At 43.6% G+C, this 72,089-nt stretch overlaps 1 protein-coding gene and 1 long non-coding RNA gene across 2 annotated transcripts; both read left to right on the forward strand.

Moving 5' to 3' along the window:
- Window positions 1-401: 401 nt before the first annotated feature.
- Window positions 402-2,697, forward strand: LOC127321834 (large ribosomal subunit protein uL1). The gene is made up of 4 exons (XM_071820517.1): window positions 402-545; window positions 731-896; window positions 2,013-2,218; window positions 2,313-2,697. Exons 1-4 carry the CDS (start codon window positions 504-506, stop codon window positions 2,364-2,366), a joined length of 468 nt encoding a protein of 155 aa, XP_071676618.1. The 5' UTR covers window positions 402-503; the 3' UTR covers window positions 2,367-2,697.
- Window positions 2,698-27,523: 24,826 nt separating this feature from the next.
- Window positions 27,524-29,390, forward strand: LOC127303064 (uncharacterized). The gene is made up of 2 exons (XR_007853229.2): window positions 27,524-28,322; window positions 28,886-29,390. It is a non-coding gene; the product is annotated as an uncharacterized lncRNA (long non-coding RNA).
- Window positions 29,391-72,089: the final 42,699 nt, after the last annotated feature.

Here is a 72,089-nt window from a genome sequence, read left to right on the forward strand (position 1 = left end):
TGCTACTATCTGTTGTTACCTGTCGATGGCTAAAACATATCCATTCAAGCTCGTTTGCTAGAGAGTAGTGCTCCAGTTGGCTATTTCCAGTTCAAACGCTATTGTTTTTGACTTTTTACGCTCTGCTTTGCAGTAAGCTGTCGACCGAGGTCCTCAATGAGGCCGTCACCCAGGTCGTGACCGACGCCAAGGAGAAGAACATGAAGTTCACAGAGACCGCGGTTGTGTAGCTTTTGTGGGTAGCCAGGGTGGCTGGGTGTGCCCTTGGGGGTAGTCGTGTTTTGGGTGTGGCCCTGTTGTTTGTAGGTTTTTGCCCGGTTTTCTCCTAAAAACCGTGCACCTTCTGCTTAATTAATGGATGAGGCAAAGCTTTTGCCTCCGTTTCAAAAAAAAAAAAGTTCACAGAGACCATCGAGCTCCAGATCGGCCTCAAGAACTACGACCCGCAAAAGGACAAGCGTTTCAGCGGCTCCGTCAAGCTGCCACACGCCCCGCGCCCCAAGATGAGGGTCTGCATGCTCGGTGACGCGCAGCATGTGGGAGAGGTATGTGGCCGTTTTCTTTTCGTGGAATACGCATGGTGATGCTAGTGCTGTTGTGCCAGATGAATGTTATTAGCATCTAGCTAATGTTACAAACAACTTTGTTACACACGCCATATGAATGTTATTTGCATCTGTGACGTTTCAGAATGATAGTTGGCTCACTTGTTTTTCCATTCTGATTGCAGGCTGAGAAGATTGGTCTTGATTCCATGGATGTTGAAGCTCTTAAGAAGATGAACAAGAACAAGAAGCTTGTAAAGAGGCTCGCCAAGAAATACCATGCTTTCTTGGCCTCAGAGGCTATTATCAAGCAGATTCCCCGTCTCCTTGGTCCTGGTCTCAACAAGGCAGGCAAGTTATCTCATCTGTCATCTATTAGTTGCTTGTTTCTCAGCTGGTTGAGTTAATTCTCGTGGCTACAACTTAGAACGACCTTTCTTTGGTTTTGACTGTGCGACATATATTTTCTGTCTTGGACCTATTAATTGTCGCAGTGATGGGTTTATTGTTATCACCAAGTTGTCTGCTAGCATAACCACATGTTGTGTTACTTGCATTTTAGTTCCTCTTGTCCTTATATGGGTGGACACTCTATTGTGTCAGGTGGATTTATATGTGACGAGATAGTGCACAAAGCCCCATTTCATATGCACCTCAATCCATAGGTTTTGCAAAGAAATTATCGTATTGATATTTCGTACCGCTTAGCTGCATTACATCACAATCTATGCCTGCATGATGAGAGTTCGCATCTTCTCCTTGTTGCACATACATTTACCTTACTCTCCTTGTTCTGAATTTGTAGAGTTTAGCTGCATTACATCACAATCTATGCATTCCTGATGAGAGTTCTTTGCATCTCTTTGTTGTGCATACTACATGCCTTCGTTATCATTGTTCTGAATTTGTAGAGCTTAGCTGCATTACATCACAATCTATGCCTGTATGACAAGAGTTCGTGGCATCACCTTGTTGTCAATAGCATATCCCTGGACTATACTTGTTCTGAACTCGGATCCTGTATATTGTTCATTGTGTGTTTGATGGCATATTAGAATTTGGAACAGCCTTCCTCTGTTCACGACTTGATGTAGATTAGATGTGTGCCATATGTCTCTATTGGCGATTAATTACTTAATATAGCAGCGCGTCTATTGTTTCTGTTAACAATCACCTGCTGGCTGAACCTTGTAAGCATGCTGTTTGTTTATATTAATTTTCATTCCCAATATCCATGAAAAGTGTTGTCTGTCAGGTTTGTATTTGACGAGACCATGCACACAGCCCCATTTCAGCTTCACTGGAATCCATATTTTCTTTTAGTACTCTATGCACACAGCCATGTATCTCTGAAAATTTATTAATTATATTGCACTCTGCACTGCATGGCGAGAGCTTGTGCATACTGCATGATTTATCCTTGTTGTAAACTTTGATCCTGCATACTGATTGTTGATGGCATTACAGGCAAGTTCCCAACCCTGGTTTCTCACTCAGAGTCTCTGGAAGCCAAGGTGAACGAGACGAAGGCCACCATCAAGTTCCAACTGAAGAAGGTGCTGTGCATGGGTGTGGCGGTGGGCAACCTGTCGATGGAGGAGAAGCAGATCCAGCAGAACATCCAGATGAGTGTCAACTTCTTGGTGTCCCTGCTCAAGAAGAACTGGCAGAATGTGAGTCCCGGTTCAACTTGTGTTCACAAAATGCTTAGGGCTGAAACTAATTAAACGGGACTTGACATTGGCTATTGCAATTTTTGTTTTGCAGGTGAGGTGCCTGTACATCAAGAGCACCATGGGGAAGCCTGCACGGGTGTTCTAAGCCTGTTCCCTTGCCGTCTATATCGATACTATCTTAGCGGACTTCCTTGTTTTTGCATTTCGTGGTTTATCATCATCATAATTTTGAGTGTGTACTGGTCCTGCTGAATGTGATGAGAGAATTTAGTAGCCTTTTTCATTGTACAAGGTGTCGTGAACTTTGTGCTCGTCAAGATCGCTAATGATAGAATCTGCTATATATGTTGTGTATGCAGTTGTACCCGGAGCCATTTGTGCACGATGCTGCTCGTTTCTCTGGTTTTGTGTTACCCTACTATATTTTTGGCTGTTGCATTTAAGAATGCAGCTGATATTTACATGTACTGTTCTGATGCATTTTTTTCATAGCGCCGAGGATGCAACCACTAGGCTTGCGTACAGATCAACTGTTTTTAAAATCGATGTGCGAGAACAAGATTTAGGCATCAGTTTGCCACACTTTTCTTCATTTCTCTTATTTGCCACATGACCTTTAGAGAATAGTGTGGTAAATTATAAAATCCTAGGTTCGATGTTATTATTTTCTCTATGCAAGCCACTGAATTCCCGTGCAGGATAATTCTTTTGCGTGAGCGCTTTAGGTTTGGGAAGAGATCGATTTTGTTTACGATTGAGATGTTTAGGTTCGGTAAGAGTTTGGTTTTGTTTGGTTCGGTAAGAGTTCGGATTGAGATGTTTTAGGTTCGGTAAGAGTTCAACTTTGTTAACGATTGAGATGTTTTAGGTTCGGTAAGAGTTCGATTTTGTTTAGGATTGGGATGTTTAGGTTCGGGAAGAGGTCGATTTTGTTTCGGATTGAGCTATATTTAAGGAGGGCCGGTGGACCTATTACTAGGTCGATCAGATCTGCAACTTGCGTTGTTTCCCCTTCCAGGAAGAAGAGATCTACGCCATGAAATCCTTTCGACTTGGTCTGACCAGCATCTTCTTGCTCCTCCTCCTCCTCCTCCTCCTCGCCGTATCGTCCCGAGCAAAAGAAGATCCTGCTTACCGCAGCTACATCGTTTTCATCTCACGACCGGCGGATGCCGACACCATGAGCCGAAGCGCGCATCGGCGGTATCAAGAGAGCTTTCTGCCATCTCCGCGACCTTTCTGCTCCTACACAACGGTCTTTTACGGCTTCGCCGCCCGGCTCACCGAAGCCGAGCTCGCGGAGATGGGGAAGCTGCCGGGCTTCCACCGTGCGCTCCCCGACGGCAAGAGCCAGCTCTTCCTGTTAGACTAGGCGTTGCCATCTACTCCCTCCCTCCGTTTGGGGTTGGATATGTAAGACATTTAGTAATTTTCTTTTTTGGTTCACCCAGTCTAGTTTGTATCTAGTATATTTTCAATTTGTAGATTGATCTACTTTAATTTGTATCTAGATTTTAAAAGTAGCTAAAATATCTTACATTGGTGTATAGAGAAGTCGTTTCATAAAAAAATCGATTTATCATGTGAAGTGCAAAAAAGACAAAATTTAGGGAAGTTTTAGCTGTACATGGCACAAATCCATACTAACAAAGGACAGAAGCAAGTCTGGCATGTCAAGTTTGAGGTGCCTATTTCAGTCCATAAAATGCCTTGACCAAATGATATAAATGATGAGGATGACCAGGATCTTCAAACCTAGGAGGCTGACACATAAATACCTCCTCTTCCAGAACACCATTAAGAAAAGGATTTTTTTTTTTGAGAACCCACGGAAGCTCCGAGCGTCATTCCATTAAGCATCAGAAAGCACAAGAAATACAAGAGGCTACCATTACCCCACCACGGCTTCACAGGTGACAGCCAGCCGAGGACACGATCGCGAAGACCCCCCTTCCCGGACTAGCAAGCCTACTCTCATCACTCCTACAACCCAGCCAGGCGGCTCATTCCTCCCGGATACCAATGGCAACGGCTAAGGCCACCGAGGAAGCACCGTTAAAGACTCTAGCATTTCTTTCTCACCATTTACGAGGAGCACCAAGGAGTTGAAGTCCTTGCACTTGTCCCGTGGGGCAGTGGCGACGACTCTGGCCACCAAACACTCAACGTTGACGTTGGCGTAGGCCTCGGAGCGTGCGATGCAAGGCCAGACGGCGTCGGCGAACGTGTACTGAAGCACTAGGTGGTCATAGGTCTCAGCCACGGAGCTGCAAAGCGTGCAAACACTATGGTTTGGTAACCCCCACTGCTGCAGCCGATCCGCAGTCTAGCAGCGCTGCCGAAGGGCGAGCCACCCATGGAAGCGGAACTTGGCCAGTGCGAAGGAGTGCCAAAGCTGCACCACCCTAGGTAGTGCTATCTGCCCACTAAAACATGTGAGGTAGGCATATCTCGAGCTATATTGCCCGTCCGGAGACCACTTCCACCTGAACAAGTCCTCCCCCTGTTGGAGCTGGATGTTGGCGTCGTGGATGGTCCTCCATAGGCTAAGGTACTGCACAACCGCGTCTACTGTCAAACAGCCGACGATGTCGCGTACCCGACATTATTAGTTAGGCCATCCTGGAGGAGACGCCTGCGCTGAAGCCCTGGTCTCACCAAGTTGAGAACCGCCGGTGCAAAGGCACGAACCGGGATACCATCGATCTACGGGTCCTCCCAAAACAACACCTTGGATCCCTTGCTGACTGTGATGGTGACCGAGGCCATGAAGAGTGTCTGTGCCTCAGACCTAACAGAGAAGCAAAGGCCCGACCACGGCTTATCTAGCGCCATTTTTTGGAACCAGATCCAGCGGGTCCGCAGGGCCGCGTTCATCCACCGTAAGTTGTGGAGTCCAAGCCCATCGAGGGCCTTAGGTTTAGACACATTGTGCCAAGCGACGAGATAGTGTCCACCATGGGCATCATCCTTGCCGACCCACAAGAAGCCCCGTCGAAATTTATCGATGGCGCGAAGCACCCACGGGTCCAGGTCAAGGGCCATGAGCTGATAAATGACCGAGGCTGTCGAGGGTGCTCCTCGGCAACACCCACCTTTTGGGGCTTAGGGTTGACGGAATCCTGCAGGCTGACACGAAACATCGGATACCAAACAAACGGGAAAAGAGATTTACCCAGGTTCGGGGCCCTCGATGAGGTAAAACCCTTACTTCCTACTTGTCTGATCTTGATTATCAAAATTATCGGGTTACAATGGGGTAGCCGAAGGCTAAGACTAAGATCTCGTTGAGAGGCTAAGATTTCTTATGACCTAGCTCTAGACTTGCGGTAATTCTGGCTATGTTTATTGTGTCCCTCGGTAGACCCTCTCCTGGCCCTTATATTATGAGCCAGGTCTCAAGAGTTCTGTCCGGGTTCGACTAGGTTACAAAGAGTTCTACGTCTAGACTTTCCTTGTTCTTCGTCTTCTTGCCTTGTTCATCAAGTATATTTCTTCGGAACCGACGTAGCGGCCCACCCTGGTTGGTGGATGATCTTCATGGGCCCCTGGTTGGGCCGTAAGAGGTAACATAATATGGGTTACGCGAAGGATAATGCCCACATCAGTAGCCCCCGAGTGACTGGCCGAAGTAAAGCTTCGGGCAGGGACTAAAGTTGTCTTTTGTCGAACATCCATAATTGTCGGAAAATCTTGTTCTTTTTTGAAAACAGAAAGCTCATTTTTATCGGGTGCGCGTCCAGCACTCCCGATGGGAGTAGCCCCCGAGGCTAGGCACGGATGCTTGCAACCATGTGTAGACTCAAGTTGTACCACTCGAATGTTTTCAATTGCCGATATGTTTTTTGCAAGCTATAGCAATCATCCGATATATTTTGTATATCGGGTCTTCAATAACTTCGGGTAAAGTCATGCCAATTGATAGTACATAAGGGATTTGAGTAATATGCCCAGCTTTACTCGATACATCGATACTGGTTAATTGCCGATGGCAAAACAACGTTACTCTACTTCAGAATCAAGTCACCGGGCATGATTTTGGGTCTTCTGAAACCTTCGAGTCCATAATTTTTATCGGGTGCGCGTCCAGCGCTCCCGATGGGAGTAGCCCCCGAGTCTAGGCACAGATGCTTGCAACCGCGTGTAGACTCAAGTCTTTACTACTCGAATGAGATAAACTTCTTCGGATGCTTCACGAGGAGCCGATACTTTTGATGACATCATCAATGACGTGGTCACTGCGGTGGTTTGATTGACAGGACGTGACCTGACGGGCCCACCCTACTTATGCGGCGTCAGTTAGGAAAAGAGTAGTCCTTGCGCATTGACCGAGGCGCCTCCTCGATTTTCGCACGTAGTGGGAGTAATGAGCCGCTGGTTACCTCTCTTGTTGACACGTGTACAATTGGATTCTCGCCCATCTTCCCACGATGCCAAAGTAACGGCCATGATCCCCAGTCATTCCTTGTTATAAATGGGGGACCTTTTCATATTTTCACTTTTTACGCCTCCATACTACTCATCTTCTTGCTTCCTCCTTGCCATTGCCTCTACTTCCACAAACTCTCAGCAACCATGGGCAAGAAGAAGGGATCTGCCGGCTCCAGTGCCAAAGCCAGTCTCGACTAGTCCGCGTCCACCATCTCCAAGCGCGAGGAGAACAAGATGAGGTCGCTAGGCCTCATCTCATCTGCGGAATCTGATTTTGCTCATCCAGGTTCTGCCTCTTGCCCAAGGCCTCCAAAAGGTTTTACAGTTATGTTCGTTGCCTTTCTGTTTCGTGGGCTTTCTCTTCCTGCCCACGAATTTCTTCGTTCTCTCGTCTTTTTCTACGGGATTCAGCTTTGGCAGCTGGCTCCCTTTTTCATTCTTCATCTCTCGATCTTTATTACCTTGTGCGAGGCTTTCCTTGGCATCGACCCCCACTGGGGTTTGTGGAGGAAAATTTTCGATGTCAAACGCCACAATGGCAATGACGGCCCTCCTATGGTTGGCGGTGTCGGCTTCGTCGCCAGGAAGGAGGTTAACTACTTCAACTTCCCGATGAGGGAGTCGATCCAAGGCTGGTGACAGAAGTGGTTTTATCTTCGGGACATCCCAATATCAGGACGGCGCTCAAATCTGCCACCATTTGAGGATGTTCTTGCTGTCGTGCCGAAGAAATCTTGGCAAAACACTCTGACTGCCGAAGAAAGCGCAATAGCTGACCAATTGTATGAAAAGGTCTTGGATCTAAAGAATGCAGGGGGTCATATGATGTGCGGCACTAAAGTGGTCTCAGTGTTCCTGAAGCGTCGGGTGCAGCCAGTGATGTCAAGGGTTCATCAACTCTGGTTGTACACTGGTGTAACGGACAAATCGAGGGTCAGCCCAACCGATTTGTCTGAGGAGGATCTTCGATATGAGGTGCGGCGTCTAACTTGCCTCAGCCAGAAGGATATCATAGCTATGACTTCGGCTCGCCCTACTCTCGATCTTAAACACCTTCCTTCTGAGGTAATTTTTTATTTGTCTTTGCATCCGATGTTATTTTTGTTTGTGAATCTAAGACTCGTTGCTTTTCTTTCGACAGGCTTCTACTGTTGCTCAATGCTATCCACCTACACCCGAAAGTGGAGTAGCTCCAGAAGATGATGATGCTTCCGAAGAGACTGTTCTTGAAGATAGCGATGCTTCGGGTGATGAAGCCCCCGAGGACGATGCACATTTCAAGTCCATGCGTCGCAGGAAAATTAATGAAGACCTGATGGCGACGACGGAGTCGAGTCCTAGCGGACGAGATGACGATGATGCTGACGCAGCTGCTTTTCCTGCACCTTCTCAAGATACTTCGACTCCTCAGGCCTCAAAAAGACCATCAAGACTCTTTGCAGACGAGGACGAGATCGAGTCAATATCGTAAGTTTCTTCTTATTTCTTTTATGCTTGCATTTAGCTTCTTTTGGTTTTACTGAGATTCATTTTTACTTTATCCAGTTCTGAAGATGACGACGAAGTTCCTCTTTTAAAGAGGACAAAAATATTGTCTGATAAGGCAGAATCTGCAAAGGAGTCAATGCCTCTGACTCGTGGGATTAATCGGGTGGCCACTCCTTCGTCAAGAACAGTCGTGGCCAAAGTTCCCTTTCAACGGTTAATCCTTCAGCAAGCGCTTCCGCTCCTTCATCTTCGCGTGATCATGTCTATGTTGTGTACCGTAAGGCTGCTGCTTCTTCATCTGGTTTGTGTTTGCGGTACGTTGCTTCGGAATGAGAAGGAAAATTCGGGTTCGTGGCCGTGTGTGCAAGAACAAGATTCAGACAAGAACCTAATCTTACGTTCAAAACAAGAGTATAAACAAGAACCTAATCTTCCGATCAAACAGACCTAATACAAGGCCATAGTGTAGATCAGTCGCTGCCAATTAATAGAACACAATCGATCAAGCCTACTTGGGAGATCGATCGTTCCTAGTCACAGTAACCGGCAGCGGAGCCAGATCGGACAGACCGTAGTCGTTGGAGAGATCGAACAGAGCCTCCCATTCGTCCCCGTGTCATATTAAATTTCCATAATCAACCTTGCTCGGAAATTGTCTAGTAACCTAACACACAATTGATGCACCAAGTAAAATTGTCTAATAACCTAACACATAACTGTCGCCCTCGACAGCGGACCATACGCCGAAGGGCCGTATGATGATCTTCATCTTGACATCCCAGAGACTGTAATCCCTCTCTGTCAGCATTGGGTACTGAACGGGGACGTTGGTTGCCCTCATCGGGGCACGAACCGTGACCGTCCCATACTCTACGCCCGCCCTCCTGGCTGACGTCTGGTACGTGCACCTCCACCGCCACTTGCGCTCGCCGGCGTCCTCTCAGCCATGGCTGATCACCACCGCTGAACACACGCCTCAGAAATCTAGAACCCTAAGGCTTCTTTTTTTTTTTTTTTTTTTGAGAAACACAGTACAAACGTAGACGCTCACATACACGCATATACACTCACCCCTATGAACGCACACACGCACACCCTACCCCTATGAGCACCTTCGGAAGACTGAGCCGGCGGATTGGATCTTGAAATTGACGAAGTCACCACAGGCGCCTCGCTGTCGACGGGAACGTCGCCTCCCACTGAATGAATATTCCGCCTTTATGAGACACACAGACGTCAAACCTGAGGTTTGAACTCTGGTGGGGTGGGGGTACAACCACTTCTGTTGTCCGGGGAAAAAGGCACAGCCAACGTCCCCAAAAACCCGCCATGATCCACATCGAGCTTGCCATCCCAGGTTCAGATCACGGCGTGTTCCTCCTTAACTTACGCCTAGCTAAAAGCTGACTCGATCGCAGTGCACACTTCTGATCGTAAGAGTGACACCTCCGTCAGTTAAACATACATTACGGGAAACGCTACAGTAACTGGCGAGAACACAAGCATTAAACAGAGCAGCATAGCTGCTTTATTCTACTGCAAACAAAAGCCACACTAACACATTTATTGCATCTTTTGCGTCTTGTAGAGGCCGGTTTATCGAGGAGTGCCAGCATGGCTTCTTTCATCTTCAGTAGAGCACACATTGTACACGTCCCTGGGAGCGATCACCGTGGCCGTGTGCCGGAGCCTAGGCCGCCAGACAGCGACGCACCTTAGATGAAGTTCCTAGTGGCCAGGGCATGTTCGTCGGGATCATAATCTCCAGCAAAAGACTTGGATCTAACAAGATTGCGATTGCACTGGGTTACTTCAAAGCCTGTGCAGGTCCCATTCCACCTGGCTGGTGGTTCCAGGACCCAATTGTCTGCCTTCGTGCCCTCTATGCCACTGCCATCATCCGCATCGCCGTGGCTTGCCTCTTTTGGGCAAAGAAGACCTTCAACCACTATCCCATGGAGCTCCTTGGAACATGTTCTAAGTTATTTACGAGACAACTGTTGGTAAACAAGAAACGGCATGAACATGTGACATGGGATCAAGGAAGCCAAACTCACTCCTCGTACGGGCAAACACCTGTCATATTTGTTTCACTTCAACATCTCATAAAATTGTAGTGTTAATTAGTAGAATAGCTACTAGTCTAGAACTACATGCATCCATCCAACTTAATACTTTCCAGGAGGAAGGAAGACTCTTTGCGATGGAGCATATATAGATACGAACCAAAATGTTTATCATTCTATAATCATGCATGTAGTCTTTTTTTCTTGAAAGCTCAACGGTGGAGGGAGCATGACTCATGAGTGTATTACGGCGAGCATGCATGCATTTCGTTCGCGCTATCAGGCACCATGAATCTCCACATGACGGACGCATGCATGCAAAATATGCGTGACTCTGCAAATTTGACAGGTCATCCGAGCCAACTTTGCTTGCAACAAGATTTTTGTGCCAACAAGTGGCAGTTTTTGTTTTGCCAACGTTGTCATGAGAAAAGGAGAAATGAGCCGATCTCTCTAGTCAGAAGCATCAGGATATTCACTGATTTTCACCCCTCAAGTATTGATAGTGAGTGGGTCCTCAAAGATGTCCAGATGGATGCAGAGTCCTACCGAAGCATATCTGCATATTATTGCCGCATCCATTGCCGAGTCCGATTGAACACACGAGATGTGCTGGCATCTTGTCTTTGTGAGAGACGTGTGTATGCTTGAATTCGGGTTGACATTGGATCCTGGTGCTGGGAATATTTGGTAAAAAGGATTACCTCCACGATTGAATTGTTAGAAACGACCACCTCCAAGTGAAATTAACAAAAAAGACCACCTGTACCATCGCAGCAAGCTCCCCAAGCGACATGTGACACCTGTCGCCACAGCCTGTGGCGGCAAGTTCCCCCAAACGACACGTGGCACCTACCGCCACTGGCTGTGGTGGCACGTACTGTTCACCCACAGGCTCTGGTGGCAGGTGCCACGTGTCGCTTGGGGGAGCTTGCTACCACGGCATAGGTGGTCCTTTTTGTCAATTTCACTTAGAGGTGGTCCTTTTTAACAATTTACTCGTGAAGGTAGTCATTTTTACCGAAAATTCTGCTCCTCGAGCTGCAACTCTCTCCCTCAAGTCTGTTATGAGCAAACTTCTCAAGCTCTTGGTGCTGTGTTTTTCTCAGTCAACTGTTTGAGTAGGAAACAAACATTCGCGTGCTTTTCAACTTCGATCCACCCAATTTCAGGTTTCTAAAATCAGGCCCGGCCCAGGGGGAGGGGGGGGGGGGGGGGGGGGCGGGGGGGGCGGCCGCCCTGGGCCCAGGGAAATCTGGGGCCCTCTAGATGTAAGTTTATACTACTAGGCTCATTCAGTATTCCAGTGTTGGTTTTTAGTCTCCCAGGCCCAGGCCGGAGCGTAAGAAAGCTTAGCTGGGCTTTTTTCTTCACGAAGGGGAAAGAATTCCATCGATCGAGGCATCGAGCGTCCTGCCCTCGCACATCTATATCTATACCTACTAATAAAGGAAGGAAGGTTTCTCCCCATTTTTTTCGTCCGTTTTAGAACAACCCCTACTTTTCGATCACAATTACAACAACTGCCACCGCCTTAGTCAAATATGTGGTGACCCGGCATACCACTGCATGGTGTAGTATGCAAGTCTGATATAACACCAATGAAACACCGTTTCACTCGTATTATATCGCTCAGAGTGGTACAACAGAAACATATGCGGGTCCAAGGCATGTCTATAGAATTACAACACAGACTCTTTACAAAAGATCCACACAGCCTCCTACTTTACAATGAGGTAAAACTGCAAATAAACTCCAGAAGAACGACTCGTGATCTAATCTTATCACGGACTCTAATTATAGAGTATTTGACTAGCTAAAGAGGCTATGACTGGATTCTAGCTAAATATGAGCTAGGTTTAGGAAGCTAGATCCCTTCTACTACTTAATCTAGGTTTTCTCCATGGTAGTTGTGGTGTTCGACTCTTTCGGCAGGTTCCTGTCCCCTTGAAGTATCTGTAGACTCCTCGGTCTTCGAGTTGCACGGTAGATCCTCCTTCGATGCCTCCATATCTAAGCAGGGGATTTAAGAGTGGGATGAGTACGAGCGTACTCAACAAGTTCATTATAGGAAAGAGGTGTTTAATGCACTAGCTACAGCATTAGACCAGAAAGTCTAATACCAATGCAGGTTTTCATAACCATTTCTTCAAAAGGTTGCTTTTATTCAGAAGAACTATGTCCGTCAGCCTTCACCGGTTTACTAGAACTTCATGGAGCTCCTTTCCGGCCGCGTTCGCAGTTCCATATCCCGGAACAGGGAGTGACAGGTCACGGTTCATTACACTCTGCAGAGGTGTGTTGCTTTACCCATAAGAGATCTTAACCTTGGTGCCAACCGAGTCTATAGTTCTCGTCCACACTTCCTTTGGTGTGAGGCCCGGTATAAGGTCATAGCCAATCATATTCCTCCGCTACCTCATACACCCACCCTTTGCTGCAAACTCCGACCCTGGGTCCTCGCCGGTCCCATTATTCCCACTTACGGGTGGTGACAAGGTATCAACTTGTCAATGCCTATGGATTGTAGGCTAGGGTTTAGTTGGAAGTAGAGGGTAAGTAGATCTCGAAGGTTTCAGCCGAAAAGTACTCGACGATTATAAAAACTAGGGTTTGTGGACAATGATTCGGTCCCCTCTTCGTCCCTCGGCTCCCCCTTTATATAGGAGGTGGAGCCGAGGGATTCGTGCTATACAAGTTACATAGTCCGGAACGGTTCCTAACTCATCCCGCCAGATTACAAATAACACTTCCTATTACAACTCTTGACTTTCCTTGATATATCTTGGGCTCCCGAATCTTCTTATTCTTCGGGTAGTGGGCCTTCAGTAAACCCCGGGTACTATCTTCGGCAGGCCCATTTGGGATGCCTATGTCAGTAGCCCCCGAGATTTTGCTTGAATCGTAGAATCAGGGAAAATCTCCACTGTTTATTTTTATTCGAAAGCTTCAACTTTTTTATATTTCTTCACATAAAATTCTATATTGTACAGGGATAATGGTAGTTGGGGCTAGTTCATCTGACGGATCAGGTACTAGTTAACTGCTCTAGTGGCAATCCGCAAAAACCTACTTCAAAATCACGTCCCTGGACATGATCTCGGGATACTGGTGTAAACTTCGACAGGTGCCGCTTAAGGTCTTACCATTCTGTCGAGTCCCAGTCAAATTTATCGGGTACCTAACGCGTCCGTTAGGATTTTTCTTCGTATCTGTTGATACGGATAAAGGTAGCAGAGCGCAGTCTTTGGCGATGCCACGCCCAGCAGAACGGATCTGGGGTCTTACCTTCGCAAATTTGCGGCATTCAGAAATTGATCGCAACTTCGGCGTTCTGAGAATATATTGTCGAGTGCTTTTCGGCTGTTGGAATGGAACATTTTATCGAGTCAAATATAACTTATATTGCTCTCCCGATGGGAGTATATGTAGAGTTAATTATAACTCGAAATATACTCTCTTGCCTTTCTATCTTTTCCTTTGTTAATTTCATCGGGCACGCGAACAGCGTTCCCGATGGGAGTAGCCCCCGAGGCTACAACCAAGAACTTGTGCTTGGTTGTAGGCTCGACATTTTAGTCCACCTTGTCGCTATATTGTCGTTATTTCCCAATATGATCTCTCTCTTCTTTTTTTATCTCTCGGGTGCGCGAACAGCGCTCCCGATGGGAGTAGCCCCCGAGGCTACAGCCAAGGACTTGTGCTTGGTTGTAGGCTCCCGCAATTTCTATATTGCCATACTCGAAATTTTACTTTTTATCGAAGTAGCCCCCGAGCGTTTGGGCAAAAACTTGTATTTGATCAAAGGCTCCCGAAGTATTTAATAATTCCTCCTGTCGCCAATCTTCTTTTATTTTTCTTGTCGACATGCTTCCCTTAAACAAAATTGCTTCATCTCTGTTTATAGTCTTGATTTTTCTGCCTTGTGGGTCCATTGTTTCCACCATGTTGACACGTCGTGCAAGTAGGGGACACACGTCCTCCGCTTTTTCTGGCGCACGTACAGTAACGCCTATCTCAGTAAAAATACCTTTTTACCCTTGTATCTAGAAGATCTTTTTTCACCACACGATTTCTTCATCCAACGGCGCACTGCTTCACCCGATTCTTATATAAACCTTTCTTCAACCTCCGTTCATCCCCTCGCTTGCGCCGCTCATCTGTTCCTCTTCGCAAAGCTTCCCTGCGCCCAACTCTCTCTGATCATCCGCACTCACGAGCATTGCTCTGCCCATTGCCGTTGATGCCACCGCGCACGCGACTCACTCGCCACAGTACCCCGGAATCCAAGATGGCCGCCGAGGATCTTGAGTGGGAGAGATCCAAAATCTCCAACCAAGACACCAACATGCTGAAGAGGCTTGGCCTCATGAAGAAGGAGGACGCCATCCGCTTTCCCAGCGAAGAAAGCTACCCCAAGCCTCCAATGGAGTACCGGGTTAGTTTTGTTGATCACCTTATCCGTGGTCTTTCGACCCCAATTCACGATTTCCTCCGCGGCCTTCTTTTCGTTTATGGGATTCAACTGCACCAGTTGACCCCCAATTCCATCCTTCACATTTCTATTTTCATCACACTTTGCGAATGCTTCCTCGGAATCCCTCCCAATTGGGCTCTGTGGAAACGCATTTTCTGCCTCCGCCGCAATGGCTCCCACAACGTCACTTATAACATAGGTGGCGTTGTTATCTGTGTTCGTACTGATGTCGATTATTTCGACGTCAAATTTCCTGATTCTGTCCAAGGATGGCGCAAAAAGTGGCTCTACATTCACGAAGAAAGCGCCAACTCCGTTGAACACAACATAGTTCCTTTCGACGGAAGTGCCAGAATTCAGCGCCGCCGCTTCTGGGATGCCGAAGCTTCTGAGGAAGAGAAAAAGGCGACAGAGGCACTCATGTCTCGTATTCGTCAGCTTCAAAACACTCGAGGCAAAGAGCTGTCTGGTGTTCAAATCACTGCCTACTTCCTTAGGATTAGAGTGCAGCCTCTTCAGGCTCGCAAAAATCCCCTTTGGACGTATTCTGGTAAAAATGACGCCAACAGAATCTCCGGTGATCTTTCCACCAAGGACTTGGAAAAGTTGATTCGAAGACTTTCTCGCCTGGGCAAAGATCCAATTCCTTCCTCTTGTCGCGTGGAGCCGTACAGCTCCGCCAATCCACTCCCCGAGGTATTTTGTCTTCCCGAGTTTTTATCTTGTTCTGCACTTTCTCTGCATCTCGTTGTATTGTTATCTCTTTAATTTTCCTTTGGTCACTATTTTTTACAGAACCATCCTACGATGACCTCCCTTCCTCCTCTTCCGGAGGGTGGAGAAGTCGAAGAACAGGCCATCGTTGCCGAAGATACTCAAGGTTCTTCTATTCCTGAAAGTGAAGTCGCGGGTTCTCACAAATCTGCGGCTTCTCACGAAAAAGAAGTTGAGTCTGAAGCCAGTGAGTCGACACAATCCCTTCCTCCTGCTGTTTCTCCAAGGAACAAAAGGAAAAGGACTGATGCCGAGGATTCTGGCACCTCTAAGGCTGAAGAAGTTGTTCCTTCTCATCCGAAGGCAACTTACGATCCTTATGTTGAATCCCTCGTCAGCTCGTAAGTCGTCTTTATTTTTTTTTTTTTTTTTTTTTGTACTCGAAATATTTATCTTGTCTTGCTTTTTATGCTGCCGATTTTTTGATCAACAGTGATGACGAGGAAGAAGTACCAACTACTGACGTGGCTCCTCGGACAAGCACGTCACGTACTGTACTTGCTTCAGACACGCTAGTTGAAGGAGAAGAAACCTCGCCTCCTCAACAAAACGTCGTCACCACTACTCCACCATCAAGCCCCCTTGCTCCTTCACCAAAAAGGACAAGGGTTGAAAAGATTGTTGAACCTGCCCCTCAGTTGGGCAGTTCGTCGACTCTGCTCTTAGATGATGTAAACTTGTCGACATCTATATTTTCCTTATTTTGTTTTTTCACACCTTTTCTCTTTTTCATGCCGATGTTTCTCTTGCTGTGTTCACCTTGAACAGCCTATGATCAAAGATCTTCTCCGCATCGGTTCCCAATTTATTGGATACCGTGAATATGCTAATAGAGCCGAAGGTAACGACTTTTATACTTGCTGTTTTTCCTTGATTTTTTACTCCTGTTGCTTTTCGCGATTTTGATCTTTCTTCTCTCTCTTTTCCATATCTCGACAGAGAAACTTGCAGAGGCCAACGAACACGCCGACGCACTTGCTCGAAAACTTGAGCAAAGTGAGGCGGCTCGCAAAAAAGCCGAACTCGCTGCTAGCAAAGCCAAGGCCGAAGCTGATGAAGCCAAGGCGAAAGCTGCTGGTGTCGAGGAACTGCAGAAAAAACTTGAGGATGTTACAGCTGCCTTGGATGAGCACAAAGCTGCGCAAGCTTCTCGTGAAGAAGGGATCCTCAAGCGCCTGAAAACTCAGAGTCGCCGCACTTTCAGTAATTTTGCTGATCCCTTCTATTTTTATGAGAATCGTTGTTTCTTGTCTTTTCACTAATGCTTTGTTTCCTTGACAGCCCAAACAAACCAGGATTTTGATCTGACGAATCCTGTCAATGACCCTGTCCTTGACGCACTTTCCTATCTGGAGCTTCATGGATCCGAGATTCGTGAAGGTGTGTCGAATGCTAGCGCAGTGTTGTCGGCATTGTTCCCCTACTTCTTCCCGAAGAAAGAGGAGCCTGCGACTTTCCTCAACCTTGCCAAGATGTTCAATACACCGGAAGACCTTGGACTGAAGATGCGCCAAGAAAATATGAAGGTTGCCGTTGAGAACACTGTCGCGTTGGTTGCGACGATCGACAGACTATTGACTGGATGAAAGTTGGCGACACCGAGCAGATAGAGCAATCAAGGTGGAAGTCGCTGATTAAGGCAGCCAAGCCCAACACAAAGAAGATCTTGGCCTATCTCGGGATTAAACCAGCGTCGACTCCTAGCTCGTCAAGGCCGGAGGTCTAGTTGCATGCCTCTGTTTTTCTTTCTATTTCTTTTGCTCTTGTCGCCAAAGTAGTCATTTGGCGACACGTACTTCCTTAGCTTCACTGTAATGCCCTTGTAATTATTCCAAGAGATTAATGAAAACTCTATCTTTGCTTGTTGTTTGATGTTGTCTTGTTTAAATTTCAGTTGATATTTGATAACTATACTCCATCTTCCGCTCCTTCCAATGTTTCGCCTTCTTCTTCTCGCGCGAGGAGAACTTTTGCTGATACTGCACCTGTCGACGATACCTTGTCGCAAGAACTGGATGAGCTTCGACAGCAACTTCAGTATGCGAAGAAGCAAACACTTGTGATGATGGAGCAATCTCGTAAGTCATCTGAAGCCGAAAAAGTTGCTCTTCAGCAAGCTCGCGAGGCCGTGGCTGCTAAGGAAATTGCTGCTTCCGAGGCTGAAAAGGCGACCACTCGAGAAAATTTCATGCTCGAATTAATGAATGAAGCCAGTGCAGATATGTCGGGTATGCTTGCTTCATCCTCCGATATCTTTCATCTTCATGCTATGTCTCTTAAAGGTTTCCCCTTCGTTGTTTTGATAGGTTCCTTTACTGATGCTGCTGCCGAGGAAGAGAGGGTAAATGCTAGGACGAACCTCCTTGTTAACCTTTCCCTGGACCATGGTTCTTTGTTTTGGGCTACCCCAGAGAGGACCCGACAAATTGTCAGATTCCAAGATCGCACCTCTCAAACTCGCGATTTCCTTGACTTCTGTACCAAGACCTTGTCCATGGTTTACAACTCCATGTTTCCTCGGAACGTCCAACCAAAAACTCTCCCTGAATTGATGGAAAGATTCAAGGATCTTTGGCAGTATCCATGATTTTGTCAAAGCTCAACCGGTAGCCGGCGCCGCATTTGCTCTTATCATGCTCCAGATCTGCCACTCAAATCTTGACCTTACCCAAGTTGTCGCAAAAGTTCATCAAAAGGTACAACGTCGAAGAGTTGGTGTTGACAGGATTAACACGAAGGTTACGCCTATAGCCGAAGAAATGATTGAGGACCTTCTTCGGATGGACGCCGACTTTTTTGCCGATGGCCATTATGCCGATTTTCTTGGTGCTGCTCCTGAAGAAAACAGAGTTACTCTTGATGACATATTGAATCAAGACTAGTTATTTTCCTCTTGTAGATACTTCTTCTTTGTAATCTATGACTATATTGTAAAGCAATCATTATATTTCTCTGTTCGTCTAGCCCCCAGTGTTTCGGTGACTCTTTACTGTATTTATATATTTGCGAGGTTTTGAACCAAGGCATTTATATATTTATGGCGAATATGAGCCCCCGAGCTCCTTTATTGAGTACTATTTTGTATTTTTATTGACTCACGAGGTATTTGAATACCAAGGCAAGGCTTTTCTTTTGTCGATGAACTATATTGAAATTCGTCGGAGCAAGGACTTTGATCATGTCGATAAAGAAGAAAAGTTATATTGTCACTATCTTTATTATATTGCAGCACCGCGAGCCCGCCTCATTAAAAACCTTCTCCGGCCCCACTCGGTGCCCCGAAAAAGGAAAAGAGTGCGTCTGAAAACTCGCGGGCGTTTCAGTACATTGAAGTTTTGCAAGGACTATATTTCGACTCTAGGCGTAGAACCGCCTGAGTTGCGCCACGTTCCAGGGGTTTGGCTCCTCCACCCCTGTCTTTTTGTCCTTTATCCTGTATGCTCCTCCTCCGATTACTTCCGTGACAATGTAAGGGCCAAGCCATGGTGACTCGAGTTTTTCATGACTTTTTTGCGTGAGCCGAAGAACTAGGTCTCCCACCTGAAAAGATCTTGGCCGCAAACGTCGACTGTGGTAGTTTTTCAAGTCCTGTTGGTATTTGGTTACCCTTGATAGTACTTCGTCTCGAGCTTCATCGAGTGCGTCGACGTCATCTTCTAGCGCTTTTCTCGACACTTCTTCGTCATATTCCACGACACGTGGAGAGTTGTGCTCTATCTCGATTGGTAATACTGCTTCTGCTCCATGAACCAGGAAAAACGGAGTTTCCTGTGTTGCTGTGTTTGGTGTTGTTCGGATGCTCCACAACACGCTTGGTAGTTCTTCTGGCCAGGTATGTCGAGCTTTTTCCAATGGTCCTAACAAGCGCTTCTTGATGCCATTGCAGATTATACCATTGGCTTTCTCGACTTGCCCATTGGTTTGAGGATGTGCAACTGACGCAAAGTGCAACTTGATACCCACCTCTTCGCAATAATCTTTGAATTCGTGGGATGTGAAGTTACTGCCGTTGTCTGTGACGATGCTGTGGGGCACTCCAAATCTGAAGACGAGGCCTTTTATAAATTTTACTGCGGATGCTCCGTCTGGTGAATTTATCGGCTTCGCTTCTATCCACTTTGTAAATTTGTCGACAGCTACTAGCATATACTCCTTTCCTCCTGGCCAGGATTTGTGTAACTTGCCCACCATATCAAGTCCCCATTGAGCAAAGGGCCATGACAATGGTATTGGTGCTAGCTCTGCTGCTGGAGAGTGAGGTTTTGCGGCAAACCTTTGACACGCGTCGCAAGTTCTTACTATGTCCTTGGCGTCCTCGATTGCTGTCAACCAGTAGAATCCTGCCCGAAAGACCTTGGCTGCAATAGCTCGACTACTTGCGTGGTGGCCACATATTCCTTCGTGTACATCCTTCAGAATTATTCTTCCTTCTTCGGGTGTAACACACCTTTGCAAGACGCCTGAAATACTTCGCTTATACAATTCTCCTTTGACCACCGTGAAAGCTTTGGAGCGTCGAATTACTCGTCTTGCCTCAACTGGATCATCGGGTATTTCTTTCCTGAGGATGTATGATATGTACGGCTGCATCCACGGTGTCTGTATCATCATGACCAGGTCCTGATCTTCTTCTTCTTCTTCTTGCTTTTCCTTGGTAGCCCCCGAGGGTTTCTTCTCCTTCTTTTTTGATTTTGTTGATTTGGTGGACCTCTCTGTTATCTCTTCCCAGAATACACCTGGCGGGACTGCAAGGCATTGCGACCCGATGTTTGCAAGAACGTCGGCTTCGTCGTTGCTCAATCTGCTAATATGATTTACTTCGCATCCATCGAACAACTTCTCGAGCTCGTTGTACACCTCCTTGTATGCCATCATGCTATCATTGACTGCGTCACATTGGTTCATGACTTGCTGAGCCACCAACTGTGAGTCGCCAAAAATTTTTAATCGAGTTGCGCCGCAGGCTTTCGCCATCTTCATCCCGTGTATGAGAGCCTCATATTCTGCTTCATTGTTAGATGCGTTAGGGAACGTCATCCGAAGGATGTACTTCAACTTGTCGCCTTCAGGTGATATGAGTACTACTCCTGCGCCAGCTCCTTCTAGTCTTTTGGACCCGTCAAAGTTCATGGTCCAGGTTCTCGACAAGTCTGGAGGTCCTGTATTTTGCAACTCCATCCACTCTGCAATGAAGTCCGGCAGTACTTGCGACTTGATTGCTTTTCTTTTTTCATACGTGATGTCCCGAGGGGAAAGTTCTATTCCCCAAAGGGAGACACGACCCGTAGCTTCTGGATTGTTCAATATATTTGACAAGGGAGCTTCATTGACCACTATGATCGGATGTGCCGAAAAATAGTGGCGCAATTTTCGTGCTGTTGTGAACACTCCGTATGCTATCTTTTGGTACTGAGGGTACCTTTGTTTTGAGGGTGATAAAACTTCGCTGACGAAGTATACTGGCCTCTGCACGCCGTGGAGTTTTCCTTCTTCTTCCCTTTCAACAACTAGCACCGTGCTCACCACTTGGGGCGTGGCTGCGATATACAGCAGGAGAGGTTCCCTTTCTTTTGGCGCCACCAAAATTGGTGGTGTCGAGATTGTGCGCTTCAAATCCTCGAAAGCTCTGTCGGCTTCTTCGTTCCACTGGAATTTATCTCCTTGCTTTATCAGAGCGTAGAATGGTAACGCTTTTTCTCCCAGCCTAGCGACGAATCTGCTCAAAGCTGCGACTCGCCCCGTTAGCTGTTGTATCTCCTTCAACTTTGTTGGCTTCCTCATTGTCACGATAGCTTGTATTTTGTCGGGATTTGCTTCAATCCCTCTTGCTGAGACTAGAAACCCCAGAAGTTCTCCTGCTGGGACGCCAAAGGAACACTTCGTCGGGTTCAGCTTCAGGCAGAATTTGTCGAGGTTATCAAAAGTTTCTTTGAGATCCTCGATCAGTGTTGTCCCCTTTTTTGACGTTATGACGACATCGTCGATGTATACTTGTACGTTTTTTCCGATCTGTGTCGCCAAACACTTCTGCATCATCCTCTGATATGTTGCTCCCGCATTTTTTAAACCAAAGGGCATTGTTCTGTAGCAAAACACGCCGTAAGGTGTAATAAACGCGGTCTTTACTTCATCTTCTTCTTTCAATCTGATCTGGTTATAACCAGAATATGCATCCAGGAAGGAAAGACGTTCACATCCAGCCGTGGAGTCGATAATTTGATCGATCCTCGGGAGGGGAAAGTGATCCTTTGGACAATGTTTATTGAGACACGTAAAGTCGACGCACATGCGAAGGACCTTAGTGTTTTTCTTCGGCACCAAAGACACGGGATTTGCTACCCATGTGGCTGTGAATATCTCTTTGATAAAACCAGCTTCTTGTAGTCGATTGATTTCTCGACAGCATGGCTTTGCGGTTTGGTTCCGAAAAACTCAGTAAAGGTTGTTTAATTGGTCTCGCTTAGTGGATCCAAGTTTAGGTGGTGCTCGGCAAGTTCCACAGGTACTCCTGGCATGTCAGCTGGACACCATGCGAAGATTTTCCAGTGCTCACGGAGGAACTCGACGAGCGCGCTTTCCTATGCGATATCCATGTCGTTTGCGATAGATGTCGTCTTTTTCGGGTCTGTCGGGTGAATCTGCACCTCTTTTGAATTTTTCTCAGTACTGAAAGTTGATTCTTTGTTTGGCCTTCCAACGTCCTGGGCAAGACGTCGTAATCAGTCATGCTTTTTGACGCCAAGTACTCAGCTTGCATCCCGCAAGTTGCTGACAACCGGTGGACATCCTAGTCGCACTTATCGGCTAAGGCAAAGCTTCCTTTTACTGTGATTGGTCCCTTTGGTCCAGGCATCCTCCACAACAGGTATGTATAGTGTGGCACCGCCATAAATCTAGCATATGCTGGTCGTCCCAACAGAGCGTGGTACTGCGACGGAAAATCCACGACTTCAAATTCGAGCCTCTCGATTCTATAATTTTCTCGGGTCCCAAACTGAACGTCGAGATTGATCTTTCCCAATGGATAACTTGGTTTCTCCGGTGTGATGCCGTGGAACCTTGTGTCGGTTGGTTTCAAGTTTGCTAAGGATATGTTCATCTTCCTCAATGTATCTGCATACATAAGGTTCAAGCTGCTGCCGCCGTCTATGAACACTCGAGAGACATCAAATCCCGCGATAACTGCTGGCAGAATAAGTGCTGACTGCCCTGGTCGAGGAACTTGCTGCGGATGATCTGCTATTGTGAAGCCGATATCTTGTCCTGACCAATTAAGGTACTCAACTGTTGGTGGAGGCATTTTCTCTGCCATAAACACCTGTCGTGAGATTACTTTCTGAGCTCTATTGGACGGCCTTCCCTTCTGAATCATCGACACTGCTCCATTGGAGTTAGGATCAACATAAGGTGGTGGTGCAGGTGCTGCCGCTATTCTGAGCTGATGCCGATTGTCGTCTGTGATCGCGGGAGGAGGCGGCAAGTGAATCTCGCTTCTAGGTTCTCGAGGATTTCTCTGTGCTGCCCGCGCGTTAGCGTTTTCTGCATACCGCAACATTGCCTGAAAATTTCGAGTCTTTCTGCAAGTGCCCGACTGTCTTTTACCGTTGCTGTCGAGGAAAAAGTGCATCTGGCACGGTCCATTCATCATCTCTTCAGGGGACACGAAAGGTCTTGGGAACCTAGGCCCGCTATTTTGCCTGCTGCGTGAATCATCCCTGTTATCACCTCGCTGTTCATTGCTTCTCTGGTAATCATCTCTGTTGCTTCCTCCTGTATTTGTCCGAAAACCTGCCGAAATTTGTCCTGGAGCGTCGTAGTTCTGGTACTGCCGAGGAAATCTTCGCCTCGGTTGATAGTTTCGACCACGGTCCTCCTCTGGCGACCTGTGCCGTTTGTTGTGGACAGCGTCTTCTCCATCTGCCCATTTATTTGCTATCTCCATTAACGCGGATACTGTCTTTGGATTGGTCCTTCCCAAATCCTCGACAAAATCTCCACGCCTGACTCCTGCGACAAACGCATCTATCGCTCTCTCGTCAGATATATTTTCTGCTGAATTTTTGATGATATTCCACCTTTGGATGTACTTTCTCATTGGCTCATCTGGCTTTTGTCGACATGCTCTCAATTCTTCTAACGACGCGGGTTTTTTGCACGTGGATCTGAAGTTCTTGACGAACACATCCTCGAAACTTTCCCAGCTGTCGATGGACCCTGGAGCGAGTTTCTTTATCCACGATCGTGCGGCTCCACTCAAATGCACCTGAATGCTTTGCATGGCTGTTGCCCTGGTTCCTCCCGTGAGCTTCACTGTCTCCAGATAGTCGACTAGCCAATCCTCTGGATCTTGAAGGCCGTCGAACTTTTTGAAATTGTCGGGTAGCTTGAATCCTGAAGGGACTCGAGTTTTTCGGACTCTCCTCGTGAAGCATGGCAAGCCGCACATATCTTCGTCGTTAAGCTCCGGAGATTGCCGATGATCCCTTCTGCTTTGTCGTGCTCTGTCGACTCTTGCTTGTGCTGCCGTATCTCTTGCTCCACTTGGTCCTTCAGGGGCTGCCGCCGTTGCTGCTGCAGGTCGTGGACTATTTTGCCTTGCTGTTCCTTCGGGAGGCGTTGAAACGAACGCTGTCCCCATAGCTCCAACTCCTGCTATCGCCATATTGTATAGTGTTTCCCTTGGATCACCTGGAGGTGGTTTAGACGCGAGGATAAAAGCTTGTGTCGCCATATACCCAGCTTCTGGTGTCTTAGGGATAATGTTTCCTCTTGTGTCTATCGACATAAAGGACATGTCGAGGTTTTGAACCAAGTGCTCTCTTTCTGCTTCGGGTATGTGTTGTAACCTTGATCTTCCTCTGTTCCGAGCCTCCCTGTGGCTATCACCCGAAGTTCTAGATTGTCGACTCAGATCTGCCCTTCTCCTGCTGGATGCAGAAGCTGCTTCCTTTCTCCTGTTCAACTCAGCTGTCTGTTTTTCCAATTCCCTCGCAGCTCGTGCGAGCCTATATTGATATGCTTGCAATTCTTCTGGTGTGGCTGTGGTAGCCATTGGTTCTGTGCCGTTCATAGCTCTCGCGGCTCTGTCCCACGCTGCTTGTGAAAGTTGAACTCTATCTCGCGGCTCTGGCCCGACGTATTTGTTGCCCAGGCCTTGTCGCAGATTGGAGGGATCGACGTATGGATTTCCCAGATTGTCGAAAGCCTCAGATGTTTCCTCTTGATCTTCAATGGCATAAATCTGATGATACTTTGTACTCAGATCTATGTTGGGTTTGGTGACATCATCATTTAGATTGATGAAGACCTTGCCCACTGTGATAGATTTGTCGATGAAGTCATAGCTATCGACATCGCTTGAGCCATCGCTTATATATGAGTCCGCAGATGACTCAAATGTCATGTCGTTGAAGATCTTGGCGAGTTTCTCTCTTGTTCTGGTGCTGATGTAGCGTGTCGCCGAAGTTTCTTCTTCTCCTGACTCGGTTGACGACGCATAGCTTGAAAAATCGGAATCGACCTTCGATGATCCCGACGAAATCGGAACCTCGACACGATACGATCCTTCTTTCTCGACGCGAAAGTGAAACCTTCCGAACGTCATCTCCATGGGCTCCGCCAGATACGCATATGCATCCAAACGGGAGGGTGGGTGAGGAACAAAATCGACAAGACCAGCAGCGATCTGTTTACCTCGATCCATTGTGTTGCTTGCAGTTGATGATGTCGAAGATCTTGAACGTGCCATCGAGATCAGATCCTTACGCCTCTAATTCCCACAGACGGCGCCAATTGACAAGGTATCAACTTGTCAATGCCTATGGATTGTAGGCTAGGGTTTAGTTGGAAGTAGAGGGTAAGTAGATCTCGAAGGTTTCAGCCGAAAAGTACTCGACGATTATGAAAACTAGGGTTTGTGGACAATGATTCGGTCCCCTCTTCGTCCCTCGGCTCCCCCTTTATATAGGAGGTAGAGCCGAGGGATTCGTGCTATACAAGTTACATAGTCCGGAACGGTTCCTAACTCATCCCGCCAGATTACAAATAACACTTCCTATTACAACTCTTGACTTTCCTTGATATATCTTGGGCTCCCGAATCTTCTTATTCTTCGGGTAGTGGGCCTTCAGTAAACCCCGGGTACTATCTTCGGCAGGCCCATTTGGGATGCCTATGTCAGGTGGACCCCGACCACGACAACAGTTCAGGTCTCTACCATGAACTCCTTCGCCGGCAGCTGCAACCCATCATAGACCGCAATTACCGTGGGGACTTTATCGGGACCCTCACCCTACCACTTGTCCTCTCTTGGATCAAGGGTACCACTTGTCCTCTCTTGGATCAAGGGTCTACGGTAAAGCGCATCCGTTGATGTACAAGAGGTGGAAATACAATTGACTATTCCGTCCCACTCCAGATCTTATGGTTAACACAGGTATTACGGCACAAGAATCACTGGCGACATTTGTTGTTTAATCCTAGTTGGATATAAACCCTTGCAATGGAACCTCCACCATATCAACACAATCCATGGTTCCATTGCCCACCACATAGTCATATTCATAGTTATGAAAATAGTGGTTTTGGTTTTTATGCAATAGTGATAATCATAGTACTTTGCAAGTAATTTGATAAAGATACTCAAATGACATGAGCAAGTGATGAACTTGCCTTTCTTGACTGCAAGATTATGCAGGCAAGGTCTTCGAACGCAATAACTCCAAATTCTGAAATAGCATCATCGTCCGGTAAGGACGATGTTTAAAAGATTGGAAAGGATGCAATAATGCATAAGTATGAGATGCAATCGCTCTAAGCATGACCTAACCCCGATGATTTAGGATTAGTGAGTGGTAATGATTAGTTCAGGGTGTGTTGCACTTTTAGAGAGATTTCACAAACAAGTTTATTATTAGGATCTTGGTTAATTTGGGCATCTTATAAGTTGAATAAGATAAAGTAACACACAACTGCTTATAGTTGGCACATGATTAACATACAAAATACAACTATTCATTTAAGACTTACCATATGTGTTTTAGTGATTACTTGTTACATATCTAAAAGAATAACTTTGGAAGAATATATTTCTTAAGGACTAATAAGTACTTCCATGAGAGTGTTATTTGCTTCCAGGGTTACTATAATTCTCTATTGATCTATAAGTAGAGGTATTAGATTTAGTATATTAGGTTTAGATACGGTATTACATAATGGTAGTAATTGAGTTCTTAACATATATATACACTTCTAGGATTATGGGACATTAAGGTTCCGAAGTGTATTATATAAGTATCTCAATTGGCTCGAAGGGTTTAAAATAAAGGCTTTTATTATAAGGTAAATACATGGTTTAGGAGTTAATTAATAGTAATAGGTGACTCTAGGTATAGTTAACCTCTAGTAATGTCAAGTTCTAGGGTTTCATCTATTATGGTTAAGGAACTTATTTTTAAGGTTTTAAGAGCTTCCTAAGAGGTACTAAATGATTTAGGATTTAATTAACTACTTAAAGTTTTAAAAAATATTCATAAAAAAAATATAAGCATGTGTTAGAATATTATTTAAAATTAATTAATATTTATTATAGATTTTATGGAACTTCATATGTTTGTTTATTAAAACTAAGGTTTATTTAGTTTATTATGTTCAAGTCATAATGATAATATTTATTGCATTATTAAGGCTGGAATTATATTTCAAACATTTAAAAAAAATTCTATTTGAGATTTGTAGGTATTACTACGTATTTTTCAAGGGACTTTAAAGTAATCTTATAATCTTTACGTCATAATCAAACAATTATACAAGGTTAGTGGATAATTTTATTAGAGTGTAAATATTGAACCTACACAAGTGTGTGTAAGTATTAAGTACTAATTCTATGCATGTAGTGTTACACACACGTACACATCGGATGAGTTACTAGGCCAATTGTGCACGTACGCATATACCCAGTCCGGTGATACACGCACAGATACGAGTCCAACACAAGTACACAACCGAGCCTCATGTCTCTTGTCGCCGTCTCCGTCTCTCTTTTTCTTACGCACGCGCACTCTCACGAGCAGCCATGGCTCCGCCACGCGCCCATCTCCTCCCGGCCGTTCCCGGCCGACTCTAGCGCCGGTGTGATAGGGTTTTGGCCCGCCTCGGGTTGATCTACAACCTCCCTTTGCTCGATTTGATCCTCGAGTTCCTACTCGCTCGCCCCGACCGCTGCTGTGACGCCGCCTCCGCCGTTTTCCCTGACCACCTCCGGCCTTCCTCGATGCCGGCGAGGTGGGGTTCTGGACCGCCTCGTCGCGCTCTACATCTTTGTCTTGATTGATTTGATTTCCTCGGCTCCCCTTGTGCGCCCCGCACATGTGCGTCACCGACGCACGCGCCGCCGTAAGGCTCTGCCGGTCGCATCCACCGCCGCCGTCGACCGGCCCAGCTCCGCCACGAACTCCTCCGTCAACACCCGCCGCCACGACGCCGTCCTGTGCTCGCACACAACCCTGTGGCTAACCCTAGCTTGCGATGGCTAGGTCGCCGACACGGCGCTCGCGCACCCGCGCCTCCGGCTATCTCTCCTTGGCGAAATGGACCTCCTCTTTGAGCGCCCCGAGCCCCAGCTCGGCTTCGCCCTGCCCGGCTGCTCTGATTCTTCAAGTGGCGGTGTACTGGTGGTGCGGTGATGCTGCTGGTCATGTGTCGACCACCGTCTCGACGCCGGTGGAACGGCCACTGGTGTGCAACCCCAACGTCCGTGTACTGGTGGTGCTGCGGTGATGACTTCATCCTCGACCTCGGCGCCGGCTGGACGGTGCCGTAGGCGCAACCCCGGTGTCGACGGCTGCGACTACGCTTCTACTACACTGTGAGCTATTCTTCTTCGCTTCTCTGCATATGCCCAATTGTTGGTGTGCTCCAATACTATGATTTGGTTATGTGCTGGATATGCTTATGGTCTAGCACCTAGTGGTTTATGTGCATACTGAATCAGTGAGGTGTGGACTTAAGCTAGTAATACTCTGGTTCATTGATCATTGCTATATGTTCTGTGTGGTGCCCCTGTTTGGATGGTTTTATTCAACCACACATATTTGTTTTACTGAGATTAATTGGTGTCCCATTTAACTCATGGTTTAGTTTAATCAATGAACTAGAATTACTGTGGCTTGATAATTTATTTGATGGCTTCCTTGTGATAAATGGCTTGATTCTGTAAGTGCAAATTTATAATTGCCCAGTAATTAGTGGGGTCCCTCATTTTGGATGATTAGCTCATCCATGGCTTGCTACTATCTTAAACTGATGAAACTGAACAGGCTGATGCTTTGCTGGGTAGCTTGGCTGTGAGCTTATATGCTTACTTATGGTGGCTTTGCTGCGGTTTAATTTTAATTGATCTCAAACTTGCTGATGATTTCAATACTGCAGCTACTACTGTATAACTTACTTGATGGCCTGGAGTATTTTCTAGTCTCAGAATAATCCTCTAGAATTTGTTGGCTGTTACTCTAGCTACTCTAGTTGCTGTTGTGCCTATACTGTGCCTCTGTTTGGATGATGAATTTATCATCAGCACTCTGGATCTAGTGGCTTGTGGTTCGGCTTGTATGAATACCTATATATAGTTTCTTAGCTGCATCTAGGATACTACTTGGTTGGCCTGGGATGAATGTCCTGGATCCTAAGTAGTTCCCTGTAACATGTGGATTATTACTGGTGGCTTATGGTGATGACTAAAGCCTGTGCATATATGATCTTGGACAGTAGTGTTGTGGAGAAACACAAAGTGAGCTTTGAGTTTCTAGTATATGATCTAGTTGCAAAGTAGCAACTAGAGATGATTTGGTTTTGCAAGGTTGGTTTTTATTGGTGGATCTGGCTGTCCCTTGTTTGATAGTTTCAACTGATAAGAACGGATATATGTTTGATTTTCTTGGCCCTGCCAATGATGCAAAAAGGCTGAGGCATGATCTTATGATATGAACAGATACTACTAGGTTGTTGCTTCTCTAAACCTCGGTGATGAACATGCATAGCACCTCTATGCAAGACTGAGAGGAAAATCCATCTCTCCATCCTCCTAGATGAAAATCTAGTTGAAGGGTGGTTTGATGGAGTGTTATGGATTCTTCTCTTTATTTCCCCTGATCCTAGTTGTGCAAGCTAGTATGCTGAGATGCTTTTATTAAATCAATGTATCAACCTGTTGTAGCAAAGTTGGATAGCTGGTGATGTTGATCTTGATCTACTGCTTGTTTGACTGCACCTCCTCCTAGCTCCGGCTTGATCCTGTTCTAGGATACCACTATACTGGTCCTTGGTTGGATGAACTGGGATATCTTCTAAGATGGTTTGATGGCCTGGATGAAGAATAGCTATTGTTTCTTGTGTTCTTGATCTGGTCGATGAACCCTGTGCTAAGGAGCTATGTGCTCCATGGGATGCCTCTTTTATGGATGACCTGAGCTGTGTTTGGCCTTGTACTACTGCCTATGTGCTCTGTGCGTGAGACAACACATAGCATGCATGTGTGACAGTGCTACTTGCTTGTGTGGCGCAAGTCTCTGCCTGGTACATTCCCTCTTGTGGATGAGCATGGACTGAGAAAGATCTTCTTATTTGCTTTCCATTTCTTTCTAACCTGGCCACCTGACTTTCCTTCTCCTTTTGTTTTCTTTGTTTGTTTTGCAGGTGACCAAATAAACAAAGAATAGAAGATATTTAAATAGGTTTAGCTTAACTTTTATTTTCTGTTTTAGATTCTTGTAATATTTGTAATTTATAATATTATAGATATTGTAATGACTTTGTAAATGTGTATATAATTAATAGAATGTAATTTCCCTATTCTTAATACTTCTTATTTTGTCTTATTCATATTTCAAACATTGTTTGAATTGTAATTAGAAATTTATAATATGAATTCATATTTGAATTCAAATACTTATTTGAATTTCTGTCTTCCATATTCGATTGTGAATTCAATTTATTTCTCCCAAAACACATTAATTTAGAAAGGTCATGTCGAAATTTGTCGCACCCACATCGAAGACTAACTCAATTCCATCGATGTAAGAGAAACCTCGATCCCTTTGGAGGTTTTAAACAAAAGCGCGAAAATTTCCCGGATTTTCTATGCATGAATGCAATGCAGACATCCGTTTCCTCTCTTTTTGTAACCCCCAATCCTGGGATATTACAGTCTCTCCCCCTTAAACTAAACTTCGTCCTCGAAGTTTGAACTCTCTCACGTTTCCGGAGTGTGGGTCCGACTTGTATAGTTTACAACTTTTCTCGAACTCCGTGGTGATCTCTCTGGATATAATTGAATATATCCCTTGTCCAGATTCTTCCTGGAATCCATTAGTGCCTGTCTCTGAGCAGTGGCTTCTTACTTCAATTCCATGATTTCTTTCAATATTATAATCTTGTTTCCTTTCTCATTGAAGATTCAATGATTGAGACTTCTTCTGGTGCTCCTAGTCTTAACTGAAGATTAATTTAATAGCATACTCCTATTTGGTATTAGGTCTTTGTTTTCCCTTACTACCAGAACTGCAATAATGGTACTTTGTAAGTACTTACCATGGAAATGGTTGTGATGGTTGATTTCCCTAATAATGGATTAGACTCATTTAGTCCATCCAATCATGGTTTATAGTTGATACCTGTAACTATTTTGGGTTCTTTAGGTTCCATGAAAGGAATCCTTCAAATGGACTTTAGTTTTGGTATAGTCAATATCCTTCGGTCTTTGGCCTTCTCGAGCTGTATTTGGTCTACGATATTTTCTTCTTCCAACTTCATTAGCATTAGCTGACTTGAGCTTAAGTACTTCTAAGTAAATATTACTCATTTTCTCAAGTTATAGTCCACTTCTTACTTCCTCGAGGTATAAACCTCGGCTTCTGGTCTGACATCCTTCTGAAAGTAGTGTTCGATTACCTTATGAAAATAAGATCGAACTTTCTCTCAGTTCAGACCTTCATCAACTATCTTGCTCAAAGTATTGATTCATATTGGATCCAACTGATCCCTCGCTCTCCCCCTTAGGGATGTCCTAATGGTTGCTAAGCTCATCTTCCCCAACCAACTAGCTCCTTGGTTAGGCTATATGTCTTTTTCTTGGCTTTCTATTGTACTTTTCTAGGGTATCCTATTTGGATTGATTGTGTATCCACATGGCTGTGAATACCAGTACGATATGTTAGTTGGTTATGCAACTATGGTTATTCCAACTTTACACAGGACAAGTGTGTTGCCCAAGAAAGCTTGTGCAATTTAAAGATATTATTCTGCAACTAATATTGTGCTAAATGAAGAAGTTGTTTCAACATACTGATTGGGTCAGAATAAGTATGGTCAAAGTCCTATGCATCCGTCCTTGTGCTCCATCCACTTCCTTGTTCGAACTTCTTAGATGATGAGCTCCCCCAGTGATTTGAAAATTGGTTCATTGCTTCATTTGATCTTCGTACCAGATATGGATCCGGGCATTCTGATTTCATATGACCTAGTTGTCCACATCCAAAACAGGTAATATCCTGTTGCGTGCAATCCTTGGCATAGTGACCTTTTCTTGCACAGTTATGGCATCGAACTTGACTATAAAACGGTGTGATTGTCTTATCTCTAGTTTGGAAATTCATCTCTGACTGAGTTTGTTGTATCTGAATTGGTTGTGGTTCCAACCTTGCCTTCCGTTTTCTTTCATTCTTCACTTCTTCATAATCATTCTCCAAAGTAATTGCAGTATCCACTAGCTCGTGGAACCTTGTGCATTTGGTTAGATTCAACTGCATTTTCAGGAATGGATTCATCCCTTTTAAGAACCTTTTTATCCTTTTCTCCTCTGTGTTCACATCCTCTGCTGCATAACGTGATAAACGATCAAACTCTACTAGATATTTCCATACCGACAAGTCATTCTGCTTCAAGGTCTCGAACTCTCTTCTCTTTAGTTCCATGATACTTTCAGGAACCTGGGCTTCTCGGAACTTCTTCTTAAACTCGTCCCACGTGAAAACATGTCCCGAAGGTTGAATTAGAATCATGTTATCCCACCATGACGCTGCTAGTCCTGATAGTAGATAGGTGGCATATCTAACCTTCTCTTCATCATTACACCGAACTGTCCTTAATTTTCGCTCAGTGTCCCTCAACCAATCATCCGCATCCATAGGTTCTGGTGCGGTAGCAAAAGTCAGTGGATTGGTTTGTAGGAATTCCGTAAGACTCACTCCTTTTGGCCCTCCATTTCTGATACCTCCATTATTCTCACGTATCAAACGACTAAAAAACTCATTTTGTTGTGCTAAGTTTGCTGCTCTATCCTCAGCCATCCTTTCCATGTGCTCAAAGAATTCTTGCCCAAGCAGGACAGGGGTTGATGTTGACGATCTAGTGGCGGAGAATGCCTCTTCCATCCGCTTAGCTTCTCTTTCCTGACCTTCTTTTGCCTCCCTCTCTTCATGAGTCGTTACTATTTCCTCAGTTGGTTGGTAACTCGTCTCTCCCTCACGCGATCCCATTTACCCTCTAGACCTGTAACATCAAGAAAGAACTCAATGATGCAACATGCATTTGCACACCAAGGTCAAACTTTTTGCACAGATCTAGTCAATCAATGAAAATCCAATAAAAATCCAAGAAGATTCAGCTTTGTGCTTATAATACACACCATCATAAGCCTGAATAATGATAGTTGAGTAAGACATCTCTAAACATCAGGCTGAGATGTGTAGTATATAACACCACATAATATAGGTTTACATCGTGATACTTAGCACGTATATATGGGATTCTACTATTTGTCTCAACCTTTACCTTAATTGCACATTTGCAATGAGATAAACTTGAAACAAAGTAGTCTAGGATAGTTAAAGTTAACCTAATTTCCTTTGGAAGTATTAACTTAACTTCTAGTTTGTTGAGGACTACCTCATATGGTATATCTAGATTCTAGCATAGTTATTCTAAACACATAACTATTGGACTATAGCTCCTATACTTCCAAGTGTTTCTATTGTAAAACTATGGTCATGATGTGCTTGGCACACTTCTCATGGTTTTGGAACACAACTCTTGCACTATTGGTGAACACCTGACTTATTATTGTACTCCTCCTAAATACTTTAGATGTTCTACTTCATCACATAATGACTCTCAAGTGAATCATATATGATTAGCAACTCTACCGTGTAGGTAGACATATATTATTCCTATCACTCTTCCTTATCTCCCATGATTGACTCATCACGGTCTATACTACCTCATATCACTTGTTTTTATCACTTACTATCAGTGGTTTCACATGTCTAGATAATTTTACTTACTCATTACTTATCTGGGTCTACATCTTCTATTAGGATATCTTAATTAACTTCATCACTTGATATAACTCCTATTACAGTTCTGGATAACTCTTACTTAACCATAACCTGTGTTGGTACACATCTTCCAATAGGATATCTTCCTTATGGTTGTATCCTCTCTTTGGACTACCATGTATTGTATACCAACTGTGATCTACTCATATATTGTTTTAGGGACTTAATAGTGTGCTCTATGTTTAGCTAACTAACTTAGGGAAGAAACATTGACTTAAGTGTGTCAGGATTATTCTCAAGTGAATATCCATCTCAAGTCATAAGAAGTATTTGGTTTACCTAGGACAACTTCCTATAGACACTACCCATCCTATACGTCTCCTTTAAAGGGTTTTAATCCTAAGGTCAAAGCATTTGCTCTGATACCAACTGTGGTGACCTGGCATACCACTGCATGGTGTAGTATGCAAGTCTGATATAACACCAATGAAACACCGTTTCACTCGTATTATATCGCTCAGAGTGGTACAACAGAAACATATGCGGGTCCAAGGCATGTCTATAGAATTACAACACAGACTCTTTACAAAAGATCCACACAGCCTCCTACTTTACAATGAGGTAAAACTGCAAATAAACTCCAGAAGAACGACTCGTGATCTAATCTTATCACGGACTCTAATTATAGAGTATTTGACTAGCTAAAGAGGCTATGACTGGATTCTAGCTAAATATGAGCTAGGTTTAGGAAGCTAGATCCCTTCTACTACTTAATCTAGGTTTTCTCCATGGTAGTTGTGGTGTTCGACTCTTTCGGCAGGTTCCTGTCCCCTTGAAGTATCTGTAGACTCCTCGGTCTTCGAGTTGCACGGTAGATCCTCCTTCGATGCCTCCATATCTAAGCAGGGGATTTAAGAGTGGGATGAGTACGAGCGTACTCAACAAGTTCATTATAGGAAAGAGGTGTTTAATGCACTAGCTACAGCATTAGACCAGAAAGTCTAATACCAATGCAGGTTTTCATAACCATTTCTTCAAAAGGTTGCTTTTATTCAGAAGAACTATGTCCGTCAGCCTTCACCGGTTTACTAGAACTTCATGGAGCTCCTTTCCGGCCGCGTTCGCAGTTCCATATCCCGGAACAGGGAGTGACAGGTCACGGTTCATTACACTCTGCAGAGGTGTGTTGCTTTACCCATAAGAGATCTTAACCTTGGTGCCAACCGAGTCTATAGTTCTCGTCCACACTTCCTTTGGTGTGAGGCCCGGTATAAGGTCATAGCCAATCATATTCCTCCGCTACCTCATACACCCACCCTTTGCTGCAAACTCCGACCCTGGGTCCTCGCCGGTCCCATTATTCCCACTTACGGGTGGACCCCGACCACGACAACAGTTCAGGTCTCTACCATGAACTCCTTCGCCGGCAGCTGCAACCCATCATAGACCGCAATTACCGTGGGGACTTTATCGGGACCCTCACCCTACCACTTGTCCTCTCTTGGATCAAGGGTACCACTTGTCCTCTCTTGGATCAAGGGTCTACGGTAAAGCGCATCCGTTGATGTACAAGAGGTGGAAATACAATTGACTATTCCGTCCCACTCCAGATCTTATGGTTAACACAGGTATTACGGCACAAGAATCACTGGCGACATTTGTTGTTTAATCCTAGTTGGATATAAACCCTTGCAATGGAACCTCCACCATATCAACACAATCCATGGTTCCATTGCCCACCACATAGTCATATTCATAGTTATGAAAATAGTGGTTTTGGTTTTTATGCAATAGTGATAATCATAGTACTTTGCAAGTAATTTGATAAAGATACTCAAATGACATGAGCAAGTGATGAACTTGCCTTTCTTGACTGCAAGATTATGCAGGCAAGGTCTTCGAACGCAATAACTCCAAATTCTGAAATAGCATCATCGTCCGGTAAGGACGATGTTTAAAAGATTGGAAAGGATGCAATAATGCATAAGTATGAGATGCAATCGCTCTAAGCGTGACCTAACCCCGATGATTTAGGATTAGTGAGTGGTAATGATTAGTTCAGGGTGTGTTGCACTTTTAGAGAGATTTCACAAACAAGTTTATTATTAGGATCTTGGTTAATTTGGGCATCTTATAAGTTGAATAAGATAAAGTAACACACAACTGCTTATAGTTGGCACATGATTAACATACAAAATACAACTATTCATTTAAGACTTACCATATGTGTTTTAGTGATTACTTGTTACATATCTAAAAGAATAACTTTGGAAGAATATATTTCTTAAGGACTAATAAGTACTTCCATGAGAGTGTTATTTGCTTCCAGGGTTACTATAATTCTCTATTGATCTATAAGTAGAGGTATTAGATTTAGTATATTAGGTTTAGATACGGTATTACATAATGGTAGTAATTGAGTTCTTAACATATATATACACTTCTAGGATTATGGGACATTAAGGTTCCGAAGTGTATTATATAAGTATCTCAATTGGCTCGAAGGGTTTAAAATAAAGGCTTTTATTATAAGGTAAATACATGGTTTAGGAGTTAATTAATAGTAATAGGTGACTCTAGGTATAGTTAACCTCTAGTAATGTCAAGTTCTAGGGTTTCATCTATTATGGTTAAGGAACTTATTTTTAAGGTTTTAAGAGCTTCCTAAGAGGTACTAAATGATTTAGGATTTAATTAACTACTTAAAGTTTTAAAAAATATTCATAAAAAAAAATATAAGCATGTGTTAGAATATTATTTAAAATTAATTAATATTTATTATAGATTTTATGGAACTTCATATGTTTGTTTATTAAAACTAAGGTTTATTTAGTTTATTATGTTCAAGTCATAATGATAATATTTATTGCATTATTAAGGCTGGAATTATATTTCAAACATTTAAAAAAAATTCTATTTGAGATTTGTAGGTATTACTACGTATTTTTCAAGGGACTTTAAAGTAATCTTATAATCTTTACGTCATAATCAAACAATTATACAAGGTTAGTGGATAATTTTATTAGAGTGTAAATATTGAACCTACACAAGTGTGTGTAAGTATTAAGTACTAATTCTATGCATGTAGTGTTACACACACGTACACATCGGATGAGTTACTAGGCCAATTGTGCACGTACGCATATACCCAGTCCGGTGATACACGCACAGATACGAGTCCAACACAAGTACACAACCGAGCCTCATGTCTCTTGTCGCCGTCTCCGTCTCTCTTTTTCTTACGCACGCGCACTCTCACGAGCAGCCATGGCTCCGCCACGCGCCCATCTCCTCCCGGCCGTTCCCGGCCGACTCTAGCGCCGGTGTGATAGGGTTTTGGCCCGCCTCGGGTTGATCTACAACCTCCCTTTGCTCGATTTGATCCTCGAGTTCCTACTCGCTCGCCCCGACCGCTGCTGTGACGCCGCCTCCGCCGTTTTCCCTGACCACCTCCGGCCTTCCTCGATGCCGGCGAGGTGGGAGTTCTGACCGCCTCGTCGCGCTCTACATCTTTGTCTTGATTGATTTGATTTCCTCGGCTCCCCTTGTGCGCCCCGCACATGTGCGTCACCGACGCACGCGCCGCCGTAAGGCTCTGCCGGTCGCATCCACCGCCGCCGTCGACCGGCCCAGCTCCGCCACGAACTCCTCCGTCAACACCCGCCGCCACGACGCCGTCCTGTGCTCGCACACAACCCTGTGGCTAACCCTAGCTTGCGATGGCTAGGTCGCCGACACGGCGCTCGCGCACCCGCGCCTCCGGCTATCTCTCCTTGGCGAAATGGACCTCCTCTTTGAGCGCCCCGAGCCCCAGCTCGGCTTCGCCCTGCCCGGCTGCTCTGATTCTTCAAGTGGCGGTGTACTGGTGGTGCGGTGATGCTGCTGGTCATGTGTCGACCACCGTCTCGACGCCGGTGGAACGGCCACTGGTGTGCAACCCCAACGTCCGTGTACTGGTGGTGCTGCGGTGATGACTTCATCCTCGACCTCGGCGCCGGCTGGACGGTGCCGTAGGCGCAACCCCGGTGTCGACGGCTGCGACTACGCTTCTACTACACTGTGAGCTATTCTTCTTCGCTTCTCTGCATATGCCCAATTGTTGGTGTGCTCCAATACTATGATTTGGTTATGTGCTGGATATGCTTATGGTCTAGCACCTAGTGGTTTATGTGCATACTGAATCAGTGAGGTGTGGACTTAAGCTAGTAATACTCTGGTTCATTGATCATTGCTATATGTTCTGTGTGGTGCCCCTGTTTGGATGGTTTTATTCAACCACACATATTTGTTTTACTGAGATTAATTGGTGTCCCATTTAACTCATGGTTTAGTTTAATCAATGAACTAGAATTACTGTGGCTTGATAATTTATTTGATGGCTTCCTTGTGATAAATGGCTTGATTCTGTAAGTGCAAATTTATAATTGCCCAGTAATTAGTGGGGTCCCTCATTTTGGATGATTAGCTCATCCATGGCTTGCTACTATCTTAAACTGATGAAACTGAACAGGCTGATGCTTTGCTGGGTAGCTTGGCTGTGAGCTTATATGCTTACTTATGGTGGCTTTGCTGCGGTTTAATTTTAATTGATCTCAAACTTGCTGATGATTTCAATACTGCAGCTACTACTGTATAACTTACTTGATGGCCTGGAGTATTTTCTAGTCTCAGAATAATCCTCTAGAATTTGTTGGCTGTTACTCTAGCTACTCTAGTTGTTGTTGTGCCTATACTGTGCCTCTGTTTGGATGATGAATTTATCATCAGCACTCTGGATCTAGTGGCTTGTGGTTCGGCTTGTATGAATACCTATATATAGTTTCTTAGCTGCATCTAGGATACTACTTGGTTGGCCTGGGATGAATGTCCTAGATCCTAAGTAGTTCCCTGTAACATGTGGATTATTACTGGTGGCTTATGGTGATGACTAAAGCACATTGCATATATGATCTTGGACAGTAGTGTTGTGGAGAAACACAAAGTGAGCTTTGAGTTTCTAGTATATGATCTAGTTGCAAAGTAGCAACTAGAGATGATTTGGTTTTGCAAGGTTGGTTTTTATTGGTGGATCTGGCTGTCCCTTGTTTGATAGTTTCAACTGATAAGAACGGATATATGTTTGATTTTCTTGGCCCTGCCAATGATGCAAAAAGGCTGAGGCATGATCTTATGATATGAACAGATACTACTAGGTTGTTGCTTCTCTAAACCTCGGTGATGAACATGCATAGCACCTCTATGCAAGACTGAGAGGAAAATCCATCTCTCCATCCTCCTAGATGAAAATCTAGTTGAAGGGTGGTTTGATGGAGTGTTATGGATTCTTCTCTTTATTTCCCCTGATCCTAGTTGTGCAAGCTAGTATGCTGAGATGCTTTTATTAAATCAATGTATCAACCTGTTGTAGCAAAGTTGGATAGCTGGTGATGTTGATCTTGATCTACTGCTTGTTTGACTGCACCTCCTCCTAGCTCCGGCTTGATCCTGTTCTAGGATACCACTATACTGGTCCTTGGTTGGATGAACTGGGATATCTTCTAAGATGGTTTGATGGCCTGGATGAAGAATAGCTATTGTTTCTTGTGTTCTTGATCTGGTCGATGAACCCTGTGCTAAGGAGCTGTGTGCTCCATGGGATGCCTCTTTTATGGATGACCTGAGCTGTGTTTGGCCTTGTACTACTGCCTATGTGCTCTGTGCGTGAGACAACACATAGCATGCATGTGTGACAGTGCTACTTGCTTGTGTGGCGCAAGTCTCTGCCTGGTACATTCCCTCTTGTGGATGAGCATGGACTGAGAAAGATCTTCTTATTTGCTTTCCATTTCTTTCTAACCTGGCCACCTGACTTTCCTTCTCCTTTTGTTTTCTTTGTTTGTTTTGCAGGTGACCAAATAAACAAAGAATAGAAGATATTTAAATAGGTTTAGCTTAACTTTTCTTTTCTGTTTTAGATTCTTGTAATATTTGTAATTTATAATATTATAGATATTGTAATGACTTTGTAAATGTGTATATAATTAATAGAATGTAATTTCCCTATTCTTAATACTTCTTATTTTGTCTTATTCATATTTCAAACATTGTTTGAATTGTAATTAGAAATTTATAATATGAATTCATATTTGAATTCAAATACTTATTTGAATTTCTGTCTTCCATATTCGATTGTGAATTCAATTTATTTCTCCCAAAACACATTAATTTAGAAAGGTCATGTCGAAATTTGTCGCACCCACATCGAAGACTAACTCAATTCCATCGATGTAAGAGAAACCTCGATCCCTTTGGAGGTTTTAAACAAAAGCGCGAAAATTTCCTGGATTTTCTATGCATGAATGCAATGCACACATCCGTTTCCTCTCTTTTTGTAACCCCCAATCCTGGGATATTACAAAATACTACTTTGTTCCGAAGCGACGAGGTAACCTGGAGCGCCAGATCCTCCTTCCCTGCACCCGTTCCGCGCCGCCAGCGGGAGGAATATGAACCCTGCTTCCGCACGTTCAGAGCTCTCCGCCGCCGAACGCAGTAAGCCTGCGCGGCTTGCCTGAGATCCGCTCCCGTCTGTGTTATGGGGATCGACAAAGAGGGCCGGGAGGCAGTAGTGCATCGCGGGCAACGGCAGCGGTCCAACCTGCATCGAACTGCCATGGATATGTGCATCTTGCAGCACGGATGGCGGCAGCTGCCGAATCTGCATCAAAGTGCAAATATTGACCTCCTCCTCCGATGTAGTACCATCACGGGGAGTGATTCATCTGCTGCACCCAACACAGAAACTTGAGAGATTCGAAGCGGGAAGAGTGAGAGACAGAGATAGGCTGGATCGGATTCTACCTTTTTACTTAAGTATGGTCCTCCTAGATAGCTGCTTCTCTACTCCTTCATCTATGGTGGGGATAAATTTATCTCGCTATATAACTGATGGGGCTTTGAAATTGAGTGGGACTTGGAGAGAAGATTCAGCAAAAACAAGAATTTGGGAAGGAGGAAAAATCGAGTAAACGAAGGAGATTTGAGGAATTTGCGCGCGATGGGATCAGATGAATTTGAGGAAACATGAAAAATGAAACCACGGAGCCTGGCCCAGCACGCGCGTCTATCACGGCAGGTCCGAATCTTGGGTGCCGCTCAGAGATACCGGGGGCAGAGCGGCGGGCGCCAGGGGTGGTCGTCGACGGGCGTGGAGTTGGAAGGAGAGCCGGCAAGAGCAAGAGGCGGGGAAGGGAAACAAGCAGACAGGCGGCTAGCGGCGCTGCTCCCATCGCCTGAGTTGGGGATCAATTGATTGATTGATTTTGTGTGTACTCCGTGTTCTTTTTGGAGAAAAATAGGAGATGCTCAACGAACCTGCGCTCCTAAGGCATTTACGGTGAAGAAAAGGGGGCGGAGACGCAAACCACTTTTCCAGCATGACTAGCGGTATTAAATTGATGAAGACCTTAGCTGAATCCAATATCAACTCTCTACCAGCCCGCATGCTTTTCTTGCGCACTCTTTGCTCCACGATTTGAAACAGAGCAACATTAAAATATAAGATAAGGGAAGTATCTTCCATAAATTTAACTAGGGAGGAGCGAAATCAGGTGGTGCATATGGTAGACTTCCCGGACGGCACACATGAGCTCAAAACAGCTCTCGGGGACAGTACGTTGTACAGATGTGGAGGCCCGGCCTTCTGCAGGGCCTTCAGAGTTCAGATGTGCCGCGTGCCGCGTGCCGCGAGCGGTGAAGAGGTTTGGTCTTTTTTTTAATCTTTCCTTGCCAAACCACATGTATATAATTATTAGACGGACCATCTGTCTTTCATTTACTCTGTAAAATAAATCTCCGGTGTTAAATAATGTTTGATAACCTTAGGAAAATAGATGTTTGACAAAAAAATAAAAATTAGGTTTTCTCCCGGTGCAACGCACGGTCAAATATGCTATATACCTACTAATAAAAGCAAAAGTGTTTCCTTCGCTTCGTCCGTTTCGTCCGTTGTATGTTAAAAACGCTTTCGTCCGTCGTACGTAAAAAACGCGTCGTCGCCCATGGTTGTTTCCGCGTCGGTCACGACAAGGTGCTGTTTTCTGATGAATACGAAGTGGAACTCAGCTAGCGTTCCTATAATATAATACGGTTTTGCTATGTCTCAGTCAACTGAGATTTTCTTAAGTCTAAGTCACTTACAAAAATGTGCTTTGAGTTGCACTTTTCTGTTAAAAAAGTGCAATTACACTTTTCTCATAGAAATGTGCAACTGAACCGAGTTGCACTTTTCTTTGAACTTCAGTTGCACTTTTCTGAGTTGACTGAGACTTAAGAAAATTTCAGTCAACTGAGACCTAGGCACACCCAATATAATAACCTTTAATCAGTACCCGCGGTGAGGAATCGAACTTGGAGGGCGCCTTGCTCCGGCGGAAGATGCATTCGGGGACGCCGAAAGATGAGATGCGTATACAGTATTTCCATGATTTTGATTCGCTTAATATCTGAAAAACGCCATTGCTAGCTAGCTAGCCGGAACAGCCGAGCTTCAGCAACGTACTCCTGGCGGCGGACAGCACCGCAAGGCCATACCCTAGCATCACTGGCGATGATGTCTGCACCTGGAAGGAGGTACGGCGGTGCTCGCTTGGGAGGAGTCTGATGCTGTCATAGCTCTTGTTCTGCCGGCCACGGCGAGGCCAGCAAAGGGAGACGTCGCAGTACTGGTTCTCACGAAGTAGGACGTGGCCGTCTTGGACATGTATTTATACATGACATGTCATCATCACGTTGTTGTTGTCGTATGGGAAGTTAACATGTCAAGCTGCTCACGCTCATGGACCTCCTGCCGTGCGCAGGTCATGGCCACCGGCGCCACGACGAACTCCAGTCGTGTGCAGGCCGCGTGCAGGTTATGTTCGCCGGCGCCACCACTAACCGTCCAAGCAGCTTGTACCTGGCGTTCCACAGGCCGCTTCGATGAGGAGATAAATATGGGTTAAGCTTTTGCTACATCGGAAGAACCAGCATGTAAACTGCTAATTGGAAGGCTACCGAAGCGGACGACAAGCAGGTACGAAAACAAAGTCGGAGAGAGGAGCAGCTGGGACATATATGTCCAGAACAGTTCCTCTGGGTAAGAAAGATGCATGACTGTTTCAGAGGACATGCATGAGTGCAGGTCACTCGTAATGCTCTTGCGGCAGATTTGCTAAGCTACAGGATGCACACCCGGTATATGATCTCAAATTCTCAACGCAAGGATCAACAAATTATGGTAATGTTCCTATGTGCTATTTACATTATGCACATCAATATTTCTCTGCACCTTGTGAGGCGAGAGTAGGCTTAGGACCTTGGTGGTCTTAACCACCGGACTCGTTTGTACAGTTTTTTTCCTCCTTCTATAAATGAAACCAGCAGCTCTCCTGCTGAGATTCAAAAAAAAAAAATATTTCTCTGCACTAAAAAATATATTATACATTCACCTAAGAAAAAAGAAAGAGACAAGAAACGACATCAACTTATTAGTTAAATTTTCTTAGACTAATGTTCTCTCTTTAGTTATAGTTTTCATGATTTTGATTTCTTTCGGTTATAAGTGAACCAATATTGGTTATGCTTTTTTACCTTCGTAAAGGATAACGTGTGCATGTTTATCTTAACGCTACCTTTGTCCCTGTCGAGAACACTCATCAATTGCGCTCGGACATATTTATGTTTTTCAATTTTTAGCTGAATTATAGTTGTGAGGTTACAATTGTGGTGTTAATATGGTGTTTCTCTCCCGGTGCAACGCACGGGTATTTTTCCTAGTCTATACCTACGTATTAGATTCGGTTCGATTCGATACTATTTTATGCATGCCCCGGCTGTTCATGAACTTCGTGAGTTTCGCCTGGTTCGATCGCTCCTAATTCTCAAACAAGCTTGGCCGTCCGGCCGGCGGGCCCCTCGCTGATTCCTTCAGACCTCCACCTGACAAAATCAGCCACAGCAGGTGGTGCAGGCAGGAGACCCAAAATCTGAAAGAGTAAATTACAACCGGTATAGTCATCTAATCTCTGAATTCTAGATACTCTGCTATACGTAGTTTATATGGCCCTATACCCTAATTTCAGTTACAATTTGTTTCTTCTATTTTCAGTCGCGTTATGTCTCACAGAATGCCTTTGCATCCAGGAATGTAACGAGAAAGTTTTAGGGTAAGATGTATACAGTATTATTGTTATATGAATAACATTGCTATCAGTACATTTTAAGTTTTTCTTTGTGTTTTTTATACATGCATTTTTTTAAAAGGGATACTAGGGGCCCTAAAATCTAGTTTCGCCCCAGGCCCTCGAAAGCTCAGGACCGGGCCTGTCTAAAATATATACATCACCACCCGCTTAAATGGAGCTTCGTTCAACTTCTACCCATCCATTTTCAGGTTTCCATTTCCCTCGATATGGATCGAACCAATGGCATTTGAATACAGTGGGATTTAGCCCATTGACAAAACGGCAATTCAGCTCGTATATACCCTCGACTCTTCCATAGTAATGGAGTTCATATGATGCTCTTCTATTTATTGTTTTCCTGTTGGGCCGGCTCTGTGTGTAATCATGGGTATGGAAGCGATACCAATTCACGTCATAAGTGTTGAGTGCGTTGATGGAATAATTAAAACCATTGATGTTTTTTCTCAACTCTGGTTTCATTATCCTCTTTTGCCTATAAGTTTACCCCGAGAAGTTTAGTAGGAGAAGTGATCGACATTCGTCGATCACTACAAGCAAAGTTAGATAGATTAGTACCAAAGTCAAGGACCAACTACTGAAACCGATCGAAGCCACCACCATTTTTAAAGAGATTCATAGATTCTTGGTAGGTAGCACCCATGATTAGCTTCCAATGTTTTTGAGTGAATTGTCTATGTGCCAATAAAAAGAGAAAGAGTTAGCCACGAACTTACGAGTGAGCATTTGCAAAAACCTAAATAGTGAGCACTTACTGAATGTACGACTTCACTCCCCCATGTTGTCCAAGACATACGAGTGGATGGAGTCCCATTCATGAGTTTTATTGTCTATTTCTTCGTGCCACTTGATTTGCCACCTAGCCCTATGAAGATGCTAAGCTTGGGTATATCTTTAGGGTTAACAATATTGTAACGAAGGACTAGATCATGTCGAGTGGGAATATTTTCATCATAGTACTTTGTCGTAAATTTTGAAACCTCCTTGTTAAGGACTACCTCGGCTATGGATGCCTCGATCTTACATTTATTGCTGCATTGTTCACGAAGCTTCTTCGTTTCTCTCTTAGGCTCATATTACCAACGAGCCTACACATCCCCATGTAACTCCTCGTACGGGAGATGCAAGATCATATGTTGCATCAGATTAAAGACCCTAGCGGAAGGAGCGAGTTTGTAGCTTGCAAAGCAACTTCGGTGCTAGCTTGTCCATGTAGCTTCAGAACCAGTTGCCGATCTAACTCCTTAGCACAAAGTTGGTGGAAGAAAAAACTCAACTCGACCAGCAGTCGCCATGTTTTCTCGTCGACATAGCCTTGAATCATCACCGACACTATCCTCTCAATCCATACGTGATAGTCATGACTACTGAGACATCTTACTAGCAAAGTTTCTAAGTTTGCCCCTATCAACCAGTTAGATGTGTACCATCGGGGAAGAATAATCAATGCACATTCAACTAGAATATTTTCTTCCTTTCAAGCCATGTAGGGCAGAACCATGCCTTTGGCTTAGACCACATGGGGCTTTGACTCTAGGAGGCTTATTGTCCATCTTTGGACTATCGCACCATTGTTGTTGACCTATTCACGCCTTAATGTAATCTTTCGTATTCTTAGTGCATGTGATTGTGCTCCAAAGGGCCCCGATGATATTCTTTTCAATGTGCATTACATAAATGTTATGCAGAAGCTTGATTTCATGAAAGTAAAGGAGCTTCCATAAGCATGGAATGTTAGTCCAATGGTGTGTCTCTCCATATCCCACAAAACCATTCCATTCTGGTTAGTCCGGAGAGCTTCTAACTTAGCCTTGATTTCGCTGCCAGTCCTCAGACATGATTGTGGAGCATGGACAACACCGCCTTTCTTGAACCTCTTTTTTCACCCCTGAATGTTTGGTTCGAGGAAAGAAAATTTCGATGTTTCCCTCGGGTGGACTCAACGTGGGGCTTTCCCCCCTTTATGGCAGTGCACATCGATGGAGCGGGTCACACTAGGAGATAGCTATTTGGTTTCTTAGGATTCCAACACACTCTCTGCACATTCTAAGCCGAAGCATGGTTTGGGGTGAAAAACCGTCCTTTTGGAATTCTCGGAACAACATGTGCGGTCTACCCCTAACTCGTTTGCTTAAACTGAGACATACATGAAATGAAGTTTCGCTAGGATTGATGCTGCGGGGCATGGGGGCTGAAATATGCCAGAAAGAAAATACAAGAAGGAAACGGAAGAAAAGTAAGGTAGAAGGGGACGTTGCCGAGTGTTTTCAGAATCCAAACTTTGTTGTGTGTACTGCTTTTCCGAGTGTATTGGCCCAAAACACACGACAAAGAATTGGCTGAGTAATAAGATTTGATACCTTCCCTACTTTGTATTCCACTGAAAAGGCAAGCCCCCCTTACCCGCAGGCGCATGGGGAAACCTCGCCACACGCGGGAAGGATAGAGGCGACATAGATCTAAAATCATTGTCAATGTCCGTTGCGAAACACTCGGCAAAGACCTTCCATCGTAACAGCTCAGTCAATCATGGCCAGCAGGCCATACCTCCCAGGAACTTGCCGCGGTTTTTTGTTGTGTGTTTTTCCAAAATTTTGTTGTGGCTAAATTCTTCATCGTGTGTTTTTTTCCACTCCTTAACATGTCTGAATCATTGCCCGTGTGTTTTCATGGTTCGTTTCTGATGAGGACATCCCTACTTCACCACTACCTCCGTCATTGATAAATGAAGATGAACCTGCTGTGAAGCTCAAGTCCAATGAAGTTCGGATTGGACCAATTACAAGGGCTCGTGCGAAGCTACTTAAACAACAGGTGAACTTGTTTCTAAACGGTACTTTGATTGATGAAAACTTTATACTGCCTAAGTCCTATTACTTATGTATCATCAGGTATCAAGAGGAGACGAGCGTCGCACGAGGAGTAGAGGAGCAGCTGGACATGAAGACGGACGTCAAGATGACCGTGAAGATGGACATGGAGCTGGACAAGAAGATATCTCATGGTCGCGCGAGGGAGGAGCGGGAGGCATGCGCGAGAGGAGAAGACGACGTCCAGGCCGGTGCAGAACCCGGTCAGACCGACCACCAGACCGGCCAGCCCGGTCCCTGGCCCGGTCGATCGGTCGCCAACCGGCCGCCAACCGGATGAGATTTATCGTACCGGGCAAAAACCGGAAAGTTGCGAAGTTTCCGGTTGCCGCCCGGTTGACCGGACGCCAGACCGGCCGACCCGGTCCCTGGCCCGGTTGACCGGATTCCAGACCGGATTCGTCCTAGTCTGTCTCGACCAGATCTATTCTGGGTCGGTTATTCTTGTATCTTTTCGACCAGAACTCGTCCCGGACACCTATATAAGTGCCTAGGACGCCCCTAGCTGTTTTAGACCACGTTTAAGATAAACCCTAGTTCTTAGTTGTTTGCTCTAGCAAAACTATTGAATCCCTACACCATATTGCTTGATATTGTGTAGATCCTGAAAAAGTCTTGTGTGATCTGCTGTTCCATTGGGAATTAGACGATTACAACTTACCGCTTCGTGGTCGGCGGCTACGTGCGCAAGTGTGTGGAGTTGCGAATATCTTGCAGGGTTGAGAGCTGTTGCATTGGCGACAGGGACCAATCGAGAGATCTCGTTGCGTCATACAAGTTATCATCCACTTCATCATCGTGTTCCTCCGCTGCCATCACCCCATGATCATCATCACCGCTGTTGCTTACTGAGAAGATCGGGCCACCCCATATCATCTTGGTATCAGATTTCCAGTTTTCCTCGGTAAGCCATCCACAATCCACCCCATAGTTGAGTTGTGAGTGTTTCCTATCCAGAAAAAGCCATAAAAAGTTAGGGTTAGGGATTGCCTTAGCCTTAGATTGCACTAATTTCGAGTTTTAGTTGCTTTTCGTAGTTGTTTTTGCGTATCTTTATCTTTCATCTAGTAGAATTGTTAGGGTTTGTGTTTTCTCTATCATCTAGTTTATCATAGTGTGTCAATTTTGTTACTCCGAGTCCACATAGCGTACAGTGTGCTTGTTCCCAACCATAGACACAGCCTATCGATATAAAGTGACTAGGAACTTCCCCAGAAGAGACTAGTTTTACCGCTCGACAGGCTGCTCGTTAGGTTATTGGTGCTTTGCATATTTCTGTTGGCCGTGTTATCAAGGAGTTGAGTCAAAAAAAGTCAAAAAAAAAATGAGAAAATTGAAAAGAAGCAAAAAGAGCTACATAGCTGCGTGTGTTATACAAAAGAAAAATCCAAAAAGAAAAGTGTTGTGCTAGTTGAATCAAGTGAAGGCCTAAGTTTACTTTACTGCACCCGTAGTTGAGCAATCTTGTGCCTGTCTCGTTGAGCTTTGCTAGCGTCTCTCTAGTGCATTGCAACTTTTCCTACATATAGTTGCATTGCCCCATTATATCGCCTTGTGTGAGTATCTTTGGTTGTCTACGGTCAGCGCTAGAGCTTGTTATTGGTGCAAATAGGTAGCCTACCTACAGCCCCACATAAACCCTGCTTTGTCGTGTGATTTGTTCTTATACCCTTGATATTCGCTTCGCTACATCCGTGCAATAGTTGTTACTACAAGTGGTAAGCAACACTAATTTACTTTGGAACGGTAAGATTTCCTTTTCTTATCAGTTTTGAGTGAGTTGTGAGAGTACCACCATATATTTTTGATTTAGTGCACTAATCTACTAACGATGTCTGCTAGTAATCATAAACTTGTTAACCAGGAAAACAAGAGTGCTGCCGATATCATCACATGGAGGGAGTATGTGGCTCTTCGTAATGAGATGCGACGTGAATTCCGCGCTCAGGACGATGTGCTTAATGGGAAGGTTGAAGAGATCTCCCAAAAGCTGGATGCTACTCATGTGACCGTCACTACAATGCAAGATCAAATGACGGATGTCCAACACAGTCTTGCTGATTTGCGCTTAGCTGTTGAGAATTTGACCGCGCAACAACAACAAGACGATGACGATGATCCTGAGCTTCAAGATGACGCACACAATGCTCGTGGTGCGCCACGTGGTAATCGTCCTCACGGTTGGGTTCCATTTGGCCGCAATGGTCGTGGACAAGATGAGGAGGATGGTTTGGGTAAGCCCAAGTTTTCTATACCCAAGTTTGAAGGAGGAGCTGATGTTGAAGAATACCTCACTTGGGAGCTGAACATTGAGAAGTTGTGGAGCTTACATCCACATTATACTGAAGACCGGAAGATCAAGCTTGCTTCTTCTGAATTTGATGGCTATGCTTTGCGTTGGTGGGATGCTTTTGTTCGAAACCGAGACGAGGATGGTGAGAAACCTATACGCACATGGCGTGCTATGAAGGAGGCGATGACTTCTCGCTTTGTGCCTACAAATTACTTGCGGAATATCTGTGATAAGCCGACTCTATTGAGACAAGGTGTGAAGACTGTAGATGAATACTACATGGAGATGGAGATGCTTATGCAGCGTGGCCGTGTCCGTGAGTCTCTCGAGATGACAATGCAGCGTTTTCTCAACGGTTTGAAGTATGATATCAAAGGCATTGTTCGTCACTACAGCTACACCAATATGAATCAATTGTTACATCATGCAAGAGAAGCTGAATCACAGTTGGCTGACGAAGCAAAGATCAAAGGTCGAACTACAGGGGCTGGGCGTTTCACACCCTGCGCGGCACCATCTTCGGCGCCGGCGCCTTCGACGCGCTCCGCACCTTTTTCTAGTCCGCCTAGTAAGCCGGTCTCCAATGTGTCTAACACAAAGAAGTCCGAATCTGCTGCAAGTACGAGTGGCTCTAATGTGTCTACTGCGCGTAACCGTGATATGATTTGTCATACATGTGGTGGCAAGGGTCACTTCAAGAGAGATTGTCCTAACCGCAAAGTCATGATTATCAATGAGGACAATGAATATGAGACTGGAGATGATGTTGATCCTAATGCTCCAGAAGATGATGACCATGACACTGATGGTGAAGATGCATATCCGTCTGATGCTCGCACCATTGTTGTGTCGCAGCGTGCTCTTAATGTGTTGCCTAGTGCATCTACTCAGCGCTGCAATTTGTTCCAAACAAAGGCTTTAGTTGGTCTGACAAGGCTTGCAAGGTCATTATTGATGGCGGGAGTTGCCGCAATTTAGCAAGCAAGGAGTTATGTACCAAGCTGAAGTTGAAGTATCTACCGCACCCGCATCCATACTATATTCAGTGGTTGAGCGACAATGGTGAGATGAAGGTAAACCACATGGTGCGTGTTGAGTTTGCTATTGGACCGTATAAGGATTGCATTGATTTTGATGTCGTTCCTATGACGGTGTGTCACCTACTATTGGGACGGCCTTGGCTCTATGACTATTCTGTGCAACACAATGGCCGTGCTAATACATATCACTTGGAGTTCAAGGGCAAGAAAATTAATTTGCAGCCTATGACACCACAGCAAATTGTCAATGAGTCTCGTCAGAAAGTTGAAGTCAACTTGGAGGATGCTTCTTTAGATAGGCGAGAGAATTGTAATGTTGTGAGTGATATAATGAAAAGTGAGAGAGTGAATTCCTTAGTCTCATTAGCCACCAAAGAAGACATGAGAGAATTTAGTGAGGATCCTACAGCCATGCCTCTTGTGCTCTTGTACAGGGGTACGGTTTTGGTTTCTAACGACATGACCCCTCTTCCTCTTGGTGTTTCTAATGTTTTGCAGGAATTTGGCGACGTGTTTCCGGATGAGGTACCCGCAGGACTTCCACCATTGCGAGGTATTGAGCATCAAATCGACTTGATTCCCGGAGCTTCGCTACCCAATCGGGCACCATATAGAACGAACCCCGAAGAGACGAAGGAGATACAGAAGCAAGTACAAGCGCTACTCGACAAAGGTTATATCCGCATAAGCCTTAGTCCTTGTGCTGTTCCTGTTATTCTTGTTCCTAAGAAAGATGGTACATGGCGTATGTGCATAGATTGTAGAGCGATAAATAACATTACTATTCGATATCGTCATCCTATTCCCCGTTTAGAGGATATGCTAGATGAATTGAGTGGTGCTGCTATTTTCACTAAAATTGATTTGCGTAGTGGTTATCATCAAATTAGGATGAAAGAAGGGGATGAGTGTAAAACCGCCTTTAAAACAAAATTTGGTTTATATGAGTGGTTAGTAATGCCTTTTGGTTTAACTAATGCACCTAGCACTTTCATGAGACTGATGAACCATGTTTTGCGTGATTTTATTGGCAAGTTTTTGGTTGTGTATTTTGATGACATATTAATTTACAGCCGCAATGAATCTGATCATATTATACATATTCGACATGTTTTGCAAGTGTTGCGTGATAGTAAGCTTTATGGTAATCTTGAGAAGTGTACATTTTGCAAAGATAAGGTCATATTTCTGGGTTATGTTGTCTCTAAGCATGGAGTAGAAGTAGATGTGTCTAAAATTGAAGCTATTCAAAATTGGCCTACTCCCATGAATGTGAGTCAAGTAAGAAGTTTTCATGGACTAGCTGGATTTTATCGCCGTTTTGTACCCAATTTTTCTACTATTGCTGCACCTTTGAATGAATTGACTAAAAAGGGTGTTGCATTTGAGTGGGGCGTTGCCCAAGATCATGCTTTTGATGAACTGAAACGATTGTTAACTTCTGCACCGTTGCTTGCACTTCCTGATTTCAATAAGCAATTTGAGATTGAATGTGATGCTAGTGGTATTGGAATTGGTGGTGTGTTGATGCAAGAGGGTCGCCCAATTGCATATTTTTCTGAGAAACTTTCTGGTGCTAAGTTGAACTATCCAATATATGATAAAGAATTGTATGCTTTAATTAGAGTTCTTGAGGTTTGGCAACATTATTTGTGGCCAAAAGAATTTATTATACATTCTGATCATGAAGTTTTGAAATATCTGAAAGCCCAATCTACTTTGCATAGGCGTCTTGCTAAGTGGGTTGAGTTCATTGAGTCTTTTCCGTACATTATTAAGCATAAGAAAGGAAAAGATAATATTGTTGCTGATGCTCTATCTAGGAAGAATATGCTCTTAACTCAACTTGATGTTAAAATTCCTGGATTAGAGGTGCTATGTGATTTGTATGCTACGGATCATGATTTTGCTGAACCATATCGCTTATGTGCTCTTGGTAAAGCATGGGATAAATATCACATACGTGATGGGTTCTTGTTTCAAGCTAACAAACTATGTGTTCCAGAATCGTCTGTGCGTTTGCTCTTATTGCAGGAATCACATGCTGGAGGTTTGATGGGTCATTTTGGGCGTGAGAAGACGCTACTCATTCTCGCTGATCACTTTTATTGGCCAAAGATGAGGCGGGATGTGGACAGGTATGTGAAGAGGTGTATTACTTGCAACAAGTCCAAGTCCAAGCTGAAGCCTCACGGTTTGTATACTCCGTTACCGGCACCTACTACACCTTGGGAAGATATTAGTATGGATTTTGTGTTGGGTTTGCCGCGTACTAAAAGAGGCCATGATTCTATATTTGTGGTAGTGGACATATTTTCTAAAATGTCACACTTTATTGCCTGCCACAAAAGCGACGATGCGTCGCATATTGCTAACCTGTTTTTAAGGGAGATTGTTCGACTACATGGAGTCCCGAAGACTATTGTTTCTGATCGTGATGTGAAGTTCATGAGCTACATCTGGAAGACACTTTGGGGAAAGCTAGGGACAAAGCTACTGTTCAGTACTACTTGTCATCCTCAAACTGATGGTCAAACTGAGGTGGTGAATCGAACCTTGTCACAACTGTTGAGATCCATGATCAAGAAGAACCTGAAGGAGTGGGAAGAGTGTTTGCCGCATGTAGAGTTTGCTTACAACAGGGCGGTACATTCTACCACGGAGCTGTGTCCTTTTGAGGTGGTATATGGTTTCAAACCCATTACTCCACTTGACTTGTTGCCTTTGCCGATACATGAGCGAGTTAATATGGAGGCATCCAAGAGGGCAGATTTTGTGCGTAAGATCCATGTAAAGACTAAATAGTTGATCGAGAAAAAAGGCAAGAGCAATGCTGCAAGGATGAAAAAGAAGCGCAAAGAGATGTTGTTCAAGCCTGGTGATATGGTCTGGGTACATTTTTGCAAGGATAGGTTCCCGAAGCTGCGGAACTCTAAATTGAAGCCTCATGGTGCTGGTCCTTACAAAGTGCTTGCTAAGATCAATGATAATGCATACTCGATAGATCTTCCAGTTGATGAGTTTGGTGTCAGTAATTCTTTCAATGTTGCTGATTTGACACCATATGACGGAGAAGACCTTGGAGCGTCGAGGTCGACGCCTTTTGAAGGGGGGGGGGGAGATGATGAGGACATCCCTACTTCACCACTACCTCCGTCATTGATAAATGAAGATGAACCTGCTGTGAAGCTCAAGTCCAATGAAGTTCGGATTGGACCAATTACAAGGGCTCGTGCGAAGCTACTTAAACAACAGGTGAACTTGTTTCTAAACGGTACTTTGATTGATGAGAACTTTATACTGCCTAAGTCCTATTACTTATGTATCATCAGGTATCAAGAGGAGACGAGCGTCGCACGAGGAGTAGAGGAGCAGCTGGACATTGATACGTCTCCAACGTATCCATAATTTCTGATGTTCCATGCTTGTTTTATGACAATACTTACATGTTTTGCTCGCACTTTATAATGTTTTTATGCGTTTTCCGGAACTAACCTATTAACAAGATGCCATAGTGCCAGTTCCTGTTTTCTGCTGTTTTTGGTTCCAGAAAGGCTGTTCGGGCAATATTCTCGGAATTGGACGAAATCAACGCCAAAAATCTTATTTTTCCCGGGAGGCTCCAGAACACCGAAGGGGAGTCAGAGGGGAGGCCTGGGGCCCCCACACCATAGGGCCGCGCGGGCCAGCCCCTGGCCGCGCCGGCCTATGGGGAGGGCACCCTGTTGCCCCTCCGACTCCACCTCTTCGCCTATTTAAGCCCTTTCGACCTAAAAACGCGATACCAATTGACGAAACTCCAGAAAGACTCCAGGGGCGCCGCCACCATCGCGAAACTCCAATTCGGGGGACAGAAGTCTCTGTTCCGGCACCCTGCCGGGACGGGGAAGTGCCCCCGGAAGCCATCTCCATCGACGCCACCGCCTCCATCATGCTCTGTGAGTAGTTCCCCAATGGACTACGGGTTCTAGCAGTAGCTAGTTGGTACTCTCTATCCCATGTACTTCAATACAATGGTCTCATGAGCTGCCTTACATGACTGAGATCCATCTGATGTAATCGGTGTTGTGTTTGTTGGGATCCAATGGATGATACATTATGATTAGTCTATCTATAAAGTTTGTGAAGTTATTGTTGCTGCAATCTTGTTATGCTTAATGCTTGTCACTAGGGCCCGAGTGGCATGATCTTAGATTTAAGCTCTATACTTATTGCTTAGATTGTATCTACAAGTTGTTTGCACATGTCTATGTCCGGAACCAAAGGCCCCAAAGTGACAGAAATTGGGACAACTGGAGGGGAAGGCTTAGATATGAGGATCACATGTTTTCACGGAGTGTTAATGCTTTGCTCCGGTGCTTGATACGTCTCCGACGTATCGATAATTTCTTGTGTTCCATGCCACATTATTGATGATATCTACATGTTTTATGCACACTTTATGACATATTCGTGCATTTTCTGGAACTAACCTATTAACAAGATGCCGAAGTGCCGATTCTTTGTTTCTGCTGTTTTTGGTTTCAGAAATCCTAGTAACGAAATATTCTCGGAATTGGACGAAATCAACGCCCAGGGTCCTATTTTGCCACGAAGCTTCCAGAAGACCGAAGAGGAGACGAAGTGGGGCCACGAGGTGGCCAGACTACAGGGCGGCGCGGCCCAAGCCCTGGCCGCGCCGGCCTGTAGTGTGGGCCCCTCGTGCCGCCTCTTGACCTGCCCTTCCGCCTACAAATAGCCTTCATCGCGAAACCCCCAGTACCGAGAGCCACGATACGGAAAACCTTACTGATACGCCGCCGCCGCCAATCCCATCTCGGGGGATTCTGGAGATCTCCTCCGGCACCCTGCCGGAGAGGGGATTCATCTCCCGGAGGACTCTACGCCGCCATGGTCGCCTCCGGAGTGATGAGTGAGTAGTTCACCCCTGGACTATGGGTCCATAGCAGTAGCTAGATGGTTGTCTTCTCCTCATTGTGCTTCATTGTTGGATCTTGTGAGCTGCCTAACATGATCAAGATCATCTATCTGTAATACTATATGTTGTGTTTGTCGGGATCCGATGGATAGAGAATACTATGTTATGTTAATTATCAAGTTATTACCTATGTGTTGTTTATGATCTTGCATGCTCTCCGTTATTAGTAGAGGCTCTGGCCAAGTTGATGCTAGTAACTCCAAGAGGGAGTATTTATGCTCGATAGTGGGTTCATGTCTCCGTGAATCTGGGACAGTGACAGAAAGTTCTAAGATTATGGATGTGCTGTTGCCACTAGGGATAAAACATTGATGCTATGTCTAAGGATGTAGTTATTGATTACATTACGCGCAATACTTAATGCAATTGTCTGTTGTTTTCAACTTAATACTGGAGGGGGTTCGGATGATAACTTTGAAGGTGGACTTTTTAGGCATAGATGCATCTTTGGATAGCGGTCTATGTACTTTGTCGTAATGCCCAATTAAATCTCACTATATTTATCATGACATGTATGTGCATTGTTATGCTCTCTCTATTTGTCAATTGCCCGACTGTAATTTGTTCACCCAACATGCTTTTATCTTATGGGAGAGACACCTCTAGTGAACTGTGGACCCCGGTCCAATTCTCTTTACTGAAATACAATCTATTGCAATACTTGTTTTACTGTTTTCTGCAAACAATCATCTTCCACACAATACGGTTAATCCTTTGTTACAGCAAGCCGGTGAGATTGACAACCTCACTGTTTCGTTGGGGCAAAGTACTTTGGTTGTGTTGTGCAGGTTCCACGTTGGCGCCGGAATCTCTGGTGTTCGCCGCACTACATCCCGCCGCCATCAACCTTCAACGTGCTTCTTGGCTCCTCCTGGTTCGATAACCTTGGTTTCTTTCTGAGGGAAAACTTGCTGCTGTGTGCATCATACCTTCCTCTTGGGGTTCCCAACGAACGTGTGAGTTACACGCCATCAAGCTCTTTTTCTGGCGCCGTTGCCGGGGAGATCAAGACACGCTGCAAGGGGAGTCTCCACTTCCCAATCTCTTTACTTTGTTTTTGTCTTGCTTAGTTTTATTTACTACTTTGTTTGCTGCACTAAATCAAAATACAAAAAAATTAGTTGCTAGTTTTACTTTATTTGCTATCTTGTTTGCTATATCAAAAACACAAAAAAAATTTAGTTACTTGCATTTATTTTATCTAGTTTGCTTTATTTACTACTGCTAAAATGAGTAATCCTGAAGTTGAAGTTCGTTCATTTAAGCAACAAGGGGGAGAATGTTTAAAAGATGCTTGGTATAGAATTAGTGATGCTCATAGTAGGTGCACTAAGAAACACTCCACCACTATCCTGCTCAGGGATTTTTATGTTGGTATCTCTAGCTGGAATAGATATGTTCTTGATTGTCTCGCGGGAGGTAACTTCCTAGGCGCTCCCGCTTTAGAAGCTAGTTGCATTATTGAGAGTTTATTTGGAACACCACCTGTTAATGAAACTAAAATTGAAATCTCTCTTGAGGATGTTATGAAAAAATTGGAGACCATAGAGAAAATTTTTCCGAGTGTTGAAACTAAATTGGAGATGTTACTTGATAAAACTGATGAACTTGATAAATCCTTAGGAGGAATTGATGAAAGAATTAGTGTCCTAGGAACTTGTGTTATCCATGATGATCAAATCAATAGGATTGGTGAGCTTGAAAAAGCTATGGGAACCTTGGGTTCAACCTTTTCATCTATAAAGTTTAGAGAAAAAGCTTATGTGGGTAAGGAGCAAAAGTTTATGTATGTCTCTAAAGTGCCTAAACCAAAGAAATATTATTATAGGCCTAAAACTGACAAAGCCCTTAGTACCACTACAGATGGGGGAGCTTATGATATCGATGCTTCGTCTCTTGATGTTACTTGATTTACAGTTTCTGCGCCTAGCTGAAAGGCGTTAAAGAAAAGCGCTTATGGGAGACAACCCATGGTTTTTACTACAGTACTTTGTTTTTATTTTGTGTCTTGGAAGTTGATTACTACTGTAGCAACCTCTCCTTATCTTAGTTTTGTGTTTTGTTGTGCCAAGTAAAGTCGTTGATAGTAAAGTCAATACTAGATTTGGATTACTGCGCAGTTTCAGATTTCTTTGCTGTCACTAATTTCGACCTGCCTCACTGTATGTAGCTCAGAAAAATATGCCAATTTACGTGCGTGATCCTCAGATATGTACGCAACTTTCATTCAATTTGGGCATTTTCATTTGAGCAAGTCTGGTGCCATTTTAAAATTCGTCTTTACGAACTGTTCTGTTTTGACAGATTCTGCCTTTTATTTCGCATTGCCTCTTTTGCTATGTTGGATGAATTTCTTTGATCCATTAATGTCCAGTAGCTTTATGCAATGTCCAGAAGTGTTAAGAATGATTGTGTCATCTTTGAACATGTTATTTTTTATTGTGCACTAACCCTCTAATGAGTTGTTTCGAGTTTGGTGTGGAGGAAGTTTTCAAGGATCAAGAGAGGAGTATGATGCAATATGATCAAGGAGAGTGAAAGCTCTAAGCTTGGGGATGCCCCGGTGGTTCACCCCTGCATATTCTAAGAAGACTCAAGCGCCTAAGCTTGGGGATGCCCAAGGCATCCCCTTCTTCATCGACAACATTATCAGGTTCCTCCCCTGAAACTATATTTTTATTCCGTCACATCTTATGTGCTTTGCTTGGAGCGTCGGTTTGTTTTTGTTTTTGTTTTTGTTTTTGTTTGAATAAATGGATCCTAGCATTCACTATATGGGAGAGAGACACGCTCCGCTGTAGCATATGGACAAGTATGTCCTTAGGCTCTACTCATAGTATTCATGGCGAAGTTTCTTCTTCGTTAAATTGTTATATGGTTGGAATTGGAAAATGATACATGTAGTAAATTGCTATAATGTCTTGGGTAATGTGATACTTGGCAATTGTTGTGCTCATGTTTAAGCTCTTGCATCATATACTTTGCACCCATTAATGAAGAAATACATAGAGCATGCTAAAATTTGGTTTGCATATTTGGTCTCTCTAAAGTCTAGATAATTTCTAGTATTGAGTTTTGAACAACAAGGAAGACGGTGTAGATTCTTATAATGTTTACAATATGTCTTTTATGTGAGTTTTGCTGCACCGGTTCATCCTTGTGTTTGTTTCAAATAACCTTGCTAGCCTAAACCTTGTATCGAGAGGGAATACTTCTCATGCATCCAAAATCCTTGAGCCAACCACTATGCCATTTGTGTCCACCATACCTACCTACTACATGGTATTTCTCCGCCATTCCAAAGTAAATTGCTTGAGTGCTACCTTTAAATTTCTATCCTCCACATTTACAATATATAGCTCATGGGACAAATAGCTTAAAAACTATTGTGGTATTGAATATGTACTTATGCACTTTATCTCTTATTAAGTTGCTTGTTGTGCGATAACCATGTTTCTGGGGACGCCATCAACTATTCTTTGTTGAATATCATGTGAGTTGCTATGCATGTTCGTCTTGTCTGAAGTAAGAGAGATCTACCACCTTATGGTTAAGCATGCATATTGTTAGAGAAGAACATTGGGCCGCTAACTAAAGCCATGATTCATGGTGGAAGTTTCAGTTTTGGACATATATCCTCAATCTCATATGAGAATAATAATTGTTGCCACATGCTTACGCATTAAAGAGGAGTCCATTATCTGTTGTCCATGTTGTCCCGGTATGGATGTCTAAGTTGAGAATAATCAAAAGCGAGAAATCCAAAATGCGAGCTTTCTCCTTAGACCTTTGTACAGGCGGCATGGAGGTACCCCATTGTGACACTTGGTTAAAACATGTGTATTGTGATGATCCGGTAGTCCAAGCTAATTAGGACAAGGTGCGGGCACTATTAGTATACTATGCATGAGGCTTGCAACTTGTAAGATATAATTTACATAACTCATATGCTTTATTACTACCGTTGACAAAATTGTTTCATGTTTTCAAAATCAAAGCTCTAGCACAAATATAGCAATCGATGCTTTCCTCTTTGAAGGACCATTCTTTTTACTTTTATGTTGAGTCAGTTCACCTATTTCTCTCCACCTCAAGAAGCAAACACTTGTGTGAACCGTGCATTGATTCCTACATACTTGCATATTGCACTTATTATATTACTCTATGTTGACAATTATCCATGAGATATACATGTTATAAGTTGAAAGCAACCGCTGAAACTTAATCTTCTTATGTGTTGCTTCAATACCTTTACTTTGATTTATTGCTTTATGAGTTAACTCTTATGCAAGACTTATTGATGCTTGTCTTGAAGTACTATTCATGAAAAGTCTTTGCTATATGATTCACTTGTTTACCCATGTCATTGCCATTGTTTTGATCGCTGCATTCATTACATATGTTTACAAATAGTATGATCAAGGTTATGATGGCATGTCACTCCAGAAATTATCTTTGTTATCGTTTTACCTGCTCGGGACGAGCAGAACTAAGCTTGGGGATGCTAATACGTCTCCGACGTATCGATAATTTCTTGTGTTCCATGCCACATTATTGATGATATCTACATGTTTTATGCACACTTTATGTCATATTCGTGCATTTTCTGGAACTAACCTATTACCAAGATGCCGAAGTGCCAGTTGCTGTTTTCTGCTGTTTTTGGTTTCAGAAATCCTAGTAACGAAATATTCTCGGAATTGGACGAAATCAACGCCCAGGGTCCTATTTTGCCACGAAGCTTCCAGAAGACCGAAGAGGAGACGAAGTGGGGCCACGAGGTGGCCAGACTACAGGGCGGCGCGGCCCAAGCCCTGGCCGCGCCGGCCTGTAGTGTGGCCCCCTCGTGCCGCCTCTTGACCTGCCCTTCCGCCTACAAATAGCCTTCGTCGCGAAACCCCCAGTACCGAGAGCCACGATACGGAAAACCTTACTGAGACGCCGCCGCCGCCAATCCCATCTCGGGGGATTCTGGAGATCTCCTCCGGCACCCTGCCGGAGAGGGGATTCATCTCCCGGAGGACTCTACGCCGCCATGGTCGCCTCCGGAGTGATGAGTGAGTAGTTCACCCCTGGACTATGGGTCCATAGCAGTAGCTAGATGGTTGTCTTCTCCTCATTGTGCTTCATTGTTGGATCTTGTGAGCTGCCTAACATGATCAAGATCATCTATCTGTAATACTATATGTTGTGTTTGTCGGGATCCGATGGATAGAGAATACTATGTTATGTTAATTATCAAGTTATTACCTATGTGTTGTTTATGATCTTGCATGCTCTCCGTTATTAGTAGAGGCTCTGGCCAAGTTGATGCTAGTAACTCCAAGAGGGAGTATTTATGCTCGATAGTGGGTTCATGTCTCCGTGAATCTGGGACAGTGACAGAAAGTTCTAAGATTATGGATGTGCTGTTGCCACTAGGGATAAAACATTGATGCTATGTCTAAGGATGTAGTTATTGATTACATTACGCGCAATACTTAATGCAATTGTCTGTTGTTTTCAACTTAATACTGGAGGGGGTTCGGATGATAACCTGAAGGTGGACTTTTTAGGCATAGATGCATGCTGGATAGCGGTCTATGTACTTTGTCGTAATGCCCAATTAAATCTCACTATATTTATCATGACATGTATGTGCATTGTTATGCTCTCTCTATTTGTCAATTGCCCGACTGTAATTTGTTCACCCAACATGCTTTTATCTTATGGGAGAGACACCTCTAGTGAACTGTGGACCCCGGTCCAATTCTCTTTACTGAAATACAATCTACTGCAATACTTGTTTTACTGTTTTCTGCAAACAATCATCTTCCACACAATACGATTAATCCTTTGTTACAGCAAGCCGGTGAGATTGACAACCTCACTGTTTCGTTGGGGCAAAGTACTTTGGTTGTGTTGTGCAGGTTCCACGTTGGCGCCGGAATCTCTGGTGTTCGCCGCACTACATCCCGCCGCCATCAACCTTCAACGTGCTTCTTGGCTCCTCCTGGTTCGATAACCTTGGTTTCTTTCTGAGGGAAAACTTGCTGCTGTGTGCATCATACCTTCCTCTTGGGGTTCCCAACGAACGTGTGAGTTACACGCCATCAAGCTCTTTTTCTGGCGCCGTTGCCGGGGAGATCAAGACACGCTGCAAGGGGAGTCTCCACTTCCCAATCTCTTTACTTTGTTTTTGTCTTGCTTAGTTTTATTTACTACTTTGTTTGCTGCACTAAATCAAAATACAAAAAAATTAGTTGCTAGTTTTACTTTATTTGCTATCTTGTTTGCTATATCAAAAACACAAAAAAAATTTAGTTACTTGCATTTATTTTATCTAGTTTGCTTTATTTACTACTGCTAAAATGAGTAATCCTGAAGTTGAAGTTCGTTCATTTAAGCAACAAGGGGGAGAATGTTTAAAAGATGCTTGGTATAGAATTAGTGATGCTCATAGTAGGTGCACTAAGAAACACTCCACCACTATCCTGCTCAGGGATTTTTATGTTGGTATCTCTAGCTGGAATAGATATGTTCTTGATTGTCTCGCGGGAGGTAACTTCCTAGGCGCTCCCGCTTTAGAAGCTAGTTGCATTATTGAGAGTTTATTTGGAACACCACCTGTTAATGAAACTAAAATTGAAATCTCTCTTGAGGATGTTATGAAAAAATTGGAGACCATAGAGAAAATTTTTCCGAGTGTTGAAACTAAATTGGAGATGTTACTTGATAAAACTGATGAATTTGATAAATCCTTAGGAGGAATTGATGAAAGAATTAGTGTCCTAGGAACTTGTGTTGTCCATGATGATCAAATCAATAGGATTGGTGAGCTTGAAAAAGCTATGGGAACCTTGGGTTCAACCTTTTCATCTATAAAGTTTAGAGAAAAAGCTTATGTGGGTAAGGAGCAAAAGTTTATGTATGTCTCTAAAGTGCCTAAACCAAAGAAATATTATTATAGGCCTAAAACTGACAAAGCCCTTAGTACCACTACAGATGGGGGAGCTTATGATATCGATGCTTCGTCTCTTGATGTTACTTGATTTACACTTTCTGCGCCTAGCTGAAAGGCGTTAAAGAAAAGCGCTTATGGGAGACAACCCATGGTTTTTACTACAGTACTTTGTTTTTATTTTGTGTCTTGGAAGTTGATTACTACTGTAGCAACCTCTCCTTATCTTAGTTTTGTGTTTTGTTGTGCCAAGTAAAGTCGTTGATAGTAAAGTCAATACTAGATTTGGATTACTGCGCAGTTTCAGATTTCTTTGCTGTCACTAATTTCGACCTGCCTCACTGTATGTAGCTCCGAAAAATATGCCAATTTACGTGCGTGATCCTCAGATATGTACGCAACTTTCATTCAATTTGGGCATTTTCATTTGAGCAATTCTGGTGCCATTTTAAAATTCGTCTTTACGAACTGTTCTGTTTTGACAGATTCTGCCTTTTATTTCGCATTGCCTCTTTTGCTATGTTGGATGAATTTCTTTGATCCATTAATGTCCAGTAGCTTTATGCAATGTCCAGAAGTGTTAAGAATGATTGTGTCACCTTTGAACATGTTATTTTTTATTGTGCACTAACCCTCTAATGAGTTGTTTCGAGTTTGGTGTGGAGGAAGTTTTCAAGGATCAACAGAGGAGTATGATGCAATATGATCAAGGAGAGTGAAAGCTCTAAGCTTGGGGATGCCCCGGTGGTTCACCCCTGCATATTCTAAGAAGACTCAAGCGCCTAAGCTTGGGGATGCCCAAGGCATCCCCTTCTTCATCGACAACATTATCAGGTTCCTCCCCTGAAACTATATTTTTATTCCGTCACATCTTATGTGCTTTGCTTGGAGCGTCGGTTTGTTTTTGTTTTTGTTTTTGTTTTTGTTTGAATAAATGGATCCTAGCATTCACTATATGGGAGAGAGACACGCTCCGCTGTAGCATATGGACAAGTATGTCCTTAGGCTCTACTCATAGTATTCATGGCGAAGTTTCTTCTTCGTTAAATTGTTATATGGTTGGAATTGGAAAATGATACATGTAGTAAATTGCTATAATGTCTTGGGTAATGTGATACTTGGCAATTGTTGTGCTCATGTTTAAGCTCTTGCATCATATACTTTGCACCCATTAATGAAGAAATACATAGAGCATGCTAAAATTTGGTTTGCATATTTGGTCTCTCTAAAGTCTAGATAATTTCTAGTATTGAGTTTTGAACAACAAGGAAGACGGTGTAGATTCTTATAATGTTTACAATATGTCTTTTATGTGAGTTTTGCTGCACCGGTTCATCCTTGTGTTTGTTTCAAATAACCTTGCTAGCCTAAACCTTGTATCGAGAGGGAATACTTCTCATGCATCCAAAATCCTTGAGCCAACCACTATGCCATTTGTGTCCACCATACCTACCTACTACATGGTATTTCTCCGCCATTCCAAAGTAAATTGCTTGAGTGCTACCTTTAAATTTCTATCCTCCACATTTACAATATATAGCTCATGGGACAAATAGCTTAAAAACTATTGTGGTATTGAATATGTACTTATGCACTTTATCTCTTATTAAGTTGCTTGTTGTGCGATAACCATGTTTATGGGGACGCCATCAACTATTCTTTGTTGAATATCATGTGAGTTGCTATGCATGTTCGTCTTGTCTGAAGTAAGAGAGATCTACCACCTTATGGTTAAGCATGCATATTGTTAGAGAAGAACATTGGGCCGCTAACTAAAGCCATGATTCATGGTGGAAGTTTCAGTTTTGGACATATATCCTCAATCTCATATGAGAATAATAATTGTTGCCACATGCTTACGCATTAAAGAGGAGTCCATTATCTGTTGTCCATGTTGTCCAGGTATGGATGTCTAAGTTGAGAATAGTCAAAAGCGAGAAATCCAAAATGCGAGCTTTCTCCTGCGACCTTTGTCCGGGGGGCTTGGAGGTCCCACATTGTGACACTTGGTTAAAACATGTGTATTGTGATGATCCGGTAGTCCAAGCTAATTAGGACAAGGTGCGGGCACTATTAGTATACTATGCATGAGGCTTGCAACTTGTAAGATATAATTTACATAACTCATATGCTTTATTACTACCGTTGACAAAATTGTTTCATGTTTTCAAAATCAAAGCTCTAGCACAAATATAGCAATCGATGCTTTCCTCTTTGAAGGACCATTCTTTTTACTTTTATGTTGAGTCAGTTCACCTATTTCTCTCCACCTCAAGAAGCAAACACTTGTGTGAACCGTGCATTGATTCCTACATACTTGCATATTGCACTTATTATATTACTCTATGTTGACAATTATCCATGAGATATACATGTTATAAGTTGAAAGCAACCGCTGAAACTTAATCTTCTTATGTGTTGCTTCAATACCTTTACTTTGATTTATTGCTTTATGAGTTAACTCTTATGCAAGACTTATTGATGCTTGTCTTGAAGTACTATTCATGAAAAGTCTTTGCTATATGATTCACTTGTTTACCCATGTCATTGCCATTGTTTTGATCGCTGCATTCATTACATATGTTTACAAATAGTATGATCAAGGTTATGATGGCATGTCACTCCAGAAATTATCTTTGTTATCGTTTTACCTGCTCGGGACGAGCAGAACTAAGCTTGGGGATGCTAATACGTCTCCGACGTATCGATAATTTCTTGTGTTCCATGCCACATTATTGATGATATCTACATGTTTTATGCACACTTTATGTCATATTCGTGCATTTTCTGGAACTAACCTATTACCAAGATGCCGAAGTGCCAGTTGCTGTTTTCTGCTGTTTTTGGTTTCAGAAATCCTAGTAACGAAATATTCTCGGAATTGGACGAAATCAACGCCCAGGGTCCTATTTTGCCACGAAGCTTCCAGAAGACCGAAGAGGAGACGAAGTGGGGCCACGAGGTGGCCAGACTACAGGGCGGCGCGGCCCAAGCCCTGGCCGCGCCGGCCTGTAGTGTGGCCCCCTCGTGCCGCCTCTTGACCTGCCCTTCCGCCTACAAATAGCCTTCGTCGCGAAACCCCGATCGAGAGCCACGATACGGAAAACCTTACTGAGACGCCGCCGCCGCCAATCCCATCTCGGGGGATTCTGGAGATCTCCTCCGGCACCCTGCCGGAGAGGGGATTCATCTCTCGGAGGACTCTACGCCGCCATGGTCGCCTCCGGAGTGATGAGTGAGTAGTTCACCCCTGGACTATGGGTCCATAGCAGTAGCTAGATGGTTGTCTTCTCCTCATTGTGCTTCATTGTTGGATCTTGTGAGCTGCCTAACATGATCAAGATCATCTATCTGTAATACTATATGTTGTGTTTGTCGGGATCCGATGGATAGAGAATACTATGTTATGTTAATTATCAAGTTATTACCTATGTGTTGTTTATGATCTTGCATGCTCTCCGTTATTAGTAGAGGCTCTGGCCAAGTTGATGCTAGTAACTCCAAGAGGGAGTATTTATGCTCGATAGTGGGTTCATGTCTCCGTGAATCTGGGACGATGTGAGAAAGTTCTAAGATTATGGATGTGCTGTTGCCACTAGGGATAAAACATTGATGCTATGTCTAAGGATGTAGTTATTGATTACATTACGCGCAATACTTAATGCAATTGTCTGTTGTTTTCAACTTAATACTGGAGGGGGTTCGGATGATAACCTGAAGGTGGACTTTTTAGGCATAGATGCATGCTGGATAGCGGTCTATGTACTTTGTCGTAATGCCTAATTAAATCTCACTATATTTATCATGACATGTATGTGCATTGTTATGCTCTCTCTATTTGTCAATTGCCCGACTGTAATTTGTTCACCCAACATGCTTTTATTTTATGGGAGAGACACCTCTAGTGAACTGTGGACCCGGTCCAATTCTCTTTACTGAAATACAATCTACTGCAATACTTGTTTTACTGTTTTCTGCAAAAAATCATCTTCCACACAATACGGTTAATCCTTTGTTACAGCAAGCCGGTGAGATTGACAACCTCACTGTTTCGTTGGGGCAAAGTACTTTGGTTGTGTTGTGCAGGTTCCACGTTGGCGCCGGAATCTCTGGTGTTGCGCCGCACTACATCCCGCCGCCATCAACCTTCCACGTGCTTCTTGGCTCCTCCTGGTTCGATAACCTTGGTTTCTTTCTGAGGGAAAACTTGCTGCTGTGCGCATCATACCTTCCTCTTGGGGTTCCCAACGAACGTGTGAGTTACACGCCATCAGTGCTCTATTAAAAGGAGTACCTTAATTTCCAGTAGATTCCCTAGAGGCCCGGCTGCCACCGGCTGGTAGGACAAAAGATGTTGTACAAGTTTCTCATTGCGAGCACGTATGACTATATATGGGAAACATGCCTACATGATTAATAATCTTGATATTCTTTCTTAATGCTATTTCAATCCTATCAATTGCCCAACTGTAATTTGTTCACCCAACACTTGTTATTGGAGAGTTACCACTAGTGTAGATCGCTGGGAACCCCGGTCCATCTTTCATCATCATATACTCGTTCCACATGACATTGGAAGTAGTATCAACTATTTTCTGGTGCCATTGCTCTCATATTACTGCTACTGCTGCTGTGTTATTGTTACTACTGCTCTCATATTACTGCTACTTTCACATCACCCCTGTTACTAGTGCTTTTCCAGGTGCAGCTGAATTGACAACTCAGTTGTTAAGGCTTATAAGTATTCTTTACCTCCCCTTGTGTCGAATCAATAAATTTGGGTTTTACTTCCCTCGAAGACTGCTGCGATCCCCTATACTTGTGGGTTATCAAGACTGTTTTCTGGCGCCGTTGCCGGGGAGGCATAGCTCTACTCATAAGTTCACCTGGGGAGTACACTCTACCTCTCTCTCTGTTTTATTTTATTTTGTTTTGCTTAGTTTACTTTTGTCTAGTTTATTTGTGCTTAGTTTATTTCTGTCTAGTTTTATTTTGCTTAGTTTACTTTTGTCTAGTTTGTTTTTGTTTTGTTTTACTTTCCTCATATACCCAAAAATCCATAAAAATTTGAAAAACCTAAAAATTAAAAACTGTTGCTATGGGAGAACCTACAACCTATTTGGAGCTTATAGAATTATATAATAATTATAGAGAATCAAGAACGGGTAAAGTTATGAGTGCTGTGATAGAAAAACTGAATACAATTGCTAAAATCTTGCTTAAACGCCATGATATAAACTGTTGCTCTCAACAGGACACTAAACATCTTAAATTTCAATGTGGCTTTAGTGAGGAATTTTTAATTAAGAACTATAATCGGAATAGCTATATTCATTTTGGGTTTGAAGAGGTAGAACAATTTGTCATATTTATGGGAGCCTCTGAGATAGAATCCTTCATGGTTAAAAATTATGAAACTTGTGTTGTTTGTAAGGACCTTAAAGATTATGTCTCTTCTATCCTTAATTTTTGCAATGAAAGTTACACTGATAATCCTTATATCATTGATTATAAAGAGAGACTCATTAATGCACAAGAATGCACTCACAATTTGCAGGAACCAGTGGAAGAAGAAATTGATGAACCTGAAAGCTCATTGGATGAAAAAGAGGAGGAAATTGATGAACCTGAAAGCTCATTGGATGAAAAAGAAGAGGAGAGTGATGAACAAAAGGAGGAAGAATGGATTAGCTACCCATGCCAACCTTCTAATGAGAGTAACTCTTTATCTCTTACACTATTTGATTGTCCTCCATGCTTACCAAAGGAGGTTGAATGTTATGTTCCTGTGGATTCTCTTGAAATATTCCCTATGAGTAAAACTTGTGAGAATAATTATGCTACTGTTATTTATGATAATCCATGCTACTTTGATAAATCTTATGATAATGCTTTGTTTGTGCCTGATGTCGAAATGCATGGTACTAAAGAATTTTGCGTAGCAAATGTTTATGATAAAGCTCTTGATGATGGTCCTATGTTACTTGATAATATTAATTGTACTACTAATGAAAATGGGATTGGAGAGGTCTTGACATTATCTATGAGTCCCATATCTCTTGAGATTGATCAACCATCTTGTTATATTATTGATAAAAGTGTGTTTGAAAGTTTTAATCGCACTATTTTTGAACTTGATAAAAATTATGTGTTTGTGAATCATGAAAAGTATGCTGCATGTGATAGTTATATTGTTGAGTTTGTTCATGAAGCTACTGAAAATTATTATGAGAGAGGAAAATATGGTTGTAGAAATTTGCATGGTACTAAAACACCTCTCTATATGCTGAAAATTTTGAAGTTACTCTTGTTTTATCTTCTTATGCTTGTCACTTTGTTCTTCATGAATTTATTTGTGAATAAGATTCCTATGCATAGGAAGTGGGTTAGACTTAAATGTGTTTTGAATTTGCTTCTTTATGCTCTATTTTGCTTCAACTCTTATTTCTTGCGAGTGCATCATTAAAATTGCTGAGCCCATCTTAATGGCTATAAAGAAAGCACTTCTTGGGAGATAACCCATGTGTTTATTTTGCTACTGTTTTGTTGTGTCTTGGAAGTTGTTACTACTGTAACAACCTCTCCTTATCTTTATTTTATTGCAATGTTGTGCCAAGTGACGCCTCTAATCGAAGGTTGATGCTAGATTTGGATTTCTGCGCAGAAACAGATTTCTATCTGTCACGAATCTGGGCTGTTTTCTCTGTAGGTAACTCAGAAAAATATACCAATTTACGTGCGTGTTCCTCAGATATGTACGCAACTTTCGTTAGTTTTGAGTTTTCTGATTTGAGCAACGGAAGTACCTGTTTAAAATTCGTCTTTACTGGCTGTTCTGTTTTGGCAGATTATGTCTCTGTTTTTTGCATTGTCTCTTGTGGACTTTAAGCAAGGCTTTCTAGACGTGGAGAGCTGTAGCTAATGTTTTATTGAGTTCTTGCAATGTGTCACTACAGGACCTAGGTGGATTCAAGTTTTTTGAGTACTAACCCCTCTAATGAAGTTTATGAGAAGTTTGGTGTGAAGGAAGTTTTCAAGGGTCAAGAGAGGAGGATGATATATGATCAAGAAGAGTGAAAAGTCTAAGCTTGGGGATGCCCCCGTGGTTCATCCCTGCATATTTCAAGAAGACTCAAGCGTCTAAGCTTGGGGATGCCCAAGGCATCCCCTTCTTCATCAACTTATCAGGTTTCTTCTATTGAAACTATATTTTTATTTGGTCAAATCATATGTGCTTTACTTGGAGCGTCTGTTTGTTTTTATTTTTGTTTGTGTTTGAATAAGATCGGATCCTAGCAATCCTTGTTTGGGTGAGAGACACGCTCCGCTTTTTCATATGAACACTGGTGTTCTTAGCTTTATTTTAATGTTCATGGCGGAGTTAAAAACCGCAGCACTTATTGATATTTGGTTGGAAACAGAAAGTGCTTCATAATGTCTTGAATAATTTGACACTTGGGAATTGTTTTGAGCTCTCAAGTAGATCATAATTAAGTTTTTTTTTCATGTAGTTTAAACCTATTAGTGGAGAACTACTGTAGAGCTTGTTGAAATTGGTTTGCATGATTGGTCTCTCTTAAGGTCTAGATATTTTCTGGTAAAAGTGTTTGAGCAACAAGGAAGACAGTGTAGAGTATTATAATGCTTGCAATATGTTCTTATGTAAGTTTTGCTGTACCGGTTCATACTTGTGTTTGCTTCAAACAACCTTGCTAGCCAAAGCCTTGTACTGAGAGGAAATGCTTCTCGTGCATCCAAAACCTTGAGCCAAAACCTATGCCATTTGTGTCCACCATATCTACCTACTATGTGGTATTTCCTACCATTCCAAGCAAATACTTCATGTGCTACCTTTAAACAATTCAAAAGCTATTATCTCTTATTTGTGTCAATGTTTTATAGCTCATGAGGAAGTATGTGGTGTTTATCTTTCGATCTTGTCATTTACTTCGGACAGACTTTCACAATGGACTAGTGGCTTCATCCGCTTATCCAATAATTTTGCATAAAGAGCTGGCGCGGGGTTCCCAGCCCCAATTAATCAACTTTCATTAATAATTCTCTTCACGTGTTTTGCTCTGATTCATCAGTAAGCAACTTAATTTTGCAAATAGACACTCCTCCATGGTATGTGAATGTTGGAAGGCACCCGAGGATTCGGTTAGCCATGGATTGTGAAAGCAAAAGGTTGGGAGGAGTGTCATCCATAAATAATGAAACTAAAATACATGTGTAAACAAAAGAGAAGAGGGATGATCTACCTTGCTGGTAGAGATAACGTCCTTCATGGGAGCCGCTCTTGAAAGTCTGGTTGATAAGGTAGTTAGAGTACCCATTACCATTCGTTGACAACAACAAACACCTCTCAAAACTTTACTTTTATGCTCTCTATATGATTTCAAAACTTAAAAAGCTCTAGCACATGATTTAATCCCTGCTTCCCTCTGCGAAGGGCCATTCTTTTACTTTATGTTGAGTCAGTTTACCTACTTCCTTCCATCTTAGAAGCAAACACTTGTGTTAACTGTGCATTGATTCTTACATACTTGCATATTTGCATTCATCATATTACTTTGTGTTGACAATTATCCTTGAGATATGCATGTTGAAAGTTAAAAGCAACTGCTGAAACTTAAATCTTCCTCTGTGTTGCTTCAATGCCTTTACTTTGAATTTATTGCTTTATGAGTTAACTCTTATGCAAGACTTTTGATACTTGTCTTGAAAGTACTCTTCATGAAAAGTTTTGCTATATGTTATCTATTTGTTAGCAACTATAAATCATTGCCTTGAGTCACTTCATTCATTTCATATGCTTTGTAATAGTATGATCAAGGTTATGTAAGTAGCATGTCACTACAGAAATTATTCTTTTTATCGTTTACCTACTCGAGGACGAGTAGGAACTAAGCTTGGGGATGCTGATACGTCTCCAACGTATCCATAATTTCTGATGTTCCATGCTTGTTTTATGACAATACTTACATGTTTTGCTCGCACTTTATAATGTTTTTATGCGTTTTCCGGAACTAACCTATTAACAAGATGCCACAGTGCCGGTTCTGTTTTTCTGCTGTTTTTGGTTCCAGAAAGGCTGTTCGGGCAATATTCTCGGAATTGGACGAAATCAACGCCAAAGATCTTATTTTTCCCGGGAGGCTCCAGAACACCGAAGGGGAGTCAGAGGGGAGGCCTGGGGCCCCCACACCATAGGGCCGCGCGGGCCAGCCCCTGGCCGCGCCGGCCTATGGGGAGGGCACCCTGTTGCCCCTCCGACTCCACCTCTTCGCCTATTTAAGCCCTTTCGACCTAAAAACGCGATACCAATTGACGAAACTCCAGAAAGACTCCAGGGGCACCGCCACCATCGCGAAACTCCAATTCGGGGGACAGAAGTCTCTGTTCCGGCACCCTGCCGGGACGGGGAAGTGCCCCCGGAAGCCATCTCCATCGACGCCACCGCCTCCATCATGCTCCGTGAGTAGTTCCCCCATGGACTACGGGTTCTAGCAGTAGCTAGTTGGTACTCTCTATCCCATGTACTTCAATACAATGGTCTCATGAGCTGCCTTACATGATTGAGATCCATCTGATGTAATCGGTGTTGTGTTTGTTGGGATCCGATGGATGATACATTATGATTAGTCTATCTATAAAGTTTGTGAAGTTATTGTTGCTGCAATCTTGTTATGCTTAATGCTTGTCACTAGGGCCCGAGTGGCATGATCTTAGATTTAAGCTCTATACTTATTGCTTAGATTGTATCTACAAGTTGTTTGCACATGTCTATGTCCGGAACCAAAGGCCCCAAAGTGACAGAAATTGGGACAACTGGAGGGGAAGGCTTAGATATGAGGATCACATGTTTTCACGGAGTGTTAATGCTTTGCTCCGGTGCTCTATTAAAAGGAGTACCTTAATTTCCAGTAGATTCCCTAGAGGCCCGGCTGCCACCGGCTGGT

The sequence above is a fragment of the Lolium perenne genome, chromosome 5 (assembly GCF_019359855.2).
Source record: "Lolium perenne isolate Kyuss_39 chromosome 5, Kyuss_2.0, whole genome shotgun sequence".
In the NCBI taxonomy this organism is placed as follows: Eukaryota; Viridiplantae; Streptophyta; class Magnoliopsida; order Poales; family Poaceae; genus Lolium; species Lolium perenne.

What these genes read in the sequence shown, in the direction of transcription:
- LOC127321834 (XM_071820517.1), top strand. Translation starts at nt 504, where the DNA reads ATGAGGGTCTGCATGCTCGGTGACGCGCAGCATGTGGGAGAG. An exon ending in ACGCGCAGCATGTGGGAGAG is followed by an intron (nt 546 to 730) that starts GTATGTGGCCGT and finishes TTCTGATTGCAG; the next exon opens with GCTGAGAAGATTGGTCTTGA. An exon ending in TCCTGGTCTCAACAAGGCAG is followed by an intron (nt 897 to 2,012) that starts GCAAGTTATCTC and finishes ATGGCATTACAG; the next exon opens with GCAAGTTCCCAACCCTGGTT.